The following is a 71,032-nucleotide window of genomic DNA, read 5'->3' on the forward strand; positions in this document are numbered from 1 at the left end:
AAAACCTTGCTCCTACAAGCCTCCTCTGCCAACACTCTTTGTTTTAGCACATTATGCAATGAAAGAGCCCTCGAAGGCTCTCATTCTCTAACAGGGTCATTTTCCAAGGCATCTTCCAGTTTGGCACTTGACATCCTCTAGGGCCTCTTAGCCATGAAAAAAAAAAGGGCTGACAACTTCTCCTTTGAAAACAGCTGTGCAATGAGTTCTTTTCCTACAAGGGGCATTGAGAGCTTGGGGGCACACCCTAATTTCTTGGCAGACAAAAGCTTCTCTAAGGAGATCAGGGTGGCTGTTAGTGCTGGCATGTATGGGAACATAAAGGAGTCCCTCCAGTGTTTTAGCGACCCTTCTTCACCTAGTCTATGATCCCTGATTCTTGGACTAGGCTCAGTCATAGCATAAGGTTCCTGCACTGCACAGAGAGTCTGGAGTCTCAACAGTAAAAATTTGACAAAAATATCACTAGCTTGTAACAGGGCCTCTTGAAGAGGGCAGGTCTAGCCCTCCATGACCCATTGAGAAAATGGAGCTGGCCACGCTCAGAGTCTGCCTTCCCACAGGTTTTACATGTGTGGATTCAGAGTCTCTCTCGTTTTTGTTTTTTTTTACAATGGCCCTCTGTGCTAAAGACTTCTGTGGCCACATTTCAGTCACAGCAACAAGACATGGTAGACTCACTCAGAGACATTTTCCCTCTCTCACCTCCCTTGCAATCCCACAATGAGGGTTCTCACCACTGCCGCGGGGCACTCTCTCAAGCTGCTGGAGTCATTGACCTGCTGCGACTTCTCTTCCCCAAAGCTCTCTTTCCTTGTTCTCACTTTTTTTATTTTGCCTTTCAATTTTCCTGAGCAAACCTGAGAGGCAACAGAGAAATCCATAAAGGGAATGGAGTAGGGAGGAGAAGTAAGAGAGAGTAACCCCTTTCCTTTTTTTTTTTTTTATAAAGGGGCTGGGTCCTCTGAGAACCCCATCTCCTAAGGACAGAGCCGATGCAAGAGTATTAGGTGCCTTAGGTGAACCTTCTCCTTGCACCCTCCCTCTCCTCAGTCCAGGCCCTGGCTCCAACTTCATTCACTCAGACTCCCTCTCTTATACACACTTAAGTTCCTTGTCTCATTCACATATACACCCTTACACAGGCTCCCTCCCTCTCTCTCTCACTAACACCATTGCTCTCTCATACACACGCAATTCCTCTCACTCATATTCAATAGAGGCGCAGCTTGTGGCTGAGTCTCGGCCGCTTGCAGCCCGCCAAGTCTCAACTCCTCTCAGCTGTGAGTGGGATAGGCTCCGCTTGTAGCCCCACATAGCTGCTCTTTGCCGCCCTCTAATGGCTGGCACCCTAGGCAACCACCTAGTTCACCTATTGGCAACCACCTAGTTCACCTATTGGGACTCCCTGCCCAAGGGACTTGGGAGTCCCCATTAAGAGTAGCACACCTAGGATGAAGGCCAACACAGAAATCAGGAAGGGGGCTGGGGGTGAGTGAGGAAGAAAGAAAAAAAGAACTTCAAGGTCTCCCTTTTGTTTTTTGATTTTTAAGGGGCAGGTAACCCAGGATCCCCTACAAAGGAGTGGAGTTCCTGCATCTTTCTAGGTAAGCAGGGACTCATTCCTAGGTGCCTCTACCAGGCTCTGTCCTGGGAGGCAGTTCAGCTGGTGAAATCAGCCCTTAGGGACTGTTGAACCAGGAGCTACGGGCTCAACTAGGCCAGGGTCACAACTTTGTTCTGGAAGGCTTATCAAAGTCTGTCTGCATTTGTCTGCAGCTATAGCAGACAGAGATTACTAGCAAGGGCCTCTGGCCGCTCCCCTCTTATAAACTGAAGTCATGGGGGTGCCCTCTGTCTCCATCAGCAAAGGAGCAGATAAATCCCAAGTATAATAAAGTGGTCTAGCAGGCAAGAAAGAATATAGCAACCTGGGACACAAAATCTCACTTTGTGTGACTCCTGATCTCTCTTCTTACACTCAGAAAGCTCCCAAAATGCCTTTTCTGCACCCCAGGTCTGCTCGGGGTCCTGTTCAAATTAGGACTGACTCTGCAGAGTCCCAAGTTAGAAAAGTGCAGCAGTGTTTGCCTAGAAAGAGCAGGAAGTTGGAGGCAATCTCCTACCTGAGCAGAAGCTCCTGCAGACATTTCCCTCTCTGCTTTTGCTGCTTTCAGGATTAGAAATGAACTGGGGGCTATTTCTCTGGTTGAGTGTTTGCCTGTTGCTGTTACAGAGGAAGAGAAAAGCTTAGAATCAGCGCTGCAGCTGCCACCGTACACAGCGTCTCAACCTCTTGCTGGCACAGACTGATGACATCACAAAAAGAGACAGTGTTGCTAAATGTAAAGTCAAACGCAAAATAAGTGAAATTGTATTAGGGAAAGAATCAAAGAGAGAAAACCTAACATCATGCGGCGCCAGCAGGGACGGCGGAGCAAAAACTTAAGAACCGAGGCAAAAAAAAACAAACCCCCTAGCCTGCTGTGCCTATCTGCCTTCCACTTCCTTGTTCCTTACAGCCAATCAAACCTAGCCTTGCTCCTTACAGCCAATCAGCTGAGCCCAAATGAGTCCTCTGACCTGCCTCCTAGAGCCAATCAGATTCAGATTGGAGACTCAAATATCTTTATTGAGATGACAGTTTTACGTGCATTACAGTATCTGATCCGGAGAGATTTCACAGCTCCTCCTGGAGTACTGGCACAAATAACGGGAGAGAAGGGAGGAAGGCAGTAACGGAGGTGGTGCTTTCTCTGCCTCTCCTGCCTCCTATATAATTCTGGAGAAATAGGAACTATAGCTGTAAAAATGTTTTATCCTGTATACTGTCCAAGATTGGTTTCCTTCAATCTCTCAAGGAGGCTATGTTGAAACTTATTCTAAAAAGCAAGGTCCCATCAAAAGTGTTGCAACGTTATCTAGTTTCTAGTCAGCCCTCCCTTTTAAATTGTTTTTTTCTAGTCAGCCCTTCCTGTTTAAATTGTTTTTTTTATTCACAGCTGTTGAAGTTTTTAAATCATTCATACATTTTGCACACCTTGCAGTCAGGATTTAGAAGGGTGCATGTTACCAAATCAGAGCTGATGTCTCGGGTTGATGGTGTTTTACTAGAACTTTCTGCTGTCTCCACTGGTTGCAGGATGCTGAGGATTTTGTTTGGACTGTTTTTTTATGGATAGGTCAATGGTTATTCTTACATAAGTGCTCAAACCAAAAACAGAACACCCTAAAAAAAAACTATATCTGTTTAAATCGATACTAGTATATAGGTCTTTCCCTGTATGTACGCAGATCAGTCTAGATTCCTGCGTTTTGCATCCCTGCCAGCAGATGGAGACAAGGTTTTACTGACGCTGCTTCATAACCAAGTGCACCACCTGCAGTCCCTCAGTATTTCTTTATCTTCATCAGCTGGTAGATGGTGCAAACCAGCAGTTCTGGTGAAAAAGAAAAAGGGGGTTTCTTGGTCCTGGTGGGACCATCCCCCTTGGTCTGAAGTAGACGAGCTGGAGATTAGTGACCCTTTAGTACGCTCGGTCCCTTGGTCCGTGAGGTGCAATCTGGTGGTCCAGATCCCTCCCCTTCACAAGGCCGCCGAAGCACCTTTAGGTAGTTTCAAGCAGCTGGAGTTCCTCTATCAGGTCTATATTTCAGCCTGGAGCAGGGAAGTATACCTTTGATTCTTGCGGTTTAAAGTTGTTTAAAAAAAGAAAAAGAAAGCATAAACATTTGAACAGTAGGGCTCGGGGTTTTCCTGCTTTCAGCGACTGTTCATTTCAGGTGGCAGAGTGAGTGCTGTGGATGGCTGATTGGGAGGTGATTCCCCATGGGTGCAACCACATGGAGCATGGCATTCAGTTCGGTCTGCAGCACTTGCGGGACTTCTCGTTTGCCACTTAATAGGGCCGGGCATGCATCTTGTCCGGTAAAGGTATGTCAAAAGGGCTGGCCGCCATGGCACAGTCAAAGCGAGGGCATTTTACTGCTTCTCAATTGCATTAGTGTTTGCAGCATGCCAGGTCCTCTCTCCCCGTCAGCATGGGAACAGTGGCCATTTTGGGATCTTGGGCAGCCTTTTCAGCATCAGCAGGGGAGGATGGGGATTCCCCTTCGAGGCTATCCCATGTTTTCGGGCTCCAGCGAGGAGCATGGGGGCTCTGAAGGAGAGGATTTTCCTATTGGCATTTTCTGAGCCAACACAGCCTTTTTCAACAGATTTTATACTGTTGATGCATTTAAGCCCTGTTTGGCTAAGCAGAACGCTGAGGAGGTGTGCTCTTTATTCTGGTTCTGGCCTTTGAAGAATCCACTGTGGGACAGAAGCCTAGGAAGGCAAAGAGAAAGCAACCCTCATCTGTCCAGCTTACTTTTGGATTTGCCTCCGTGTCTGGAGGTGCGGCAAACGATTCTGAGGATTCTGATATTGATCCGGATGCACTGGGGGATTCCCTTGGGATCAACCCAGGTCCAATTGACATTGATCTGGTGGAGGATCCAGAGGAGGTCCCTGTGACCGAAGTGGATGACCCCAAAGTTGTACTTTTTTTCCTAGAGAGAAGCTTTGGCCTTTAATTCCCCAAATCCTGCAGGAACTGGGAAGAAGGTTTGCTCAAGAGGACTCCAGTTTGGAGGGAGTGGATTCCATCCTAGATGGCTTGAGGGGGTCAATGAAGAAGTTAGTAGATTGAGAGTGGAATATGCCTGAGGCCGGCTTGATTGTTGGGGGGGAGGGGCTATGGTGAAGCTTTATCTATTGCCTGAGGAGGAGACAAGGGAGCTTCTGGCACTTCCCAAGGTCGATGCTTCGGTATAAGCAGTCACTAAGAAGATGACTATGCCCGTAGCGGGGTCCGCTGCATTGAGAGATGTACAAGACTGGAAGTTGGAGATTCACCTCAAAAAGATATTTGAGGTCTCAGCCCTGAGCTTAAGAGCTGTGATTTGTAGCAGTTTTATGCAAAAGGCTTGTCTACGCTGGGTCCAACAATTACAGGAGGCGCAGCTGGAGTCAGGCGAAGCTGCACAGAATGCTGAGCACTTGGAAGCAACTGTGGCATACGGAGCAGATGCTTTGTACAACCTGGTCAGAACAGCTTCTGGGATCATTGATGTCTGCAGTGTCAGCCAGGAGATTGTTATGGTTGCGCAACTGGTCAGCGGATGTGTGGTCCAAGGCTCAGCTAGGGACTCTTCCTTTTAAGGAAAAGCTCTTGTTTGGTGAGGACCTGGAGCAGATAATGAAGCACCTGGGGGAGTCAAAGATGCACAAGTTGCTGGAAGACAAGCCTAAGGGCAAAAGATTCTTCCAGGCTCGATCACATTTTCGGGACAATAGGAGGTTTTGTCTGGCAAGAGGTTCTTTGGGGGCCTCAGAGGCTCAGTCCTGGGGGCAATCCTTTCGAGGAGGTCAGAGACCTTCCCGGGACAACACAGGGGGAAACGCAGCTGGTGCAAAATTTCACAATGAAGTCAGGCTGGTCCACTCTTCCATTCTGGCTGTAGCAGGATGCCTAGCGTTGTTTTACGAGGAGTGGACTAAAATTACCACAGACCAGTGGATTCTAAGTGTCGTAAGAGATGGCTATGCTTTAGAATTTGCTTGTCTAGTTAGAGATGTCTTCCTTGTTTTCTCCTATGGTCCCCTCATCAAGTGGATGGGACACTGTAGACCGGTTGAGGAGACTAGGCACCATAGTCCCAGTTGCTTGTGAGGAGTGATCCATTTATTTCATCATGTCAAAGAAGGAGGGGACTCAGAGAAAGTGAATGCAGCCCTGAAAGTTCCATGTTTTCAAATGGAGACCCTGTGCTCGGTCATTGTGGTGGTACACAAAGGAGAGTTCCTGGCTTCTCTGGGTTTGATGGAGGTGTATCTGCACATAGCCATCCGGCTCAACACCAGTGTTTTTTTAGGTTTATGGTTCTAGGGCAACATTTTCAGTTTTGAGCCCTCCTGTTTGGTCTGGCTATGGCGTCATGCACATTCGCTAAGGTTGTGGTGGTGGTGGTGGTGGCAGCGGACTTACATCAGCAGGGTGTACTCATGCATTCCTATCTAGATGACTGGCTCATTCAGGCAAAGTCGGAGGATCTTTGTCGGCAGTCGGTGCAGAAAGTTCTGTTGCTCTTGGAATCTCTTGGCTGGGTGGTGAATCTGGCGAAGAGCCTCCTCCTTCCCGCTCAGACCCTAGAATATCTGGGGGCTCAGTTCGATACACGGAGTGGCAGAATGTTTCTCACGGAAGGGAGTATGCTGAAGCTGCAAGGGCAGATTAGTCAGCTGTTGGGGCTGTCGGTGCCCAGGGTCTGGGATTACCTGTAGGTCCTGGGTTCTATGGCCTTGATCTTGGAGTTGGTGCCTTGGGCATTCACCCATATGCTGCCTCTTCAGGGGGATCTTCTCTCCCAGTGGGATCTGTTGTCAGAGGAGTTTCATCTTCCCCTTCCACTTGAGGGAGTAGGCAGGGACAGTATCGTGGTGGCTCCTTCATTTCAGTCTGGAGCATGGTGTGGAATTGGAGGTTCTGGATTGTGTAATTCTCACCACCAATGCCAGCCTGTTGGGCTGCAGAGTGGTGTGTCAAAGTCAGTAAACACAGGGCTGATGGTCCAAGGAGGAGGTATCTTGGTCTATCAGTCGGTTAGAGATGAGAGCAGTATGATTTGTTTTGCTTGCCTTTCTGCCACTATTGAGGTCAGTTGGTGAGAGTCCTATCAGACAATATGACAACAGTAGTCTACATTGCCCAGCAGAGAGGAGCCAAGAGTCGAGCAGTGGCTCAGGAGTTGATTCTCTGGATGGAGCAGCATTTGGAGAGGATAACAGCATTACACATTGCAGGAGTAGACAATGTGCAGGCGTATTTTCTGCGTTGCAGAACATTGGACCCTGGAGAGTGGAGCTGTCGGAGGCGGTGATGAGCTCATTCGCAAAAAGTGGGGCTGTCCTGTTATGGATCTAATGGCATTTTGTTTTTTTCAGTTGGTGAAGAGAGGACAGAGTGGAGGCATCGATGCTCTGGTTCTCCCATGACCTTGGGACGTTCTACTTTACTTCTTCCCTCCGTGGCCTCTAGTAGGCAAGGTGTTGCGATGGATAGAGATGCATCTGGACGACATGCTTCTTGTGGCTTCAGAGTGGCCATGCTATCCTTGATTCACGGATCTTGTCAAAATGGCTGTGGACGATCCGCTGCGGTTCAGTCATCTGATGAATCTTCTTCATCAGGGCCGGGTATTTTTGGATCAGGTGATCACTTTTGTCTAGTTGCCTGGCTTCTGAGAGGAGGTGTCTGAGGCGGAGGGGGTATCCTGAAGCAGTAATTTCCACTTTGTTACAGGCTAGGCGAAATTCCACATCTTTTGAAAGTCTTCAAGGCATGGTGTATCGCTAACGGGGTGCAGTCTCTCTAAATTACTGTATCGCATATATTGTCCTTTCTTCAGGAGGATTTGTCAAGGGTCTTGCCTTCAACTCTCAGGGTATAGATAGCAGCTCTTGACAGTCTCTGAGGTACGGTAAAGGGTTATCCTCTGTTGGCGCATCTGGATGTCATACGTTTTCTCCAGGGAGCAAAGAATTTGTATCCTTCAGTGAGGAGAGTGTGCCTGTCCTGGAATCTTAATCTGGTGCTCAGGGGTTTGTGTGAGACTCCTTTCGAGCCACTTTGGAGGGCAACTTTTAAGGACTTGACCCGTAAGGTAGTTTTCCTGGTGGCTATTTGTTCAGCTAGGAGGATATCGGAGCTTCAGGCATGGTCTTGACAGGATCCTTTCCTGCAGCTATGAGAGTTGGGTGTGTCATTGTATACGGTGCCTTCCTTTCTGCCTAAGGTAGTGTCAGTGTTTCATGCTAATCAGATGGTGGACTTCCAGGCTTTTCCAGCTTTGGACTCTTCTGCGCCTCATGCAAGGGAACTTAGACTCTTGGATATGAGGTGAGCCTTGTTGAGGTATTGAAAGTGACTAATGACTTTAGAAAGTCAGATCAACTGTTTGTTCTGTGGAGTGGTGCGAAGAGAGGTTGTCAAGATTCTAAGGCCACTATTGTGCATTAGCTTAAGGAGGCGATTCGTTCAATTTATATAGCCAAGGGTCAGCCAGTACCTGAAGTTTTGAGAGCTCACTTGACGCGGTCTCAGACAGCCTCATGGGCAGAGGCCCAGCAGGTTTCTCCGCAGGAGATTTGCAGGGTAGCAACGTGGAAGTTGCTGCACGCTTTCACCAGGCACTATCAGTTGGATGGCAGGGACCTAGCTTCCCTGGCATTTGCGAGTGTGTTCTGTGAGCGGACTCTCCAAGTTCTACCATAGTTAGGGAGCTTAGGTACATACCAGGAGTCTGGACTGATCTGGGTATGCACAGGGAAAGGAAAATTGGTTCTTACCTGCTAGTTTTCATTCCTGTAGTACCACAGATCAGTCCATAACCTACCCAATTAGCCAAGGAGAGTCATCCGCTCAGTCATAAGAAATTGCCATACTGGGTCAGACCAAGCCCAGCATCCTGTTTCCAACAGTGGCCAATCCAGGCTACAAGTACCTGGCGAGATCCCATGCTGCAATGCAGCTACTGCTGCATTGGCTATTCTCTAAGACAACTTGATTAATAGCAGTTAATGGACATCTCCTCCAAGAACTTATCCAAACCTTTTTTAAACCCAGCTGTACTAGCTGCCTTAACCACCTCCTCTGGCAACAAATTCCAGAACTTAATTGTGCATTGAGTGAAAAAGAATTTTCTCAGATTCATTTTAAATGTGCTATTTGTTAACTTCATGGAGTGCCCCCCCCCCCCCCCCCAGTCCTTGTATTATCTGAAAGAGTAAATAACCGTTTCAGATTTTCCCATCCAAGTCCGTTCATGATTTTGTAGACCTCTATCTTAGCCCTTGGCTAATTAACAGTTTGGCTTGTGCTTGCTATCTAACCCACCATCTGCCTTAAGAAAACTGGTCTTTCCCTCTTTCCTCATCTCAAAGAGCAGAAAAGTAGCAGGAAACTTAAGACAATAAAAGTGAAAAGTCAGTTGGACAGAGGAAACCAGGACTTCTGCTAGAAGGCAGCAGAATTCAAAGAAAGAAATGGGAAAAACAAGATTATATTATATAATTAAAAAAATATATTAACTGCTAATGCCTACATAAAAATATAATATATAAAAATTAGGCCAAAAGGAAATATATGCCAGCTTTTAAATTACTAATTTACAAGAATAGGGAGATTGGGGGCCAGAGAATTAGAGATGGCCCTATAGTAGGATGGTGAGAGGTGAGTAAAAGTGCAAGACAGATGATGTGGATAAATGGCAAGAAGGATGAGGTAAAAATATGGGAATACAAGAGTTTGAAAGAGAATAGATAGGACAAGTCAGAGTCGGTGTTTGGAGAGTCAACTTTGGTGCAGTGGGAAGTGAGTCAGACCAAGGTAGCAGTGTGGTAAAGATGAGAGAGTCATATAGCTGGAGATCAGGAAAGGGAGATTGAGGGCTGAGAAGGGGCAATGAAGAATAGAGTTGGGGAAGTGAATAACAGGGAGAACGGGAGAGAGAGGAGAGGTGAAATCTAGCTTTGAGTTAGTAAAGCGGCAGAGAAATGAGATGGAAGGAAAAGATCAATGTCAAAGACAGATGTAGGAGAGGAAGAGAAGCAAACAGAGCATGAAAAGGAGACTCTGGAAAAGGAGTTTGGAGAACATAGAGAAGGCACTGAAGGCAGTAAAACAGGCCCAATGCAATTAGAAAAAAAATAAGATGCCCAGGCAGCAAAGGTAAAAATACATTTTAAGTTTATTGACTGGAATATGTCAGCTTTCGGAAAGTGCATCTCTGATATCTTTGCATTTTGCACACTACGGAAGGAAATGCATTTCTGTTTCTCTTTCTCCAGAGTTGTACTGCCTGCAGAGTCTGGCTTCATGGCATTTCATTTAGCTTTTGTCTGTGCAGTTCTGTATCTAACGTGTGGTCCCTTAGTCTGTATTTTAGTTAGGGGCTGTCTTTGCTCTGCACATGTAATCAGGATGCGGTATTCTGCCAGTGTGTTGGGATCCGTAGTAGTTTAGCTTGTACTGTTTTCCTAATTGGGGGCGTATCGGGGTAGTGGCTGCCTTTTCAAAGTTTGGCTTGCTGTGTTTGAGTCCTGGGAGTCAATGCTGCTTTGTGTATGGCAGGTTTGCTATACACTGGTTTGGAATATATTTTTATGTTTCGCAGGGCTTTGTTATTTGCAAAGTGCCTGCTGGTGGAGAGTTTGTGTTGCTGTTACTGAGGTGACACCAGAATTTGTATATTATGTACACCGTACTTCACCTGTAAAGGTATAATTGTGTATTGCTGCTGTGGTACAGGTTTTGTAGATCAATTAAAAAAAAAAAAAAGTTTTAAAAAATTGAGTTGGATGGTGTATCTAAATTCCATATTAATATAAATTATTATTTCACAAACTTTACAGAACCGAAATAACATTAAAGATGTAAATGAGACAGTGACTTTTTTCTTTTTAATATAGGGTGAGGATAAGAGAACAGTTGCCTATGCCCATGAGTAAAGTCCAGTCTGCCTCGCCCCAGTGTGAAGACCTTGGGTGCAGAGGTCACCTGCATACAGTCGCCCATGGGTCCACCTCCTCCCACACTTCATCACAAGCCACCACCGGGTGCAGGACTCTAGTCTCTCACTTTTACTTATTTATATGTTATGTACAGGGTGAGGGCACGCTTTTTCACGTGGTCAAAGATGCTAAATTGCCTGCTTATGAGTCTGAGGATTACTCTCCAAAATATATAAAACCTTATTAGAGAAACAGCCCTAAAACCCTCCCACATCTAAATGCTTGGAATAAATTGTTAAACCCCAAGACAACATCCAGTGGGAAATTACACACCTACTCATTTTCTTCTGCATGCAGTCAATACAAAATAGGCCGAGAGTACACTTAACTCCAGCAAAACAAAAGTAGAATATGAAGAAAAAACAACCAACCAGACATTCCACAATGTTGGAGAGGCTGTGGAGGTAACGGGCTTGAAAAAAAGCCCTGTCATGCAGGCTGGGGTCAGGAAACTCCTTCTCGGGAGCAGGGCAGGAGCTGGGTTTATTGTCTGCCTAGCCAGTCCCTCTCCCCCACAGGTTGAGCCCTTGGGTTCTAGGGGCCAGAAGGGCTGAACTGGACAGGCTGGATAAAGGCAAGACAAACTGGATGTTGTGGGCAGAGACAGACTGGAAGCAGAGGTCTGGGAACTGGTACAAGGAAGAAGCTGAGGATACTGAACAAAAGGCAGGAATGGCGTACAAATGTAGGCTGGCCCGGGCACTGAGCAGGGACTGGAATGGGCTATAGCCGCAGGCTTGAGTAAGGCAAAACAGGACAAGGATGCTAGGGACTGGACTGGACTGGGCAGGGCATGACGAGATCAATCAAGGACAGGACTAGACAAGGACAATACATAACAGAGAACACCGAGGCCTGAAGGCAGCAACACAGAAGGGCTGTAGGCTGCTAAGGAAGGAAAGGCTTGAGTAAGCCACAGAGTCAGGCCTAAGGTAAGAGCAGGCCATAAGGCAAGGTAAGGCCTGAGAAGGCAGGAGAGCAAGGGACAAAGAGACAGAAGGGCCGGAGGCCACAAGGCAAGGAGCAATATACAAGGAGGCCTAGAGGCCACAAGGAATGGAGCAAGGTAAGAGTGGCCAGATCAGAAAGCCAAGAGTGACTCCACAAAATGGCATCTAGGTTCTGCCAAGGCAGAGTTAAATGGGGCTTGAGATTGGGTGTAGTGTGAGCAATGAGGCAGAGCTTGGCAAGGCTGGAGGTGAAGCATGCTGAGGAACCCTGGTGGACAGGAGGCTGCACCACAGGCCGAGTCAGGTGGCCAGGGAGCAGATGGCTTGGGTAACTCGGCACAGAGCTCAGTGGAGGTTTCTGCTGGCGGAGAGCTGTCATAGCAAAGAGGATCAGGGCCCTGTGAGGCTGCACAGCAGGCGAAACCATGACAAGGACGAACATAAGATGCAGAAGGTGATTAAGGTAGCAGGAAGGGAAAGCAACAGCTTCAGTGTGAGCAGGAAGGAGAGATTGTGCCCTGCACGACCATCCTTTTGCCACCACGAGGGTGGGATTTAGTGGGTCAGTATTCAGTTTTGTCTTGCCCTGCATGACCCTTCTTTCTTGAATAGAAAAAAAAAAATTGTTCTGGTTCTTGCGCTCACCGGAGTGGAGGAGAGCTGCAGCTGAGCTCACTTCTGGCTTGTAGTGTCCTCCAGAGGCTGGAGATGGAGGATTGCTCTGACCAGCTGAGTGGGCTGAATGAAGAGAGCTCACAGGCCGTATTTCGCCCACAGATCATATTTTGGCCAACCCTGCTATAGAAGTTTTTTTCATACTTGCTCACTGTATATTGGGTGAAATCTCAATCTCTGAAATTTACTGTTAAGTGGTGATAATGCTTGCATTATGACAAAGTAAACTTCTTCTGGAGCTCGCAGAGAGGACATTTGACCTAACCCAGCATTGCATTTCTTATGTACTTAAGAAGTATAAACAGGTAACATATTGCATGTGGAGTTCCTCGTGGTTTTTGAGGCTTCTCAAATACCTGAAGCTTTTACCACATTCCGGACATAAAAAGGGTCTCTCATCAGTGTGGATTTTTTGATGCTGGGTGAGGATGGCTTTAAGCCTGAAAGCTTTACCACACTCTGTACATGAGAAGGGTCTCTCACCAGAATGGATTTTCTGGTGATTTTTGAGGCTATTCTTAAATTTGAAGTTGTTACCACATTCAGTACATGAGAATCGTTTTTCATTAGTGTGGGTTGTCAGGTGGCTATTGAGGTTTGACTTCTCAATGAATCTTTTACCACACTCAGGACATGAAAAGGGTTTCTTATCAATGTGGATTAACTGGTGGTCTGAGAGGTCTGACTTCTGGCTGAAGCTTTCACCACACACAGTACATGAAAAGGACTTCTCAGCAATATGAATTTTTTGGTGTTCAGTGAGGCTACTTTTCTCATTGAAGCTTTTCGCACACTCAGTACATGAAAGTGGTGTCACACAAGTATTGCATGCCTGGTGATCCGTTAGATGCATTGTCTCACTGCATGAAAATGATTGTTGCCCTGTGTTTATTTCATGGTAATTAGTGAGGTATACATTTTTAATAAAAGTGTTCCCATGTTCTGTACTTGTAACCAGTTTCTCTCCTTTGTTGACTGACTGCTGTTGCATTATTTCTCCACATTCAGAACATGTAAAAGGTTTTACATGGGTGTGTATTTTCTGCTGCTCCTGCTCTCCCTTCTGACTCGGGATTTTCCCACAGAGCAAACATGCAGATGGTCTCTCTTCTGTGTGAGAGTGCTGATGTGATTTCAGAGTTACAGGATCCCCAAGGAATATCCCACATACATCGCATAGACATGCTTCCGCTGCTGTCTGGTTTGTCTGCTCTTGCCCTGTGTGTGTGGCATTACTGGCACTTTGCTTACACACAGTAGAATTAGTGGCTGAGTTCCCTGTTGAATTTTTCTTCCTTTCTAAGATGTATTGATCCCTGCAATTTCTTCCCCAGTCAGAAGATGAAGAAGTATGCTCGCTGTCCCTTTCTGATAGTATCCTCTCTTCTACCAGCTTCTCACCGAGCTCCCAGCGATGTGGCTCTGATTTATTGTTGCTGGGCTCCTCATTTTCTAGATAAAAACGATAAACATGGGGCATTGTTAAGAGGCTGATGTAATAAGCCAAGCGTTAAATTTTACGCTGAATTTCTGTGCACAGTTTTAACACAGGCACTAAAAAAAAATGTTTACTCTTGATGCACTAAGCAAACAAAAAAAGATAATGGTCATGCTTTTTACATAGGATGATCGTACATTTTAAATTGGGGAGGAGGGAAGGAGTTTGTGCACATAAGTCATGAGATGAGAGAGGGAAGAGTGGAGCCCATGGGAGGAAAATCCCACCAAACCGGCAGCGAGAGGCAGCAGGAAATCAAAGTTCAGTAGCAGCACCCAGCCAGCCTCTCCTCTGGGCCACCGTTTCCCAGGCGCCACACATCTGTCCAGCATGTCCCCTTCACTTCTGTGCAGGGACAATCTGCTAATCCTTGGCTACCTTCCAACCAGGTGAAAGTTCAGGTAGCTGCAGGAACCCTGCTTGGGCCCAAATCATTTACATAATCTCTTTAAAAAAAAAAAAAGAAAAATCAGATCAGATTGTTTCTTTTGCTCCTCATTGCAATTCCCAATTGAATTTCGGCTGCATTTTATCCTGGTCTTGGTAGAGAGAAGGGAGTGGAAGAAAAATGTTTGTGCTCGTTAATCCAGAATGCAGGTCCCCAGCACCACAAACTCCTGATCGGCTGCAGATGCTATCTCAAGAGCGGAAACTTTATTACATCACTGAACAGGAGTAAACTTTCCAGCATTAAGAGACCACGAGCTAAGCTTGCGCACCTCTCTGCATTGGAGGAGGGTTGGGGGGAGGTTAATACCTAATACCTTCATTACCATTAGATTTGCAATAGGAGGACGCTAATCTGTATGCACATTGTGCACAAAACTCCTTGCTGCATTGGGAGTAAAAAGTTTGCATACAACGGGCCTGCTGAAAGGTGGGTTCAGGAGAGGGCACGGTTTTGCCCATAGCTGTACGCACATTTTTGTGCACAAAAGTTACTCCAGATGCAGCAAGGAGTTCTGTGCACAAACCGCGCATCCTGCTTAGCGCCCCTGTATGAAAATCCCCTGCTAATGAAGGCATTAGCTATTACCCCCTCCCCATACCCCCATACAGAGAACTGCGCTGGCTTAACTCAGGTTTTCTTAGCGCTGGAAATTTTGCTCCAGGTCAGAGGTCAGACTAAGGGCAGAATCTGGAGTTTGGATGCTGGGACCCATAATCGAGATTTATGTGCAGAAAACACTTTTTTGGACATAAATGTACTGAGTGCACATTTTAACTGGGGCTTGTGTGCACATTTCCCAGTCAGTGTGTTTTTAAAACTCCTGATTCATTAGTTTACTGCTTTGGGAGTTACCATTTTTTTAAACCTGTGCATTAAGCAGCTGTGTGTTGTATTTCAGTGCACAGTTTAAACCCACACCTTATTACATCGCACCCAAAAAGTGTGCACACAATTGCGAGTTAAAGTGTGTGCTCTACCCAGCATACCTTATTACATCTGGTATTAAGTTTGCTGGCGATACAGAGTAAGAGACTCCAGAGGAGTGAAGGGCTCTGATGTAACTGGAAGTCAGACTCAGCAGGGAAGGAGGAGAAGTGACTACTTTCCTGATAATTTCCTTTCCCTTAGTGAGGGCAGGTCAATCCCAACTAGTGGGTTATGCACCTCTGCCAGCAGATGGAGACAGAGCAAAAGCTGACATCACAGCGATATAGTCCTGCCCCAACATCAGCCCGCCAGAATTCTCTGGAAAAGCCAAACTGTGGACAAACCTGATTAAATTTGAACATTGGTTGCCTGTTGCTAATATTCATGTTTCTCAACCAACAGGAGCATTGAGTTCATTCAAAAGAAGACGCATATCTAGCAAACCAAGGGCTAGAGAAACCACTTAACATTTATCAACGAAGACCAGGAATCATATTCTGCATCGCTTTCCCTAAGAAGACAAACCACAAAATCCAAATTTGGCAGCCGAGGGCAGGTCTACTCTCACTAAGGGAAAGGAAATTATCAGGTAAGTAGTAATTTCTCTTCCTTAGCGTTCGGATAGGTCAATCCCAATAAGTGGGATGTATAAGAGTCAATCCCCAAAAAAGACGGGAGGCTACCAGCGGCCCAGTCAGAACCACCTGCACAAAAGCAGCGTCCTCCCTAGCCCTAAACATCCAAGTGGTAACGCTTGGAGAAGATGTGCAAAGATGACCATGTCACCCACTCGGCGACAAGAAACGAAGCTCTGCCCTTGATTCCGCCTGAGTCCTTGTGCAATGTGGTCTAATCTGCTTCAGTAAAGCAAACGCAGCAGCCGCATAGACTGCCATAATGACCTCTTTAACCCAGCAGGCAATCGTTGCCCGCGTCGCTGGTGCTCCCTGCTTACCTCCACCATGGAACACAAACAGGTGATCAGACTTCCAAACAGTCTTAGTCACCTCCAAATAGCGCAGTAAATGATACTGGACGTCCAAGGAATGCAAAAGGCGGTACTCAGCTTCATCTCTGTCCCTGTCCAAGGCAGGCAGAGAAATGGATTGATTTAAATGAAAGTCCAAAATCACTCTGAGCAAAAAAGAAGGCACAGTCCGAAGCTGAACCACATCTGGAGTCACACGGAGAAAAGGCACATGATAGGAAAGAGCCTGCAGCTTAGAGGCCAGACAAGCTGAAAAGATTGCTACCAAAAATAATGTTTTCAAAGTAAGCAGCTGCAAGGAAAGCGTATGCAACAGCTGAAAATTCGGACTTGCCAAGAACTCGAGGACCAAGTTAAGATCCCACAAAGGCACTGGAAGCCAACAACAGGGGTCGAAGATGTTTAATTTCCCGCAAACAAATGGGACATGTCCAGATGGAAAGACAAAGGTCCTCCATTGACTCTTCCCCTGTATCAAGTCAGTGCCACAACTGGAACCTTCAAGGTATTAAGGGCCAAACCCTTAAGCAAACCATCCTGTAAAAAATCCAAAATCAAAGGAATATCCACCTTGAGTGGTTAAGTACCAGAGGTGCATAACCCAGGCCTCAAAGATCCTCCAAATTCTAATGTAAGCTAGAGAAGTAGAAAATTTATGGACCCGAAGAGGAGTGAAAATTACAGAAGGTGAATAACCTCACTTCAACAGCTGAGCTCTTTCAATGGCTAAACCATAAGATGGAACCGACCTGGATCCTCATGTAGAATGGTCCCCTGATGTAACAGATCTGGTCGAGACAGTAGCTGGAGGGACTGCTCACCAGAAGCCTCTGGAGATTGGCGTACCACAGCCTTCGAGCCCAATCCGGAGCCACTAAAAGGACGGTGTTGGCTTGACTTACAATTTTTTGTACCAGCCTGACTATCAAAGGCCAAAGCAGGAACACATACAGCAGGGCGCTATGTGGCCACTTCTGAACAAGAGTGACTATACCCATCATTTTTGGGTCCCACCTGAGACTGAAGATGCGTGGAACTATTGCGTTGCTGAAGTTTGCCAACAGGTCTAGATCAGGTAGGCCCCAGAGGTCCATCAGGAACCAAAAGGCCTAGTCCACCAGCTCCCATTCTCCTGGGTCCAAGCTTCTCCTGCTGAGGAAATCAGCTCTGATAGTGTACTTTCCGGCAATGTGAGGAGCAGATATGCTTAGAAGATGCTGCTCCGCCCATACCATGAGCACATCTCTTTCCTCCAACATCTGTCGACTCTTTGTTCCACCCTGATGATTGATGTAAGCCACCGCTGACGCATTGTCAGACATTATCCTGACTGCCTGAGCCTCCAGCCACTCGGCAAACCACAGGCACGCCAACCGAACCGCTTGTGCCTCCAGTCTGTTGATATTTCACTGCCGCTCCACTGTATTCCAGCACCCTTGCACCACCAACTCCTGAAAGTGAGCCCCCCTGCCCCGGAGGCTCGCATCTGTCACACGTACCAACCAATCTGGCATCATTAGGTAAATTGCCTTCCTGAGATGGTCCACGTGTAACCATCAGTCCAACTAGGGTTTTCTCCTCTAATGGAAGGAGCAGCCTCACCACATAGTTCTGCAACTGCGGACTCCATTGGGAGAGCAGGGCAGCCATCAACCCCAGGACCTGGAGATAAGACCACATGGTCGGACAAACAGAGTTCCGCAGGGATTGAACTCCCAGCATCAACGAGTGGATCTGAGACTTCGGTAGAAACACTCTGCCCTGCCTCATATTGAATCAAACTCGGAGATACTCCAGGATCTGAGATACCTATGAATTGCTCTTGGCCAGATTCACCACCTAGCCTAGTTCCTGTAGCAAGAAAACCACCTTGTGGGAAATGCAAAGATTCTCTTCCAAAGTCTTAGCTCAAATCAACCAGTCGTCCAGACAAAGGGGAACTAGAATGCCCTCCTTGTGCAGGGCTGCTGCTACCATTACCTTGGGCGCTGTGGATAGTCCAAAAGGCAAGGCCTGAAACTGGTAATGACGATCCAGGATGGCAAGTCAGAGGAACCGCTGATGTCCTGCTAGATGGGAATATGCAGATAAGTCTCCGTCAGATCCAGAGACATGAGTTACTCCTCTGCTTGAACCGCCATTATGACAGAGCGCACCTTTCCATCTTGAAATGTGTGACTCATAGATGTCAGTTGATGCCCTTGAGATGCAGTATGGGCCAAAACGACCCTTCCTTCTTGGGCACGACAAAATAAATGAAATATTGGCCTGTAATGACTGCAATTTGGGAACAAGGATCACTCTTTTCAGAATAAACAGCCATTGTAACATTGCTTCCAATTCTACCCTTTTCTGAGGGGAGTTGCATGGAGAGACCATGAAGGCACCTGCCCGGGGGTGTGGTTGAGGCTTCCGGACCAGCCCCCGGGTCGGGTGATGGCGCGCCAGCAGCCTGCTGGCGCGCGCAGATTTACATCTGCTTTCAGCAGGCGTAAATCTGCCAACAAAGGTAAGGGGGGGTGGGTTAGGTAGGGGAAGGTGGGGGGAGGGCGGAGGGAACAGGCAGCGCGCGCTGGGCTTGGCGCTTGCAGGTTGCACAAATGTGCACCCCCTTGCGCGCGCCGACCCCGGATTTTATAAGATACGCGTGGCTACGCATATCTTATAAAATCCAGTGTATTTTTGTTCACGCCTGGTGCGCGAACAAAAGTACGCGCTCACGCAAAATTATAAAATCTACCCCAAGATGTGTTTCTAGAAGAAAGAATGCCCAAATGCACGCATAAACGCGAATGGGCACACCCCTGGACGTGCAAGCGCACGCCGATGGTCTTCAGCAAAAAAAAGCACGTGAAAGTACCCCGCGGCCTACCGCACACCAAAACTGAAGAAGCCTGGAAGCGGGGCCTAGCCAAATGGCTGCTCAACCAGCTGTACCTGCACTCTCTCCTCACCTCACTGAACTTTCCAGAGACGTAAGCAGGACAGCCAAACGCTGAGGAAACTGCCTTTCATCTGCTGACTTCCTGTCACTGACTTTTTTTTTTTTTTTTAAAAAGCTTTTTACCTGTGCTCAGCCCTCCATGGCCGAGAGCAGAAATGGGTCCTGGCTGTGGGAGGAGAGGGCTAAAGCCTTCACCACTGAGCCTCTATTGGACTGCAACTGCTAATTGGAAGTTAGGTCCATGCCAGACAAGGCTACTGGACTAAGGCACTCTACTGAGAGAGGGATCGCACGGTATCACTTCAGGAGGCAAGCAGTGCTACATAGCCATCTCTTTTCCAACTTTTTTTCTTTTTTTACTCACAGGCAATCCCCTGCAGAGAAATGCATGCCCTCCATCTGCTGGAGATGGACAGTACTGGTGGCCTGATGTCGAGGGCAGGACTATATAGCTGTGACGTCAGCTTTTGCTCCATCTGCTGGCAGAGGTGCATAACTTAATCATTGGGACTGATCTATCCGATCGCTAAGGAATTAAGGATTTTCAGTTAATAATGTAGAGAATTCCAAGCTCCAGCATGGGATAGGAGTTGGGACAGTAATCAGGAGAGGGAACAAAGCACTTCCTGTTTCCTTCCTGAGTAAGGCAGAAATAAATGGCCTGGGTTTTTTAAGCAGTCTACATCCTATAGTGGTTTTTAACAATTCACATTATCGCCCTCAAAGTCACAGGCATTTGAGTTTCTGGATTTGGAAAAGAACATGTTATGTGACAGATGCCAGTAACAGAAACCCTGTGAGTGATTAGAGAGCTCTCCAGAGGAGCTTGTGCAGGGGTCTCTGCAGTTCCCAGCTGCTCCTTCCACTCTCTTCCTCTCAGCAGTTTTACCCCGGTCCCTCTTATTACTGCACTCACCTGAGCAGCTACTTCTCCCAGTTTCTCTTTCCTCTGATCCCGGCTCATCCCTGATGTATGGCTCTTCCCCTCGTTCAATGTGGCATATGATATCAGGGGTGACAGTCGGAGAGCCTGATCCTAGGGAAGAGCAAGGTATTAGATTTTATGTAGTCACTCTTATGCAAAGAATTATGGTTGCCGTGTTATTTCCACCTAAGTAGACTAAGAGTCAAACAAGTTGTAGGTGATATCTTTTTATTGACCTAACTTAATACATCTGTGACGAGCTTTCGAGAATTAACCTGTCTTCATCTAGTCCATCATTGGTGACTGACCTGATGAAGAGAGCATAACTCTCTAAAGCTTATTCAAGATGTAATAATTAGTCCAATAAAAAGATATCACCTACAGCGAATTTGCTGACCCTAAATTCCACATAAACACTTTGGATGTGACATCCCCAGCTTTAGGACTTAGGAAAGTTTCCACCATATAAAACACTGGTGAACTTCAGAGCAAAAACAATATCAAACCCTCACTTACACAAGCTTAATACAGAGGCCCTGCCTGTCTTAAAAGATTGCTTCAAAAAGATTGCTTCTCTCTAGCTTATTTATTTATTTAAAACGTTTTTTTATACCGTCATTAAGTTAGGTACCATCATAACGGTTTACAATAAGGCACGAATATTAATAATGGAACAGATTATTTATAAATTCTATCACTATACATGTGCCAAGACTATACGGTAACAAATGTTGTTATAAAAAACTCATAATTGGATGTGTTATGTTGTGTCATTTATTTTGTAGTGGTATTAAAGTAGAGAATCTCTCTCATCTTATTCTAGTAATTTAAGATTAAAAAAATGAAATAGGATATGGACCCGTGTTGGTTTGGGTAGTGTGTTTAGGGTGTGCTGCCAATCGCTTTTCTTTTTTCCCCAGTGTTCTACTCTCCTTTCTCTTTGTTGTATGCCTGTTTGAATAACCATGTTTTTAAATGTTTTCTGAAGGTTTTGATGTCTCTTTGTAAGCGGATCTCGATGGGCATGGAGTTCCATAGCATAGGACCTGCTAAGGAGAGCGTTCTTTCCCTTACTTACTATATCAGGTCCCTCTATCAGCTGCATGCTTACAGTTGACAGGAAGCAAAGCGATCAAAAAGAACTCGTTCCCTTTCTTACAAAATCAAACTGGGAAACCTGAAGACCAGGGGACACACAATGAAGTTACCAAGAGATATATTTATAACTTATAAGAGAAAATATTTTTTTTACTCAATACATAACTAAGCTCTGGAATTCGATGCCAGAGGATGTGGTGAAAGCTTTAGTGTAGTTGCATTTAAGAAAGGTTTGGACAAGTTCCTGGAGGAAGAGTTCATAAATCATTAAGGTGGAGTTGTAGAAATCGAGTGCTTATCGCTGGGATAAGCAGCTTGGAATCTGTCTACCCCTTGGGATCCTTCCAGGTAATTGTGACCTGAATTGGCCACTGTTGGAAACAGGATACTGGGCTTGATGGACCTTTGGTCTGACCCAGTATGGCAAGTTTTATGTTCTTGGCCCTCACAATTAAAAATCATTTTTTCATAGATGGCACAGTGCTTTGGGCTGGATTTAGGAACAGTCAATAAAGACATATGCCTACGGTGCTAAATTCTGAAGACAGCCTAGAAATCACCCTAGAAGACACTCTTGCTATTCTGGTTTTCGGTGGCAAAAAAACACTCACCCTCAGTTCTCTGCCTATGGGCGCCCTAATCTTAAATCCAGTCCTGCCAGCCCTACTAATAAAATGTAAACATATTACTTACCCAGTGAGATCAGGGTCTGATAATTCTCCTTCATCACATCCTTGTAAAGTTCTTTCTGACTTTCTTCTAAATTTTCCCACTCTTTCTGGGAGAAATAGATGGCGATGTCCTCAAAGGTTACTGGGACCTGAAACACAAATCCTTCCACACTCAGCACCTTCTGTATAGGGTGACCAACAGCCCCATTTTGGACCAGACAGTCTAGTTTTCCAGCCTGTTGTACAGTGCAGTGACCGGTTACAAGGGTAACCATACACTATAAAACCCAATCAGGCACGGCCAGAGGCCAATCGGCAGTGCACCAATCACCTTGTTGTCTTCAGGGCTCTGGTTAAACTCTTTTCCTCCTCTGTGTCTCCAACAGCTGTGAAGATGAGGTGCTGCTTCACTTTTTAAGCACGAAGTAGCAGCGGTGCAGCCCCATCTTTCCAAACTAAAGATAATTAGTTGTGCCACAACTGCTTCACACTGTCCTACTGCCCTGTCTGAGTGAGTCCTGCGTGGGCCACAGCACAGCCAAACAATAATGTTATTAGGCTTCTAATTTTACAGTTTGGGCAAGCCGGCTGTGCTGCAGCTATTGCAGGAATCATTTAAACGGCCTCGGCAAGAGAACAGTGCAAAGCAGCAGCAGGTGCGGCACAACTAATTATCTTTAGGTTGGAGAGATGGGGGCCACACCGATTTGAAAGGGCAGAGAGGGGGATGGGGATGGGGAGGTTGCGCCCCCCCCCCCCTTCAAGTGTTAGGTCCTGCTCCATAGAAAAGTTGGCAACCCTACTTCTGGATCACATCCATCAGGAGCTCTCCCAGTGCTGGGGTTCAGTAAGCAGGGAGAGAATTTTCCGGATGTATATAACTCACAGCCACAAAGCACAGAGCCTCAGAACAGCATTAAAGCAAATGGAAACATTACACGAAATATAAAACATTTCATATGACTCCTAATCCTCTCCCTACACTCAGAGGGGTCAGAAAGTGCCTTTTCTGCACCCCAGGTCTGCTCGGGGTCCTACTAAAATCAAGACTGACTCTGCAGTGTCCCAGGTTAGAAAGCTGCAGCAGGGTTTGTACAGGGAGGGCAGGAAGTTGGGGGGCAATCTCCTACCTGAGCAGAAGCTCCCGCAGGCATTTTCCTCTCTGCTTGTGCTGCTTTCAGGATTTTAAATTAACAGGGGGGAGGGCTCTTTCTCAGGCTGAATGCTTGCCTGTTTCTGTTAGAGGGAGAGAAAGCATCTGACAGTCAGAACTGCAGGAGATCACAGCAGGAGGGGGCGGAGGGACGATAGAGAGAGATGTCTCTTCTCTCCTGGATGTGATTTTCAGCCGCTGTAACAGTGCAGAGCGTCTCCGCCTCCTGCTGGCACCGCTTGATGACATCACAAAGCGGGCAATGGTGCTAAATATAAAGATAAATGCAAAAAATAAAAAGATGAAAACGTAGGATGGAATGAATCGATGAGAGAAAAACTAAAGACCATGCGGCGACGGCACAGAAAGTGGGACAAACACCTGTCAGCAGAGGCAGAAAAACGTATTTATTAAGATTGATCTAGTCTGCTGTGCCTTGCTGCCTTCCACTTCCAGGGTTGTTGTAGCCAATTATCTGATCCCGAGTCCTCCATCTGCCTCTCGTAGCCAATCAGCTGAGACGGAGTGACTTATCCGCCTCCACCTGCTGCTGCACCGCCGTAAGTAGTGGGAGAGAAGGAAGAAAGAAGTAGCAGAGATGGACGGTGCTGGCCTCTTTTCTGAATAACACTGGGCGAAAGAGCAGCGACATATGTAGTATCCGGCCATCGGGCCAGAAATGTAATCTGACCAGGAGCAGTACGATCCCACAGCAGACCCTGGAAATTGCATGTGTCCTTTCTGTAGAGGTTTTTTTTTTTTTTGTTGTTGTTAATCTTACCGATATCACTATTTTGTAACTTTCCTGCCGTTTTAATACTCTTATTTCTGCCGACATACTTTAAAACATTGTCATGCCATTGAAGTTATCTGAATATTCATCTGAATCACTCCTCTGGGTAGGTGGGGCGGGGCAAAACTTCTCTCCCATACCTGTCATTGCCTAGATTTTCTTCCTTCTATCTGCAGTGGAGCCTGTCAGCAGAGTTCTCCCTCTCCTGAGGCCCCTGGGGAGCAGAATTTGCTGCTTGAATATATTTATAGGCGTTTGATATCCTGCCTTTTGCAAGCTTCTGTTTTCTAGATGGATTACAAATAAACTTGATAATTTGTTCTTAAAATTAGTCTTAAAAAACCTGAAACCTCTCCTTCACGCTAGTGACTTCCGCACTGTCGTCCAGGCTACACTGGCATCCAAGATGGATTACTGTAACTCCCTCTTTCTTGGCCTACCCTACTCCTCCTTAAAGCCCCTCCAAATGCTACAGAACACTGTAACCAGAACCCTCTCCAACGCTCACAAATATGACCATATTTCCCCTATACTGAAGGACCTACACTGGCTCCCTATTCCCTCCCGCATCCTCTTTAAATCCCTGACCATTATCCATAAAGCCTTATATTCCCATCACTCCAACTGGCTGGTAGATCCCCTCCAATTTGCCTGCTCGAATCGACCGACAAGGACCACTAACAAAGGGTCCCTCCATGTGCCATCCCTAAAGAAAGCACACCTCACAGCTACAAGGGATCGGGCGCTCTCCATTGCTGGACCTATGCACTGGAACTCACTCCCAACCCACCTCAGACTTGAACCTTGCATCACCAAATTCAGAGCCCAGCTCAAAACCTGGCTATTCAAACAAGCCTTTCCCCAACACCCTTGATGAATATTGAACTGTGATGGATCGTGACCTGAATTTGACTATGACCTTGTTCTTATGACATTATAGTTCACTTGTTAATTGTTCCTATGCTTCTCTGCTCTCCTATTGGTTTTTTGTACCCCCTACCCTTCCCCTGTTACTTGTAATTTCCGTTGCTTTTGTTCTATGTAAACCGAGGTGATGTTTTGACTAACATCGGTATAGAAGACTCTTTAAATAAATAAAATAATAAATAAATATTCAACAATGAAATCACAAAAAAACTCCAATAGCATGAATCACATGCAACAGCCAGTATATAGAAAATCTTGCTATAGTGATAAATAAAGGCTTATTTAAAGAGCTTAAGGCTTGCCAAACCGGATCTGCATTGTTTAGCACTGGGACTTTGTAATCATCAGTCACTCTGTGCCTATGTTTTGAATGCTAATGATTATAGCTATTCATACAGATGCTTGTGAGAACGAGCTATCTCCACACTTACCTGAGAAAAGTCCACTGTATGTAGGGCAGACCCAGTTTGGAAAGCCTTAAGCTCTATATGATGGTCACTCTTTAAATAAGCCCTTATTTATCACTGTCTGTGATATGACATCACAGGCAGAAGTAGTGGTGTAGATGGACAAAGTAGAAATATAATTGCATCCCTTGTCCATCCATCCATCAGGTCCTAGCCACCTTTCCTGAGCAGGTACAGCTTACTCCTTTGCTTCTTTCCCAGACCTTCGCTGTTGGGGGGAATAAACCCAACCAGTGACAAGGAGATGCTTACTTCCTCAACCCTGTGCTAAGGCTGATTCTCACTTTCCCCCTGTGTCACATGGGCACAGGAGTTTTGTTAAAACACAAACCTCTCCCATGGGGAATGGTACACTACACTAACACATCTTACTAACCTGACCTCACTCACAGGGGCAGGATCTATTGAGACCCCTGCATGTTAAGGGGCAAACGTGGCTAGTGAGGCACAGAATTTGGCATCTGCTTACATAAGGGATGGGGGGTGCCATGTACCCTGTTTCCCCGAAAATAAGACATCCCCTGAAAATAAGACCTAGTAGAGGTTTTGCTGAATTGCTAAATATAAGACCTCCCCCGAAAGTAAGACCTAGCAAAGTTTTTATTTGGGAGCATGCCCGTCACACAGAACACCAGAGCATGCAGCTGTGATTTATTTACCCTGCAGGATTCACAGTTAGTTGTCATCACAAACCAGCATAACCAGACAACTATTCAGAATATAATAAATGTTCATTTTTTTGTTCAACAATATATGTGAATTCTTCTTCATGGAAAAATAAGACATCCCCTGAAAATAAGGCCTAGTGCATCTTTGGTAGCAAAAATTAATATAAGACACTGTCTTATTTTCGGGGAAACAGGGTATCAACCAGCTGGTGACGTTACCTCCCTCCCTGGAGCCAGGCAGTGCACCAACAACAGGAGCTGGGGCAAAAGCGAGGGAAGACAGCACTCTGTGCCGAACCTGCAGATGCTACCGTGTGAGATTTCTAGACACCTCTGAGAGGAACGGGAAGAATGAATGTGGAGAAACAGTAGAATAAATGAGAAATCGGACCAGCAGCACAAAGAGGGAACACAAAGTGTTAGGCTCAGCGTAAAGCTCCGCCCTCTCTGTTTGATGTCATCAGTCTGTGCCCTCAGTGTAAAACTCTCCCTGCTCCTTTACCTCTCTCCTCCCTCGTGCGATTTCATTATTCTGTTCCCTGCAGAAAGAGGAGTTTACCGTGCTGGAGACAGAGAGGCACAAAGCGTCTTTTCTTCCTTCAGCCTTCGATTTGCAGATTAAGTGCTGGAAACCAGAATCAGTCATCCCCAAATCTCAGCTTCTGCCCTTCTCGCCCCTCTCCTGCCCCTGTAACGGCCCCCGAATTGCACAGCAAGAGGCAAACACTCAGCCCTTCCCCAGCCTGAGAAAGATCCTCCAGTTCATGTGTAATCCTGAAACCAGCGGAAGAAAATGCCAGCGGGAGCTTCTGCTCAGGTAGGAGATTGTGCCCTCCCCCAGCTTCCGTTGCTCTCTACAAACCCTACTGCAGGGTGAGCCCTGATTTTAATAGAAGCTCGAGCAGACTTGGGGTGCAAAAAAAGGCACTTTGGCACCCTACCTTCAGGCTGATGCAGTAAAACGCACGCTCAAAATGGGCGCTTATATTGAGCGCTCATTGTCCTAATGCACGTGCAGCCACATACCCTGGGCACCGATTCAGCATTTAAATGAGCAGCATAAAAAAGGGTGCACTAAGGGGGAATTGTGCGCCTATAGCACTCAAAGTAGTTCATTGCGTCAGGCGCCCATAATTGCAACTGGTGCTCAAAACGAGCATCTGTTTTTATCCCGCTTCCTTTTCGTATTTGCTGAGGTTGCTGAAGTGTGTTTATATCCGGTGCACCTTGGGTGTCTAAATTGTGTGGACATAAGAAAAGTGGGTTTCTTTTTGATCAAGTCAATATACATTTATTGTCCTCCCGCACGAGCAGTAAATTAAAACCTCACAAAAGGAGGAGGAGGACACATTTATCGTAACACAAAGGACCATATTTTTTGTATGTTTCTCATGAGCCCTTGACTGCGAGTTGACTTTACTCCACCCCCTAGAGCTGGAGTTAAATTACCCGCATTAAAAAGTGTGCATTGGGCACCCAGCACCCTCCTGCATTAGCTAATGTCCTCATTTACATGGAATTTATGTGTGATAGGTGCTGTCGGGTTTGCCTTTGTTAGGGCGTGCCTTTTGGACAAGCTAATCTCCTTACTGCATTGGATGCTAGTCTATCGCGTCCAACTGCAAGTAAACCCGTCTGCTAGGCTGGGCACACTTTATTGCATCGGCCTGTCTATTGGGCCGATACAGTAAAAATCGCGGGAGAGCGGGCGAGCACCCAGGACACTCTCCTGTGCGCGCGATACAGTAAATTAATTTATTTAAATTAGGGCCGAGGTAAAAAGAGGTGCTAGGGACAGTAGCGCGTCCCTAGCGCGTCTTTTCGGACAGGAGCAGCGGCTGTCAGCAGGTTTGACAACCGACACTCAATTTTGTCGGCGTCGGTTCTCGAGCCCGCTGACAGCCATGGGTTCGGAAACCGGACGCCGGCAAAATTGAGCGTCCGGTTTTCAACCCGCGGGCCTATTTCAAATTGTTTTTTTTACTTTTTTTCACTTTCGGGACCTCCGACTTAATATTGCCATGATATTAAGTCAGCGGGTGCACGGAGAAATTAACGCCTACCTTTGGGTAGGCACTAATTTCTTAAAGTAAAATGTGCGGCTTGGCTGCACATTTTACTTACTGAATTGCGCGGGAATACCCAATAGGGCCATCAACATGCATTTGCATTTTGCGGGCACTATTAGGTTCGGTGGGGTTGGACACGCGTTTTTGACGCACTATTACCCCTTACTGAATAAGGCCTGTATATGAGGAGAGAGATCAGGAGTCTCACAAAGTGAGATTTTTATTTTTCAGGTTCTAGATTTAACTTGTTCCCAGTTGGCTATAATCCTGTTCTAGGGCTGTGTGTTATGTGACTATGAATTATATACACCCAGAAAACTCTCTTCCTGCCCTGTGAGGTCTCCTGATGGAGGGGATGCAGAAGATGCTGAGTGTGGAAGGGTTTGTGTTTCAGGATCCTGTAACCTTTGAGGACATCGCCATCTATTTCTCCCAGGAGGAGTGGGAGGATTTAGAAGAACGGCAGAAGGAGCTTTACAAGGATGTGATGAAGGAGAATTATCAGACCCTGATCTCACTGGGTAAGGGAGAATTTTACATTTTTATTAGCAGCTTTTGGCCATCATAAAAAGATAATTTGAATGTGAAGATTTCCTGGTGTGATCTGGTGTAAAAAAAAAAAAAATCAGGCAGTGCTGCAGTGATAATTTTGTTTCCTGCCAGCTGGAATCATGAAGGTGAGAAGTGGAAGAAGAGATCACTGCTAGATGTTGAGAGAGTGACAGGGGATAGATGGTGGGCAGGATCTGTGTGTGTGTAAGTGAAGGGGGAATCAGTACCAGGCCGAGTTTGCGTTTTGTGTGTATGAGAGAGAGGGATCACTGTTTTTTGGGTATGTTTTAAAGAAAAGTTGTAAAATGTCTGTGGATAAGTACTGATTTATCCAGCTATCTGGCAGAAGGTAACAGCTCAACCTGCACCAAATGCACATTTTACTCTTAAGTGCTTTTTTTTTTTTCCTAAACTCTCTATGCATTTATATTTAATTAGCTTATTGCATTGGGAGTTAAAAAAAAATTAATCTGGGCTAATCTGGTTAAAAACATGCACTGACCACTAGCACAGTTTCTTAACACCCACATTACTACATTGGCCTGTGAGAGTTGAGAGTGAGTGGTGAGGAGAATGTGGCGTGAACGGGCTGTGGGAAGTAGACTAGAGGGGATGAGCTGGGGAGAAGAATGACTGAGGGGACTTTAAGTGTCATTAACCTCTCTGACCATGTCTTAGGTCAGAGGTAGGCAGTTCTGGTCCTGGAGTGCCACAGACAGGTCTGCTGTTCAGGACATCCACAACGAATATGCATGAGGAGCCTTCCAAATTTTGCCAATTTCAAGCTTGCCTACTTTGGCCAAGATTCTCGAAAAGAGAGTATATTATTGCAGCTTGATAATTATGTAGAATCTGAGGATATATTAGACAAATGCCAGTTTGGCTTTTGAAGGGAATATAATACCAGTTTGTTATCGTTAGCCCTGATAGTTGAATTGCACAGGTGCCTTGAGTGAGGGGAGGGCAGATAACTGGAACCTGGGGCGATTCTGAAGATATAAAATAATTTCAAAAGCATCTTAAGGCATATCTGTTTACTCAGGCGCTTTCCTTTAATATGTGTTTTTATTTTTATTAGTTTTAATGTACTTGATGTATTTTAATGATATTTTGTGTTAGTTATATTCAATTGCTGTATTTATCTTGTATTTTTAAAGATGCTTTATATTGTCATCCCTTTAGCACACTTGTTATAAACAGAATAGAAAAACTTTTAAATACATATAATAAATATATTAGTGCAGTTGGATTTGGCCGCAGCTTTTGATTCAGTTGGACATGATTTATTGCTCCTTTGACTGAGAAGAGTCGGTATAAGAGGGGGTTGCATTAAAATGGTTTGAGCCTTTTCTTAAAGGGGTGAAGGCAAGGAGCCCAGCTGGGTGCTGCTTTCTCCTCCCGTCACAGTTTACGTTCAGGAGTGCCTCAGGGCTCAGCCCTCTGGACTTTATTTAACACATACATGTTCAGCTGTTGGCCTTTTTTTAAAGGGTCAAAGCTTCCCTTTGGCTCCTTTTGATCAGTGTTTGCGTGACATAAGAGTTTGGTTGGGAAAGAGGGTTTTTTCCTTCTGAAAAATACAAAACTAAGCTACTCTGGATTGGAGAAAAGCCCCCATTTGAGGGTGTACAGATAAGTTATGAAGGTCTTCCCGTCTCCATTTTGACAGACGTTCATAGCCCTAGGTGTTTTATTAAGATTCAAATGGTTCCCCATGTGAAGAATATTGCCGAGACAGCATTTTATAAGTTTTTAAGATGGTTAAAACCATTAAAGACACTACTGCCCTGGGGTCTGTATAAAGCGCTGGCACTGAGCCAGATAGATTACTGTAATAGATTATTTATTGGCTTACCAGATAAGTTTTGTTTTTTTTCATGTTTGGCAGTTAGTGGAACATGCAGCAGCCAGGGTCATTACCGGTGGTGGAAGGGAAGGTAGGATCACATTACTCTGGTTCCTGCGGACCTTCACTGGCCACCAGTCGGGTTCCGGCCACATTTCAAACTAATGGCGTCCCTTCCTAAGCTGCTTCATTCAGAGGATCGGAGTCTGTTGGCAACTGGATTGCAGCCCTATGTGCCAGTGCGTTCATTAAGACCTGAAGGGTCTGATATGATCGTACGACATTCCAACAGGGGACTATCGAGCACACGTGAAAGAGCATTCTTGTAGTATGCTGCTCCTGCTACGTGAGATGCTCTTCCTGCATACTTGAGAAGAGAAAGTGATGTAGAGATTTTTAGAAAGTGTTTTGAAAACTTTGTTTCAAGCTGTTTTTAAGCGATTATTAGAATGTTTTGTTTTAATTATGCGTACGTATGTTTTATATTTTATGAGTGGCGACCTGCCCTGGACAATTGGATTGGAGGGGCGGGATATACATTTTCTAAATAAATAAATAAATGAGGTACATTTGCATACAGTGGAGGCAGTGCATACAAATATACCTCATGCATATTCATTGTGGATACTACGAAAACCAGATTTGGTTGTGACGCTCCAGGACCGACGCTGCCTACCTGTGTCTTAGGTAAATGGCCAGAAAGCAGAATTGGGTTAAGGGTTTACTTCTGCTTCCTGGATGTGTGCGGTGTTTGAGTATTTCATGTACTATTATTTCTTTGATTTGTGGACCGCCTAGTGGATGCACACGCTTTTCTGGGCATTCCTGGAGTTCCTGCACTGTTATTGCGGCGGTTGACATTCTTTCCCAGCAGGTTTAATTCAACTCGGGTGTAATTTTGACCTGGTCTGAGATCTTCAGGTTATAATCTTTTTATAAACGTTTACTGGAAATGCTCAGTCCAGATTTTACAGATTTGTAGAGAGATTTATCAAGTCGTGTTATTTTAGCGCAGGAGATGCAAATTATCGTGGGGGGGAGGCCATCCTGCGCTAGTTTGCCCCTCCCTGACAAAAATCTTGCGGCATCTGCGTGGTGCAAATTTTTTTTTTTTTTTTTGCCGGAGGATCGTGCGATTAAAAAAAAATCGTGCAGCGGAACTGGCCCAAAGCACGCGCTGCTGACCCTCCTCAGCCAGGGCCGCCATCACTACTAGGGTCTGAGGCCCAAAATTCCTCCCCCGCCAGATTTGCTCCAATGGCTCGGGGGGGGAGGGGGGGGTCTCTGGTACCGCGCGGTCAGGACTAGCCAGAGAACAGACTGCAGCCTGGAAAAAAATCTTTATAAGCTTCTTTATTGGAGAACGATAATGAACAAAACAAAGCAGCTGGGCTACGCAGCTCAAGGAACCCATTGTGGAAATGCAGCTTACTGTTCCGTTTATGTTCGCTTTCTTAAGGCTTCCGTCTTTCTCCTGGGGGCCTTCCTCTTCCCTCTGGGCCCTAGTCTCTTATCCCAGTCCGCAGGGATCCACCCGAGCCCAGAATCCCTTTGCTAGGTTGGGACTTAAAGAGGTCCGGTACAGATGACTGTGGCCGCTCCTTGAATGCGTTCTGAGGGAGTCTCTTATGCGCTCCCTCGCAGGGTCCATGGCAACTCCCTGCCGCTTGTAGAGGTGGCGATAACCCCACAATAAAGAAAACCCAAAATGATATAAAAATGTGTAACAACATCCCGCTCCCTTCCCTATCCTCTACCCTAGGCATCAAGTCATCTCTGCCTCCCCAGTCCAAATACAATCCTATCTCTGGGATCTAGGGGTTGCCCTGGGCCCAGTCAATGCCATTTTTCAAAATGGTATCAACCTGACCTTGTCCCGTGAAGTTAGCATGGGGCACATTTAAAACTAATTGGAGAAAGTTCTTTTTCACTCAACGCACAATTAAACTCTGGAATTTGTTGCCAGAGGATGTGGTTAGTGCAGTTAGTATAGCTGTGTTCAAAAAAGGATTGGATATGTTCTTGGAGAAGAAGTCCATTACCTGCTATTAATTAAGTTGACTTAGAAAATAGCCACTGCTATTACTGGCATCAGTAGCATGGGATCTTCTTGGTGTTTGGGTACTTACCAGGTTCTTATGGCCTGGATTGGCCACTGTTGGAAACAGGATGCTGGGCTTGATGGACCCTTGGACTGACCCAGTACGGCATGTTCTTAACCTCTACATCCCAAAGATATGATTGTATATTTGTATGCAATCTGACTAGTCTTAGTAAAAAAAAAACAAGCAAACAAAAAAAAGGACTTTAGGTGAATTTTGGATTGGACTTGTGGCTCCCTGAAGTGTTAGGGACCTTGGTGGACCATCCCTCAGGTGGAGCTGGGCTACCAGGGGGGGGGATTTCTAACCCCCTTGCCTGTCTGTAGCCCATTGTTTCCGGAGGCCATGATAGCCAGCGGCCTGGCTCCCTCGTGACCTTCGAGACCGCCTCCTGCTTGCCGTCGTCCTGGGACAGCGAAATATTCCCGTTTTTGTTCTTTGGTGATAAATTAAAAAAAAAAAATTTTTTCAAAAAGAAAAAAAAAAGGAAGCAAAGTTTAAACCAAGAGTTTGTTTTGAGGCGGCAGACAGCAGGGCGCTCACGGAAGCGCGGGGGCTGTCGGTGCCGGATGCAGGCAATGAGGGGGTAAAGCCCGTTGTTGTTTTATTCTGCCGGGGGGGATCCTGGAGGCTGGGGTGTTTTAACCATGTGCCGTTCTCAGCGGTGTGGCCGCGCGGCTTTGTTTCCAGCCACTTGTGTAGAATGAATTTCTGACCACATGTGCGGCCTGCTTTTTTGTTTGGCGGCGTGCGCTGGCGGCACTTCTCCCAAAGCAAGTTTTTTTTTTTGCGACCGTGTGGGGAACAGCGCCGATACCGTGCAGGGCATGCGGCCTTTGGTGGGGTCCAGCTCGGCTCCCGATCCCTTTGCACTGGCTGTGCTTCAGGGGAGGAGGGAACTTCCTCGGTCACGTCGGGGGGAAGGGAGGGCCTCTAGATCATTGGGGGCCGCGGCTGTATCAGTTTCGGCAGCCGGACCGGCAGAGGATTGCGGGCAGCCGTCATCGTCCGTGTTTCTATATTTCAGATGGTGAGGATCGCACATGGGGTTGGTTTTCAAAATTTGTCGCGTGCAGGAAAAAATACAAAGCTTGATCTTTAATCGTGTAAATGGCCGTACTACAAAAGCCCGGGGCTCAGATTGTGTAAAAGTGCCGCTCGTGGTTTTATGCGGACAGCAGAGAGGAGTCGAGCAGGGGGACGGAGTTGAAACCTGCATGCACGCTTTCTGATTTTGAAAAGTACTTGCCCCACGCAAGTTAAGCGCCATAAATTGCGCCCTCCGAAGAGCAGGTGTAAGTTTGCATGAGTTAAACCTGTGCAGGGGCTCAGCCGCTTATGTGTGAACGTTCAAAGCAAACGTGTGCATGTGTTTACGCAGACATCACTGCTCTGTGGGGCGTTATGAAATGTCCCTCCCGGAGATGAGAATGATAATAGATTACACTTTTCATAGTGGGAACCAGATTATAAAGATGCAGACAGAGGGTTTACGTGATCTTTCCAAGATGCAGGGCTTCTGAACTGAGCTTCTCTAACCGAGGGTTTGAATATTTTTGTTTACTGAAGGTGGAAAATGATTGGGTATTGAAAACTATATTTTTTGAATTTGGGTGAATGAAATGAAGTCAGATTAAGGGAAACCTAATGCTCTGTGTTCTTCCCCCAGGATCAGGCTCTCCGACCGTCACACCTGATATTATCTCCCGCATTGCACGAGGAGAAGAGCCGTACATCGGGGACGAGCCGGGATCAGAGGAAGGAGGAACTGGGAGAAGCAGCAGCTCAGGTGAGTACAGGAATAAGAGGGACCGGGGTAAAACTGCTGAGAGGAAGAGTGGAAGGAGCAGCTGGGAACTGCAGAGACCCCTGCACAAGCTCCTCTGGAGATCTCTGTAATCACTCACAGGGTTTCTGTCACAGACGTCAATCACACAGGATGTCTTTTTCCAAACTCAGATGCCCTAGAGAGCAATGCTTTTCAATCCAGGGGGCACACCTAGCCAGTCATGTTTTCAGGATTGCCACAATGAATATACATGAAATAGATTTGCATGCACTGATTTCACTATATGCAGATCTATCTCATGCATATTCATTGTGGATATCCTGAAAATCCGACTGGTTAAGTGTGCCCCGAGGACCTGGTGGAAAACCCCTGTCCTAAGACCATCTGAGGGCCATTATGAGATTTTATAACAGCTCATGCAGGGTTAAGACCTGCAGATACTTTCAATCCCCAGACACTAAGGTGAATTTTCAGAGAGGATTTCTGCACCTCATGCTGCTTCGAAATCTTTCAGGTGTCCCCGGTATGCGTGCTGATGCATGTGCTCGAAGTTATGCCCGCGCCCGAGCTAATGCTTGTAGATTTATGCGCATACTTTTGACAATCAAAAGTGTGCACATAAATCTTTTCTCCACTTCTAGGAATGCCTGCACGAATACAGGTAAAAGTATGTGAAAACCAGGTTTCACGTGTACCTTTACCACAGAATCCACAGGCTAACTTTCAAAGCATGGTTTATGCGCTTAGAGTGCTTTGAAAGTCCATGTCACCAAGATCAGGTAGAAAGTAATGGAAGGCCTAGATCACAGAGACTGACTAGTCCAGGATTTTAGGACTCTGATCTGTTCAGTGCAGAGCTCCATATATTATTGTAATATGGGCAGCCAGGACTTACATGCCTTCCGCCTCGCCCTGTTACAGTAGCAACACTCCCATCCCCAATCTCCTCCCCCCACCCCCCTCATTCCCTCAGAAAATACACAAACACAGTATTGGAATCCAAGAGGCCGCAGCTTTATTGTACAAAATAGCTGCCCGAGCCCTCAGTACCCGATCTGGGAACTCAGCCGACCATCCGCCACCTCCCAGCAAGATGATCCCTGCTAGCCAACCGGCCATCAAGTTCCTCCGTTCGTTGAACTCAATATCCCCGGCCCCCACCACCTCCCAGCAAGGAGTCCAAGCCAGGATGACCCCCCGCCACCTCCCAGCAAGGAGTCCCGTCTCTGACAACTCTGCACCCAGCTGTCTTCACAAATTACAACTTGACAAAGTCAACTCGTAGAAATAATAACATTTCACCCTAAAGGCTCGGGCAACCAGCCACAGGCACAGATCACCAGATCTGTGACCCCCAAAGGTGGCGGCCAGGATTCCTACGGAAAAAGTCTCTCCAAGGCCTCCTGAAATGAATTGAGGAATAAATCAAGGCCAATGAATGACAAGTGCACACCGTCCTCCCTGAACAAACCCCCCACCGAGTCCCATGCCCACTCATGACGGACGTGCCGATACCCCCAACATGCTTAACCAAGAGCCAATCTGCTGATTGGCTTTTGCACGGCTCCTGCGCCAGATTGCTATCCATTTCAGCAGGCCTTGCTATGATATCAGACCAACAAATTATTGCAGCAGGGAGCAGCATGGAAACAAACATTAAATCCTTATGCACCGTGCTGATAAATTTACGCCCTGACATCCTTCCCCGGTCGTTACCCATCCCCCCAAATGAATGATCAAAACATTCGGATGCCCATACCGTCATAAACCCTTCTGCAAACACGGGATCAACTCATTCCACTTCATGCCCCTGTGTCCCAACCATTCAATACAAACGCCCCGTCCAGAAAAGTCCAAATGAGGCCCATACAGGCTTCCGTATGTGTGTCTGGGAGCCCAAACGATAATGTGAATGTCCCACAATCCAAACGCAGCGTCACGAATGATCAGCACCTAGAAAGAAAACATAATTAGGGAGGGCACTGAAATGACAAAGGCCCAGGACGAGCATAGCCTTCGAATGCTTCTGACTTCCAGCGCCCGATCCTTTGGATCATCCCATCTGCTGAAGCCGCAGAATGAGTGTGTTCCAAATTTCCCCACATCTAAACCTAAGGACAGCAGGCAGACTGCAACACCATCTGAAACTGATATTTGGTCAGCGAACGAACATCAGCGTGGACCAGAAACTAGGCCTTCCCAGGGGCACGCAACTGAGCCTATGCCAATGTGTTAGCAACCAGGCAAGGACGTAAACCTGGAACCGCCCTTAATGTAACTGAGAGCCCTTTGCCCGCTTTATCGGTTTTTGACCTTGGAATAAACAAGAGCAAGGAGGCGGGGGATAAGGTCACATGCCGCTCTAGCAACCCGGTGGATTCCGCCCCGGCTACCAATTCGCTAACCCTGAAAGCTCCAAAAAAATGCCAATACAAAAGCCGCCCTAATCAGGCAACATTCATAAGGAGCTGTACAAATGCTAGGCAAAACATCCCATAATCTCAATAAGATGTCGTGCGTAATGGGCAATCGCCCGTTCCCCGCACGAGTGGAATCTCTAGACCACCCCACCAACAGCCGACGAATGACAAAGCGGCCAATTGGGGAAAACCCCATCCATGAACCTTCATGAAAAAGGAAAAACCGCATAACTGCTTGTTTATGGCAGCTTTAGAGCAACCTTCCGCTCTGGCCTTTTCCATGAATTGCAATAGCAAGAAATCCGAAACATGCCCCCAAGTCCACCCCCTAGGAGAAAGGGAAGACACCACCTTCTGAACGCCAGTCACTTAACCGTTCCAAGTGGCCGGGGCTAGTGACGCTCGCAACAGCTTCCAGGCTCCCGGGAACCAATCTTCCAAAGGAAAGGAGGTACTGGATCCGCTTCCGGAGGAAGTGGTGAAGCTCCAGCTGGATCCGCTTCCGGAGGAAGTGGTGAAGACCAAAACTGTGAAGGATTTCAAAGGTGCGTGGGATAAATACTGTGTGTGTGCGAGATCCCAGGCTGCTCAGCTGCGCCACTCGGCAAAACAATCTGCAAAGAAACAAAAGGCACCGCAGGAGACAACCCAACAAATCCTGCAGCACCAGGCCCCCCCTCTCCGGCACACCGGGACCATCGCTATAGTTACTCCACATGGGGAACCCCCCAGGAGCCCCTCGCCACCCACCGGGACTAGAACTGCCCGCCGGGAAAAAACTTGCCTCTGGACCCATGAACCAAGGTAAAAGCGGATCTCCTTGATATCCACTGCTGAGACCCGGAGATCTACCCTGCGCACCAGTCCCCACGCGCTGCTGCCCCAGGGGACAACCACTGGGATCTAGAAGGATCCGCAGCAAATCTGGGATTGAAGAACTGCCTTCCCCGTAACGGATTCCACTCCGGGCCCCCCGGACGGGTCCATATAATTAGTCCTCCCCTCCACAGGCTAGGAACCCGCCCCGGTACACGGCATGCTCGCCCAGTCCGGCCACCAAACACTAGGTCCCGCGGCCTGTTCAAAATTCCCCTCCGGAGCGCAGCCCAGCGAGCGCACCGACCAAGCATTCAGCACCCTGGACAGCTGCCAGAGCAGGATGCTGTGCAGCCGCAGCAGCTCCCACTCGGGCAGGCACCACACCGGGCTCCCCCCTCCCCCAGAGGACTCAGGACCTGCAACTCCCTCCCCCTTTGGCCCTGACTACAGCCAGAGCAGCACGCCCGCGCGATTGGCCTCGCAGACCCCGAGGCTCCCCGCACCAGTGAAATTTCTCCCGCGAGCGGAGGCACCACACGCGGCTCATTTCCTTCCCCCCCCCCCCCCCCATCCGCAACGGCCCGCTCGGCAGCGCGCTCACCGTGGGGAGCTCAGCCCCGACCAGCCCGACGGCCAAAGGACCTCCCTCCGTCACGCCTCCGGCCTCCTCTCCCGCGACTGCCGCCTCTTCCGACTCCATGGAACGCCTGGAACCGCGAACCCACAGGTTGGTAACGCTGACACCCTACCCGACTGGGCCCGATGCAGAGAATGCAAGGAAGCGGCCACAACAGCGAACAGGGCGCGAATGAGCATTGGCGCCGTTGCTGCTGATGCCCCCTCTTCAGGCCCTCACCTGTTTACAAAGTTCCACCCGCCCCAGCCAATGTGCACACTACCTTTTAAATTCAAACAAAAGCAGGGGACGCATGAACAGTCCCCTGCTCACAGCTCCACCCCTCACTTCCCCTCCCCCCCTCACCTATCCTAACGTTCCTAGGGAGCACTGCTCCCTGTCTTTCTTAACTCCCTGTCATAATTCTCTCCCTCCCACCTCCTTTCACTTCCCCTAAACCCAGGGCCAGCTGCCTCCTGAGCCTGGCACCATATTACATTGGCCAAGCCAGGCACAAGGCCTGCTTAGCCTTCCATTCTACTCAGGATGGGAACAGGAAGTATATTAGCAGCCTTTCCTGATTACTGGCCCAGATCTTGTCCCATGGTCAGAAGTTCCTGTGCTGGAACTTGGAGATCAGTGGGGAGTTCTCTCCATTATTACCTAAAAATCCCTCATTCCCTGCGGTTTCTGAATTCTAGTTAGATCAGAGCCGCTTCACTTCTCTGGAGTCTCTTGTTCTGTGCCTCTCCAGCAAACATAATAATGCCCAGCATTTATTTTGTATCTAGAAAACGAAGATCCCAGAAACAATAACTCAGAGGCACATCATTGGAAGCTCAGTGAGAATCCAGAAGGGAACAAGATTTTATCAGAAAAAGACGAAGAGGAAACTTCTTCATGTTCTGACAAGGGAAGAAAGGACAGGAAGCAATGCATTTCAGAACAGAAGCAAAGAAACTCGGCTGAGAATTCTCCTGTGGGTGAGGAAAGTGCCTATAATATCATAGGTCAAGAGCTGAGAAAGTACATAAGAGAACAAAGATGTTTATATGATACATGTGGGATATTCATCAGTGATCCTGTAAGTCAGCTGTCACATCAGAAATCTCACACAGAAGAGATACCCTCTACATCTACATTCCATGGGAAAACCTTCAATCAGAAGGGAACACTACTGGAACAACAGAAAACACACCAAGAGACGCCTTTTACATGTTTTGAGAATGGAAAAGGTTTCACTTGGAAGGAAGAACTGACGGAACACCAGAAAATCAACAAGGGAGAGAGAGCACAAACAGATGAGAGACCATTATCATGTACTGACTGTGGCAAAAGCTTCAATCAGAAGGCAAAACTCACAAGACACCAAAAGATCCACACCAGTATGAGACGGCTTTCATGTGCTGAGTGTGAAAAAACCTTCAAGCAGAAGTCAGGCCTCATAGAACACGAAAAAGTTCACACTGGTGTGAAACCATTTTCATGTACTGAATGTGATAAAAGCTTTTCATGGAAGTATAACTACTTAATGCACCAAAAAGTCCATACCAGTGAGAGACCTTTTGCATGTAATGTGTGCAGTAAAAGCTTCAAACACAAGGCAAATCTGAAAATGCACAAAAAAATCCACACTTCAGAGAGACTACCCTCAGAGGATAAACAATTTTCATGTACAGAGTGTGATAAAAGTTTTAAGCTGAAAAGACACCTCACAACACACCAGAAAACTCACACTGGTGTTAGACCATATTCATGTTCTGAATGTAATAAAAGTTTCACTCGGAAGATGCTACTGATAGATCACCTAAAAATTCATACTGGGGAGAAACCATTTTCATGTTCTACGTGTTTTAAAAGCTTCTCTGTCAAAAAAAACCTAAATAGACATAAAAAAATCCACACTGGAGAGAAGATGTTTTCATGTACCGAGTGCAATAAAAGTTTTAATCTGAAGGGAAACCTCACGGTGCATCAAAGAATACACACCGGTGAGAGACCATTTTCATGTACGGTGTGTGATAGAAGTTTCAATTTAAAGGCAAGCCTCAGATCTCACCAGAAAATTCACACTGGTGAGAGACCATTTTTATGTACCGTGTGTGATAAAAGCTTCAATCAAAAGTCAATCCTCCGGGTACACCAGAAAATCCATACTGGTGAAAGACCATTTTTATGTACTATGTGTGATAAAAGGTTTAAGCGGAAGGCAGCCCTCACTGAACATCTAAAAATCCACACTGGTATGAAACCATTTTCATGTTCTGAGTGTAAGAAGAGCTTCAGTCGGAAGACACTCCTAACAGATCACCAAATAATCCACACTGAGGAGAGACCATTTTCATGTATTGTGTGTGATAAACATTTCAGATGGAAGAATAACTTAACAATTCACCAAAAAATCCATACTGGTGAGAGATCATTTCCTTGTACTGTATGCGATAAAGTTTTCTATCTAAAGGCAAACCTTATATCGCACCAGAAAATTCACACTGGTGAGAGACCATTTTCTTGTACTGTGTGTGATAAACGCTTCAATCAAAAGGCAAGCCTTGGTTTGCATAAAAAAATTCACACTGGTGAGAGACCATTTTCATGTGCTTTGTGTGATAAAAGCTTCAAGCAGAAGGCACATCTCACAGGACACCAAAAAATCCACACTGGTGTGCTCTAGACATGCTACTTGTACATAATGCACCCTATGAACTCCAGAAGGAAGTTCTCTTTGGCATAAATGAAATTATTAGGAGACTGAGATTATACTCGATATACCCTGGCTTACAAGTGAAGTTTATTCCTTTCAAAGTATGCACAAAATTAATCTATCTGGAGACTTTACCCCTTATATATCATTTTAATGTGTTGTTTGTAATAAATGTATTTATTTATTTATTTTACTTAATGCTTTTCTATACTGACATTCATGATGCATATCATATTATGTCGGTTTACAAGGAGCAAGGGGTAAACATTAACGTAACACTGAACAAGAGGCAAAGTTACAATAAACAGGGTGGAGTGAACTTGAGCGCTGAGGTAGCAAGCGGCTATGGAAAAAAAGGAGAAGAACTTAACAAGTGGTAAATAGGGGATGCCTGGATCTATATGCATCAGTTGGAAGATACTCCTGACAATGCCAAATTTTTCACACTGATGAAAAAGAAGAAACATTGAAAACATTTCCTTAACTGAACACCAATCTAAAAGAATGTTAGCAGGAAAGTGTAAATAAATATTTAAGAGTTGATGAAAGTGCAACAATCCAACAAAAATCATTGAGAGAAAATAGAGTAGTACAGGAGGCTCAAACTAATATTGAGAAGTGCTTTAACATCACAGAATAAGTTAAAAGCTGTCAATCAGCTTGCAACGCCTGCACTTCCTTGAAAATGTAGACTGGCCCCAGATAGATCTCAACCGATTGGATGTAAGAACTAGAAAATGTGCCAGTGCCCACCAACCAATCTATAAGAACCAGTGTATACTGAGACACTACATCCCAAAAGCTGAAGGAGGAATAGCTCCTATAGAAATAGATTATACATGCAGTGCAGCTATCATAAACTCCAAGTATACGTAACAGCATCAACATACTCAAATACCCGCAATGCACTGAAGTACACACACTAATTTCCATAATGAAACTTGGATAAGAATTCTGGATTATAGAAAGAATGAGTGAGCATCCACTGTTTGTGAAACAGGAGGAAAAAAAAACTGTTGAATGGCTGGACCAGCAAAGAGGGAATAACATGCACCAATACAACAGGAAGTTCAACCACCACACACAGATCAAAACCTAACACATGAATGGTTAAAGATCACCGAACTCAGACCTAAAGATACAAGATTGATAATTCCAGCACAGGACAATAGGCTGTGGACCATACGGTTTACAGCCAACGTAGAAAAAAAAAGTGGAAGAACAGACAAATGCAGATTCTGTAGAACTGAACCACGAATGGTTACGTATCTTGATTTTGGATGCGGAGTACTGATGCCAGGAGTTCTATATACATACAGGCAATGTATGGTGACTTGGCTCACCCCCTGGAAACTGATAAACACTATCATATCACTGTACCAGAAAAACACTAGAATCATAAAGACATTTTGGATTTTCCTGCACCAACGCGGGGGGAAAAGCTTGCTGCTAGAAAACTGGACATTTTTGTAAAGGAGAAAAACACAAGAATGGCATTGCTAATAGAAAGTTCAGTGCCAAGCAGTTAATTCTGTTTAGCGGATGGAGAGAGGGAGATTATCATCAAGCAATGAAGGTACCAAGCTATGCCAACGGAGACCAAGGAAATGTAGCAGAATCCCAGCTGTTTTTGAGTGCCCCCAGCCTGATTACAGAGAACTTCCAAGCAGACCTTGCTGTGTTGTTTGTGTATATTATGCCCTATGAACGCCAGAAAGAAGCTTCCTATAGTTGATTTCAGCATCCAAAGCACTGTTACAACATGTTACTTCCATCACCTCACCCAAAATCTGCCCCTTTCTTAGTGCACACACTTACCACACCGCCTGTTTAGACTGGCGCAACCTGCTCCTTCCAGACCTGGCACTGAGCCCATCTCTCTCCACTGCCATCTATTCGGAATTCAGCCGCACTGCTCGCTTTCCCCAATGCTGCTGCACCCAGATAATCCCCGTTCCTCAAGTCGCCGCAGTGGCTGGCACGTACGGTTCGAGCTCCTCGTTTCCATATCGTCCCCAGACCCGTGCAGATGAATGGGCTTTTCTCCCCTGCCAAGCAGACGGTGACAGAAGAAAAGTTTTCTTGTACTTTGGTTACTGTGCTGCCGCCCGCAGTCTCCCAGTATTCCCAGTCTCCAGCGGGTGATAGGAGCGTCCGACGTGCGGTCGGACCTTGGTGGATGGAAAAAAAAAAAAATTGCCCCCAGGGATTGTTAAGTCCTTCGTGGGCCCATCATCTCCTTGATAGAGTAAGGACGAGGGTCAGTGGCCCTTTTTTTTTTTTTTGGCTTGTGCTCTGACATTGAGGGGGAGGGTCTGATAGCCACTGGTGCTGGCTCCCTCTTTCCTGATCCTCTTCTCCTTCCTTGCTGAAGGAGACCCCTCTGACCTTGCAGGAAGTGAATTTATTTTGTGTTTCAGGGGGGTTTTGGCTTCCGGGGATTGGCCCCTTTTAAGATTTACAACAAAAAAAAAAAAAAAAGTGTAGCGTGGCAGGGAACCGCCTGGACACCATCCGAAGAAGGACCTTCAGTGGTGCTTCTGCCCGCCCTGCAGGCGTTTTGTTAAGCGCCGTAGCTTCTTTGCTGCAGAGGGAAAGAGGAGAAGCTCGGGGGAAAGCTCGTGTTAGCTCCCGCACGGCGCCGGGAACATGGCAGCCCCCACCGAGCACAGGGGAACGCTGCTGGTGATTACTGCTCTCCGGTCTATGGGGCGGCGGGGGGAGAGCTCTCAATACGGCAGAGAAGAAAAAGGCTGCTGGTAAAAAGCAGCAGTGCCGGAGCTGTGCTTCAGGCCCTGTGAGAGAGACCGATGCAGAGTGGGAATGTGGCCATTTTAGGTTCTGCTCCCGCTGTTCGGGGAAACTTGGAGGAAGGGAGTGCTAATCCCTCCTCCCCCACACACACATTTTAACTCCTTTGCTGTGTGGGAGGTTCTGGGAGGACCTCACTGCACCCCCCCCCCCCCCCCGAGTTTGTGCTGTAATGCACAAGTTGGGTTTTTTTTTAATTTGGAAGGGTCCTGCTTCAGGCGGGGGCTCCGTCATCGGGAGTTCTGGCGGGGGGTCCGGTGGAAGTGTTCTGGCCCAAGAAGAAATGGATGCGGCCCAATCCTGACTCGGGAATGGAGTCAGGTGGCTCAGGACATTGGTGAGGACCTTCCGGGAGATCATCTAGGGGGAGATGATTCGGAGGGCGATCCTTTGGAAGAGGTGAGATGCCTGTGGGCTGAGGTCGATGATCTGAAGGGGGTCTGCCTCAGTAAGAGAGAAGAGTTGCCTGCTATTTATTTATTTATTTAGCGAATTATTTACAGTCCGCGCCCTCCAACGTTTGGGGCTAGGTACCAACATAACATGCCTATAAAATCAATTACCATAACAAGACTAACACAATAAGGAGGCGATGTTTCGGGGCAGAGGCTGTGCTAGGGGAAGGAGGTTGGCTGTCGGTTGCAGATAAGGGTAAAGGCGGTTGAAAATAAGTATTGTTTTTAGAGTTGTCCTGAAATTCCTTTGTGTCAGGCTCGATATGCAGATGTTGTGGAAGGGAATTCCGGAGAGTTGGGCCGGTGAGGGAGAGAGCTGTTTCTCGCGTGCCTGCTGGCCTCGTGACTTGAAGGGAAGGGAATATCCAGTGGCGATTGGGAGGCTGAACCGGGAGGGTTCTTGCAGGGACGTAGAGTTTTAAGAATGCTGCTGGTCTGTGGCAACGTGACGCGATGGAGTGGACTGTGACTTTGCAGGTCTTTGCGGAGTTTGGAATAAAGTGGAGCAGGAACGGGAGGGAACCCGTCTTGGAGGGACCTGGGGAGCGTAAAGCCTTTCCTTGTCATCGTACAGGAAAGGCCTTAGTTTCTAAAGGATGGGATGCACCCGAAGCGGGTTTAAAGGTTGGCAGGGCCGTGGCAAAGTTCTGGAAGAGACTCTGGATTTATTAAAGCTGCTGAAGGTGTGGATGCCTTGGTATTGGATGTTATTAAGAAGACCACTATCCTGAGAATCCTTAAGGGTTAGGCGGCCCTTAAGGATTCTCAGGATCGTAAGCTAGACGTTCATCTGCAGGAGATTTTTGAAGTCTCAGCCTTAGTGGTCAGAGCAGTACTCTAGTAGTTTGAGCGGGTTTCCACTGGGGCAACAGATTCCAGTGGCGGACTCCGAAGAGGCTTTTTCAGAGCACCTGGAAGCTGGTTTGGCCTTTGTAGAGGATGCTTTGCATGATTTACTTTATACGCCAGCCAGAACTATGATGCCAGTGGTGTCGATTAGGAGACTACTCTGGCTGCACAACTGAGCTGCAGACCTATGGTCCAAATCGCAGCACGGCGATCTCCCCTTTTGGGGAAAGCTACTTTTTGAAGGAGATCTGGAAAAGCTGGCCAAGAATGTAGGAGAGGCCTAAGTCTCATAAGTTGCTGGAAGATAAACCTAAGGGGGTCTGGAAGACCTTCCCCAGTAGACAGAAGGTTAAGGAGGCCAGGTGCTGACATCTGGGAAAAGGTTCCTCTTCGTAGTGCTCGTAGACGGGCAAATCTCAGTTCCTTTGGGGGAACCATAGAAATTCTTGGGAGAGTTGAGGTTCCAGTGCAGGAGGACTAATGAAGTTCAGTTGGTCCACTCTCCATGTCTGAGCATAGGAGGGTGCTTGGTCCATTTTTATGACAAAAGATAAATGAGTTCTTTCCATGGTAAGAGACAGTTACACCTTAGAATTTGCTTGCCCGGGAGTTGAGGCCTTCATGGTCTCTCTGTGTACCTCTAGGATAAAAAGATGCAGTGAAGTCCATCCTAGTACAGCTTCTCCTTTTGGGTGTGGTGGTTCCAGTGCCAGAGAAGGAAAGAGCTCTGGAAGGTTCTCCCATTTATTTTGTGGTACCCAAAAAGGAGGGTACATTTTGGCCCATTCTGGATCTCAAGAAGGTGAATCGGTCTTTGCAGACAGCTCAGGGCCCGTGGTTGATATCGGAGGCCTCCTGGTCTATCAGTCAGTTAGAGACAAGGGCAGTCAGAAAAGCCTTAATGTTTTTTCAGCTGGCAGTCGTAGACAAAGCAGTGAAAGTGCTGGACAATGCGACGACAGTCGCATATAAATCAGGCAGGGAGAGGCTGTTTTCTTGGAAGTGGGAATATTGTTTCATTGGGCAGAACAGAACCTGAAGGTATTGTCGGTGATTCATGTCACCAGGATGGAGAACTTGCAGGTGGATTATCTCTGCAGCCACAGTGTGGGCCCCAGGGTAATGGAAGCTGGCAGTAGAAGCCTTTTCTCTGATCAAGATCACATGGGGGAATCTCTGATTGGATTTGATGGTGACAAGGCAGAATGTCGAGGGCCGATGTTCTGCAGTGGAAAAAGAGAGTCCGGGTCGGAGGGCCTGGATGCTTTTCTCAGCCACGGCCTCAAGAGATCTTCCTTTACTTCTTTTCTCCTTGGCCTCTGATAGAAAGGGTAGTCGGGCGCATAGAAAGGCATCAAGGAAGGGTGATTCTGGTGGCACTGGAATGGCCTAGATGCCCATGGTTTGCGGACTTGTTAAATCTCAAGTTAGAGAAGCCCATAAGACTCAGTCATGTCCCAGTCTTTTGTGACAGGGTCCGATTTTCTTGGAACAGGCCTATCACTTCTGTCTCATGGCCTGGCTTTTGAGAGAAGGGTGAGAGCCACAAGCTATTCAGAGGAGGTCATTACAACACTGCTACAAGCTAGAAAGGCATCAACTTCCTTAGTTAGTCTATGTGTGTGTTTGGAAAGTGTTTGAGACATGGTGGCAGGAATCGGGGCTTTCCCGGCTTTGGGCTTCAATTCCTGTGATACTGTCCTTTTTGCAGAAAAGACTTCAGAAGGATTTAGCCTTGAACTCTAAGGTGCAAGTGGCAGCGTTGTCCCTTTTACAAGTCTTCTTTGACGTCACCCCTGGATGTGGTGAAGTTTAGGAGGGAGGTACAGCATTTGCATCCCCCAATTAGCTGTGTGGTTCCACCATGGAATCTTAATTTAGTCTCGCCAGTCTTGTGTAAACCATCTTTTGAACCAATAAGGAGAGCTTCCTTGAAGGATCGTACCCTGAAAGTAGTATTTTTGATAGCTCTTTGTTTGGAGAGGTGTATTTCCGAGTTACAGGGCTTGTCGTGTAGGGCTCCTTTCCGTCAGTACTTGGAGGAGGCGGTTTCTCTTTGTGTAGTGCCATCCTTTTTAACAAAAGGGGTTGCTTCATTCCATTTGAGTCAGTCTGTAGAGTTGTCTGCATTTAGGCAGCCAGCTTCTACTACTTCTGCCCACTCTTAGCGGCTTAATGTCTTGGATGTGTATAAGACCCTGCTGAGATATTTGAAGGTCACAAATGGCTCTCGTAAATCAGATCATCTTTTTGTGGTGTTCAGTGGTTGCCACAAGGGGGGAAAAAGGCATCTAAGGCTTCTGTTGCTAGATGGATTAAGGAGGCGATAGCATCGGCTTACATTTGTAAAAGTTTACCAGTGCTGTAAGGCTTTCAGCTCATTCTACAAAAGTGCAGGCTGCGTTTGGGCTGTAATGCCTGTTGGAGAAGTGAACTCCTAGTGCCAAGGGGTGATTAATGCTGCCTAGTGAGCAAGCCCACTAGGACCACCCTGTCCGCTGGCTGAGGTGGGACTGACTGGAGCTTTGCTTATACCAGCCCTGTTCCCCACAGCAGAACTTAGGTGAGTCCCAAGGGAAATCCAAGAGAAAAGTCCAGGCAAGCATGGGTTGAGGCAGGTGGCAGACAGAACGAGTAACAAGTCTGAGGTCAGGGCAGGCAGCAGACAACAGAAGGACAGAGGCCAGGCCAGGGTCAGAATCCGGGTAGTCAGCCCGAGACAAACAGGACAGACAAGAGAGACAAGACCTACTGGACAAGTAAGAAATGGAACAGAGCAGACAAGCAAGGAACTGGGCAAGGAACAGCGTACAGAGGAGCTAGGGACAAGGCAAGGAACCAAGACAAGGAACACAGAATGAGATACAAGACAAGGACAGCAATACTTACTGGGAAAACAAGGGCACCAGGAGACCTGTTGCTGAGGCACTGGCTGGTTGCAAGAGACTTCCTTATATACTCCTGGAGGATGTGACATCATCAGCCAGCGCCACAAGAAATCCCGGCTAGGGACTTACAAAGGCCGTCCAGAGTTAAAGGAAGTTCGACCCTGGGTCCCTGGAACAGCATGCGGTTAGAGGCTATGCCAGAATCACTTTGGCTCAGACGTGAGGGGCATAACATGGGCAGACTATTAGTTGGGGGTCACTGCAGGAGATTTGTAAGGCTGTGACATGGACTTCTTTGCATATTTTCTCCAAACATTACAGATTGGATGTTCAAGCTCTGGACGCCGTGGTGCTGAGAAGAGGGTTTTGCGAGCAGGTTTTTCAGATTCCTGACCAGTTTAGGGAAGCTTGAGTAAATCCCATTTTTCTGGATTGGTTTGAGGGACGATGAGGGAAAAATTGGTTCTTACCTGCTAATTTTCTTTCCTTGAGTCCTACCAGACCAGTCCAGAATCCCACCGTTTTTTTCTTTCTGAAGACTGCTCTGCTGTGTCAGTATTGTGGGTCACAGTATTTTGGGTTTACATTTTCTCGTTGGAGGGCTTTTCAAGACTAACGGAGATTTACTAAGCTGTGAGATTACGATATCGCACAGTAAACGGCAATTAACGCGTGTTAAATGCCGTTTATCGCACGATATTGGCATACTGTAGCACTGTTGCGCGATATAAACAAAGATTTCCTCCCCTTATGGAAATAAGCTGCTTTGCATATGTTTGCGTGCACAAAATTGGTCAATGCATGCAAAGCAGCTTATGTACAGGCAGTCTAATGCAAATAAAATAATGCAGCTGACTTAGAAAAAAAAGTCAGCCCTGTTATTTTCTCTCTTTAGAGGGAGGTGTAGATAAATTTCCCCTGGGAGCAATCGGCCGCTAATGTGGCTCCCCAACGTTCCTTTGGAAAATTTGAAGGGCCAAGATGTCCATAACCCCTCCTCGAAAGACATAAATAATTACTCTGGGGGTTGATGTCGATCCCTGCAGGCACCCGTCAAACCCCATTGCTGCCTAACGAGGCAGCATTGAGCCCCCAGTGAAACACACGTGGCGAAGGCCCTTACCCTCCACCCCCCTCCCCTTCAAATCCCAAAGTGACACAATAGCCCCCACCCCACCCTAACCCCTTTTCAAAAAAAAAACAAAAAAAACAATTCCTGGTGTCTACTGTCTCCCCCTTTTCCCCCTACCCCAAAAAGTAGGCCACGTGGCCTAGGTCCGATCCCCGGGCCTTGCCCCTATCAAGGTTGGGTGGACACCATCTTGAAGACTGGCACTGCCCAGTGCTAGGGAGCCCCTAGGGGGGAGGGGTTGGATGGCCAAGACTCCCCCAGACCACCCTTCTCCTCCATCACCTGTGCTAGTCCTCCTGAGTTAGGGCATCATTCAAATCCATCCTTTGTGAGGCTATTGTTAAATCTTAATCCCTGGTTCTCCTGATCACAAACTTGTCGGTTTTAACCATATTCTTTAATAAATAAAAACACAAAAGTCTCTTATTTGTCTTGTATGTAAGTTCTATTTGTAAGTCTTGATTCTCATGTATTATTTGTGTCTTTCATGTGATCTGACACCAAGGATGTTGGATGTGACTTCTAGCTGATTGGAAGAAGCAGCTACACAAAGTTTAAGTTCTAAAGAGATGACGTTTTTGCAAGCTAAGTGCCCACATACTCCAGTATTGTATGGTGTGAAACATTGGATAATCCACTATGTCTTCCTACATTCTCTGCTAATGATTCTTTATTAGAACCCTTGTCCATTTTTGTGGACTTTTTTTTTTTACAAAATAGTGTCCAGTCAGCCAAATTCTGTATCCAAGACTCCTTTCATATGTTAAGAGACTGCAGGATTTACCCACACTTCCACTGAATTCTTTTTTGTCAGTTTAGATGTAGAATCTCTCTACACCAGTAATCCACAGGATGCCGCTCTTAAGATTAAGACAAGACCATAGTAGATCAGAGATCATTACCGCAACACATTGCCTCTTCATTTATTTTTCATCTAATAATTTGACTAGCACTAGACCAAATTCTGCCATGACTCTCTTGTATATAATTTAATACCCTCTTCGGGCCTTTTTTCTTCCAGCTGAATCAGCTTCCAAGTTTATGGTCCTTGTTATATGTAACTTTTGTTTCTTCTGATTACAATAAGTTGTTCCCTATGTTACAGTTATCTTTCCCCTGTTTGATGTAAACCGACCTGATATGGTATTCAACCTTGAAGATCGGTATAGAAAAATGTTAAATAAATAAATAAATCTAGTATGCCTGGCTTTGTGTGAGAATTATTTTGTTTCAAAATCTTTTTTTTATCATATTGGATTTGGAAACGACTTTATTGCGAGGACTGAATGTTACTTGACGTATCAAGATGCTTATAAATTACTTGCTAGATTGTATTTTCTACCGTTTTGTTTTCTTACGATAGATCTGATTTCTCACAATATTTTCTGTATATCTGTGTCCTTAAATAAAGAGTTAAAAAAATGGTTTTTATCATCAGATCCATGGCATGGCCATAAGGTCACTGGTCACGCTACACCTGGCCAACTTATACATGTCTTTATTCAAAGTAACTGATATATTCATCCCCAGAGTTTGGCAGTGTTATCCTGTGGAGTATAGCCCAAGGTTTATATTATACCCCAGTATACTTCTATTGTACCAAATGTTCTTCGTTGCCTTTTTTGTGTTTTGTTCATTATACCTCCATGTTCTTTGTACCCGCCTCACAGCGATTGTTCAGTTTTTATGTAAACCGATAGGACAGTATTCAATTTTGTATGTAATCTGAAATAGGATATAAGTCTAACATGTGGATAGATGGATTGAGGACCCCTGGGTTATGCACCTTTACCAGCAGATGGAGACAGAGCAAACTAACATTACAATATATATCAGTGATGGCCAACCTTTTGCGCTCAGTGTGTCATTAAAAAACCGAGCATAACTCAAGTGGTGTGTCACTTCTAGAAAAATCCATAATTTTGTGATATTTGTAGCTCTAATATTAATAACAAAAAGTTATAATTTTAATATATGTTCTGTATTTATTAATAAAGCAAAAACAAATAATTTTTTACCTTATCTGCTTAGTGACTTTTTTGTTGCTGAATTTCATTGGCTAAATCTTCAATTAAAACACTCTCTCCCCCTCCACCCCCCACACAAACTCTTACTCCCCTGGATTTTCTCATACACACTCATGCTCTCACACTCACTGGCTCCCTCACATACACACAAACACACACACCCAGGCAGGCTCACACCACTACCACACCACACCACACCACACCCAGGCAGGCTCACACCCGCTCCATCCTCCAGGCAGACACCAATTCATTCTCACACACACACACCCCCAGGCAGGCACCCATGCATTCACACACATACACCCCCATGCAGAGCCCCATTCATTCATATGCACACACTAAAGGCAGACCCCCCTCTCTTTTGCCAGCAACCTCAGAGCCTCTCTCATTCCTCTGCTGCCACTGTCACTGCTGCCGCATGGCTATTGGGGAGGCGCCGATTGCTGCTACTGGCACTGAAGCCCATTCTGCTGCCTCCTCTGTGCAGGCCCCGTGGGCTTCCACTTTCTCCATGCTGATCTCGTACATTGTGAGATCCGCATAGAGAAAGTGCTATTCTTGCACATTCCCAAAGATTACATGTGCCAATCACTAAAAAGTAATTTATTTTGTTTTTTTTGCCTTTGTTGTCTGATCTTCGTTTTCTAATTGGTTGGTCACAGGCTTTTTTTCCCACCTTCCCTTTCTTATTTTTTTTTGCCAATTCCTTTTATATTGTCTTTTTTTCTGTTTCTTTTCTCTCCATCTTCTTCCCTCAAACACACAGGTTCTCATTCTCACATGCTTTCTCTCTCTCACACACACACAGGCTCTCACTGTCACATGCTCTCTCTCATACAATCATTCATACAGTCTCTCTCTTGCACATGCTGTCAGACTCACACACACAGGCTCTCTCTCACTCCCACATGCTGTCTTGCTCAAGCACAGGCTCTCACTGTCACATGCTGTCTCTGCAAACATTCAGGTCCTCACTCACACACAATCTCTCAACTCATCTCATACACACACACACACACACACACACCCTCTACAGACCCTCAGCCTCTCTCTCACCTCTGGGCCTCCTCTTCGTGGGTCGTCGCAGGATGGGCTCTGCGGTGGCCCTGCTACCGGGCCTCCTCTTCTTCTCGGGCCGCTGCGACTTGAGATTCGCGGCGGCCCGTAAACACAAGTGCTGCTCCACTTCTGCACGCGCTGATGCTTCCCCTCCTTCCTGCCCACGCGGCTCCAGCAACGTTTACTTCCGGGGACGCACAGGCAGGAAGGAGGAGGAGCATCAGCGCATTTAAACGCGATCTTTTTCTTGGCCTTGCCGATCTGCCTGTCGCTGCGCCCGGGGGGGGGGGGGATAATAAAAAACTAGTTCTAAAGGGTCGGCGCAGCCGATTAAAAAAAAAAATAAAAAAAATTCCCGATAGTCCACAAAACGCTGCGCGTGTCAGCAAAAAGTCTCGGCGTGTCACCTCTGACACGCGTGTCATAGGTTAGCCATCACTGGTATATATAGTCCTGCAGTGACATCAGCCTGCCAGTATTCCCCCTATTGGGGATTGTTTCAGATTTTAGAAGGAGAATTTTAAAAAGAAAATGCCCCGCTCTCCTGTGGTGATGTCATGTGGTCCCTCCCCAGTTGAGAATTCCTGAGGTGAATTCCGTAGTCCCTTAGAGGAGTTCCTTGGTCCGGTAGCTGTTTTTTTTCAGCTGGCATGGACTTAGCTGATTGTACAGCTTAAAGGCAGCGGATGCGGGAAGCCAAGTGCGACAAGTGACGGCAGATGCCCTCTCCCCCTGCAGCCAGAGACTGTCTCTGTACTCAGCTGGGAAGGGCTGAGCTCAGGTAAACTTTAAAAAAACAAAACAAAAGGAAGCCTTCCCATCTGGAGAGCGGCACCGCTAGGTGCAGGGCCAGAGGACTCGAACCCAGAAGGGAGCCGGTTGCGAACTTGGCTCTGCCCCCAACGTCATCAGGGAGTCAGCCTGTGCTATTTAAAGCATAGCACAGCGGCGTGCAGCCAAAGCCGCGCGCCCCTGGGCGAGATTTTGGCAGAAAGTTTTTTACATTGTACCAGATGGGGAAAAAGAGAAAAGTGAAAACATCTACACCGGTGGTGAAGGAAGTGAGAGGCCCTATGGATGACCATCTTGTGAGAAGGGTGAGTTATACCTCAAGAGAGTCAATCCCCGATATATCTTTCTTGTCAGGGGGATTCAGCAAGTCCTGCCCAGAGCCAAATATCCAAAACACCCTCTGGTAGTGATGGGGCTAGTGGTGGTGCAACTACCCCCAACCAGTTAGTTTTAACAAGTACTAATGACAGAGGGAATACTGTGAAGGAACAGTCTAAAGCTGCGAGAGAAGTGAGTGAAAGTATTATGGCAACGTGTACAAGTAACCCCCCCTCTTTGAATTAGAACTAAGCATGGCTGAACCTGAAAATACTACCTTGGCTGATGTGTGGAGGGCTGTAACTATTTTTAATATGGATAGGAGATTAGTCCAATCCATGACTCAGGCCACTAATTTTGCTTCTGAAACAAGGACTGCTCTAGAAAACCATGAGAAGAGACTAGAGTAATTAGAGACATCTAATTCAACATCAGGATCTGTGTTCATAAAGGACACTTTGATTATCAATACCTATAAACGAAGCTTGACCGACGTGCCGCAAATGCGCAGTAGAGACCAGCTCTACCGCGCATGTGCGGGCGAGCACGTCGGTCTGACGCTAAGAAAAAAAATGGCGGCGTCCAGTGGCAGCAGCGGGCGGCGGCGGTACCGGCAGCGGGCGGCGACGGTGGTAGCGAGCGGCGGCGGTAGCGGACGGCGGTAGCGACGGCGGTGGCGGTAGCGGGCGGCGGTAGCGGCCAGTACCGAGGGAGGGAGAAGAGAGAGAGAGGGCGGGACGGACTGAGTGGGAGGGAGGGACGGAGAGAGAGAGTGAGAGGGAGGGAGGGATTGAGTGAGGGGGAGGGACTGGGTGAGAGGGAGAGGGGGGACTGAGTGAGAGGGAGTGAGTGGGACTGAGGGAGGGAGTGGGACTGGGAGAGAGAGAGAGGGAGGGAGTGGGACTGAGGGAGAGTGAGTGGGACTGAGTGAGTGAGAGGGAGAGAGGGGGGAGGGAGTGACTGAGTGGGAGGGAGGGACTGAGTGGGAGGGAGGGATTGAGTGAGAGGGAGGGACTGAGTGGGAGGGAGGGATTGAGTGAGGGGGAGGGACTGGGGGGAGGAACTGAGTGAGAGGGAGTGAGTGGGACTGAGGGAGGGAGTGGGACTGAGGGAGAGAGAGGGAGGGGGGGAGAGAGAGGGAGGGAGTGGGACAGTGAGTGAGAGGGAGGGAGAGAGGGGGGAGGGAGTGAGTGAGACTGAGTGGGAGGGAGGGACTGAGTGAGAGGAGAGGGAGGGTGGGGAGGAGTGGGTGAGGGAGGGGGTGGTGAAGAGTGAGGGGAGAGAGAATGAGGGGGAGGTGAGAGACAGAGGGATGTAGCCCGTTTTAACGGGCTTAACGGCTTGTATATATATAAACAATTAGAAAATTTGGAAAATGTATTGAGAGAATTTGTGTGTACTGAATTTTCCTGTTACTAGACTACTGTCTGCACATGAGTTATTCAAAAAATATGCAAAATAAATTTTATGTATTTCAGAAGAATTACTGTTCTCTAATCTGTATTATATATCAAATGTAAAGAAAATTTAGCAAAAAAATGAGGGGGATATGGATGTTTTAGAGCCTGAAAGCCCCAATTTAACATCTTTTTTTGGAGGCCTCAGTAGATAACATTCAGACGAGATCCACCCTGATAGTGATGTTTACCTCGGAACAGCAGAAAAATGTGGTTTTGCAAAAGTATTTCAAGAATAAGAGCTTTAGCTTCCTTGGGCAACCAGTGCAGTTATTTCCAGATGTATCCAGGTGCACCCAGCTAAGGAGAAAACAATTCTTATTGTTGAGGCAGAGGGTTTTGGCACTTCCTCCTCAAATTTCCCTGTAAACGTTTAATTTCTTTTCAAAAGAACACATTTGTTTTCACTGACCTAGGGCATCTGGAAATGTTTCTCCAGGATCAAGGTGGTTAGAGTAGTTGCAGCATCCTTGATGGATAGTTAATGGCAGTAGTAAAATTGATTCTCCTAGGTTTATTATAATTGATAATGTCCTTTCTTTTTCTGAAATTAGTAGCTTCCCATAATAATGTGGACTGTACTGTTGATATTACAAATGGGTATATTTTCCTGTGTGTTAAAGTGTTAAATAGTATTGTACTGTAATTCATAATTATACTTGCTTTCTTATTTTCATTTAAAATGTATTAAGAAATTCAATAAACCATAAATAAATAATAAAAAAAAAATGACAGAGCCAGTGAAGGAGGGTTGTTTAGGGATTCCCCTTCCTCAGCCTCCGAGCATCCGGTTTGGACGCACACTTATCCTGGGTACACAAATTGAGCGTACTTTCGTGTGCGTTTTTAAGTTGAGACACCTAGCCTTGCGGCTCCTAGTTCTTGGACGTCCAGACTCGGGCACCTAAAGTTTGGACGCGTATAAAATAATATATGATGGTGCCTCTAGCTAAGAAATCTAAGCGCCTTGCCTTCTGCGCCACCTGTTATATTCGGGCGTCTCAGCCTGGCGTGGCCTCTAACTTGTGCCAGCGCTGCTTAGAGGCTCAAGGAGAATTGTCTTCCTCTGATTTTACTAAGCCCGGTTCTTCCCAACCTGATGAAGTTATGGGTAAAGATGGGTCAGGAGAAACGCCTGCTATTGGAACTCCCTGGACTGGTTCCTCAGCAGGGGATGCCAGCTCAGTGGGCACAGCACCAGGTGCCTCCTGGTTGTGGCATGGATCCTTATTGGATATCATTTTTTTCAGGGATTGCAATCCTCAGCCTCGTCCAATCCTGTTGGGTCAGTCCCTCAGGCAGTGGCCTCTCCCTCTTCTGGTCTTACTTTTAAGTGCCAAAGTACTCCTCGAGCTGCAGGGAGTCCCTGGCAGGATGATGAGGCAGATCCTGACTCCCTAGAGGATGAGGAAGTTTCTCTGGGATTAGAAGTATATAGGACGACCACTGCCTGCTTTCTGACCATGTTTGACCGCTGCCTGGAACCAACCACTGCCTGTCTTCTGACCACACTTGACCACTGCCTGGAACTGACCTTTGCTCGTCTTGACTACGTATGGACTGATCTTGGAACTGACCCTTGCTTTGGCTGACCACTCTCGGACGGATACCCTGGCTTTGACCCTTGTGCTACATTCGGATACCCTCTTCGCTCCTGTGACCACCAGACCAGCCTGCTCGGACACTGCCCGCGGCCTACATCTGTCTAGCGCAGTAGGCGCTGCCTATCTCGCCCGGAGGACCTTCACTTCCTGTCTCCTTCCCGAGGTCTCCGGTGATCCTGGTCCTGGTCTAGCCCATCCTCTCTTTACCAGCCATGCACCTTTGCGCGCGGTGGGCACACCTCTCCGCTATCTCTCTGGGAGACCCTCTGAGGCCCACCTAAGTCCAGGCAGTCTGGGTACCGAAGGGCTCAACCTGCAGAAACCCCAGATTGCTATTGGCGAAACTCCAGCTAACCTCTGTCTCCTTGTGTGCTCTGCCTCCTGGTGGCAGGCGCTCGCTGGGTCCGACCAGAGAGCCGTACCAATCCTGCAGCAGGCCAAGGGTCCACCTCCAGCGCACTAGTTGGTGCTGGGGAGAAAAGATGGGGTGGGGGAAGGAGGGCTGCTTGGATAATAAAACTGTGTTGTATTATTTGTATTAATTTATTAATATTCTGTGTTTCAGACACTTCAAAATGCATTACATTCAGGTACCATCGATGAAATATCCACTTGTCTCTTGTTGCTGTGTCTGAAAAAACAGCACCTTGTAATCCTGAAAGAAAAATCTGGGTTTCTCACTAAAGGAAGAAACTTAAAAATAACCAACTCGATAGCAGCTAACTATTAAGTGCGGAATGTCAAATTTGTAAGAATCAACAGGCCATGTCCAACAGTAGCGCACTTGACAGGCTAAATTATAAAAACCAAGATCCAGCATGTTCAGCCCTCCATACATCTTAGCAAAATGGAGTATCCAATCCTAGAGCTTTTACCTCTCCAGGTGAATTGAGTTACCATAGATCATAATTTCTGTATATTTATTTATTTATTTTATTTATTAACTTTTATTTACCGACATTCGTGCAGCACATCATGCCGGTTTATTTTTATTTTTTTTTAATATCTTTACTTTTTAACCAACAGGGAAGCATTTGAAGTTTTATATAAGAGTTTTGGTAGCAAAGAAATAGGCAGTTCAAGCCAAGCAGGAAGCTGGTCTTGAATATCAGTCGTCTTGCTGAAATTTAGCTTGTCTAATAAAGACTTGTCGTGTGGAATATACATCCCCAAATATTTAAGATGGTGGCATTCCATTGTAAGGGAACATCAACCCCCCCCGTGCTCTGGTACTAAGCAATCGTGGCAAGGCTTCTGATTTACTGAGATCTATTTTCCAACCCGCAAAGACACCAAATTCTGCAAGTAAAGCCAATGATTTTGGAAGAGCTGAAATGGGATTTTGTAAAAACGATAACCTGTCATCTGCGAACAGACACATTTTAGATTCACAGTTTCCCAGAACCAAAGCCCTGAATGTCTGAGGTCATTTTTATTTTAGGAACCAAAGCCTCTATGGTTAAAATGTGCAATAATGGAGATAGCGGGCAGCCTTGAGGCGTGCCACTTTTCATCTGAAAAGCATTCAAGGCACACCCAGTGAGGATTAGTCTATAATAAGAGCACCCAGCTAAGAAAGGAATCTGGCTAGACCATCATGCATTGTACATTTCTGAGATTCCCTGACCATAATACCTCAATTAGTTTACAAACATATTAACTACCCCCTGTTTATCACAAACCAGTTTGATCTGAAGCCACCAACATAGGCAAGACCAGACTAACTCTTTTTGCTAGAACCGAGACTAGAATTTTAATACGTGTTAATTAAAGAAATAGGCCAGAAAGAATCCAGATATGACAGATCCTTCCCTTTCTTTGGGAATACAGTTAAAAATGCGTGATTAGTTTCAGTAGGAAAGCTTCCTATAAGCAGGCACCTATTGTACATAGGTAATCAAGGATCATGCACATCTTTCTTTTAAAATTTTATAAAATTCCAAACCTTGTCTGTCTAACCCAGGTGCTTTGACCAAGCAAAGGATATTTAATAACTGAAGCAACATCCATCAATAAAATAGGCCTTTAGAGTAACTGTAGCTGGGAAGGAGATATTTGTGGCATAATTATTCCTGTGAAAAAGTTATCAAACTCTGTTTCTGATATTGGTCTAGCAGAGTACAATTGTTTGTAATGATTAAAACTGTTGGTTATGTTTTTCTGTAGATATAACTCCCCATTCTTTATGGTTAAAATATGATTTTTAGATTTAGCACCTTTAACTAATCTCACTAATAATTTACTTGCCTTGTTACTATATCTGAAAAGATGACTGCGAAAGGTTAAGATGGATTGTACTTTGAAAAGAAGTTGGTTAAGATTTTTTTTTTAAATAGCGTCTATTTGCATTTTAGCATTAGAGTGCATCTACCCACTATGAGCAGCTTTTAAACTTTTCAGTTAGGGATGTGGACATTTTAAAATGATATACCAAAGTTTTTGTTTTATGAGGAAAATGAGCAATTATATTCCCTCGTAATACAACTTTTCCAGCAGCCCAAAGAATATCAAATGCAATAGCTGGTGACTTATTCAAATCAATAATGTCTTTCCTTATGGTTCCTTTTGAACGTCGCCTAGTTTATAGGCGATAAACACATTTTTAAATGAAGATAAAGATTTCTTTACAGTTGCGCGGATGTGTCGAGAAAAACTGTGGCTTTACTATCAATTTGCACGATCCACCTACAGTTTTTCTCGACACATCCGCGCAACTATAAAGAAAGAAATATCGCTTGAAGGTAAGACTTTGGTCAATCTGAGATTTCTTTGCCCCATCATTTATTGTTTTTGATTATTATAAGGTTGGGGCAATCACATTTTTTCTTTGAGGGAGCATTGATGCTACAGCAAACCAGATTCTGGCGAAAAAGAGTACCACTGATGATTACATAGCGACCCTCCTTCATTTCTGAATCACCACTAGCTGTTCCCCACTGTCGGCTCACCTAAGATGGATAATGACACTAACCTGCCCAGTCCAGTTTTCATTTTTTTTATGTTCAGCTTTACAGCGCTTCAACCTAGTCAATAACCTTTTCCTCTTAAAGGGAGAGTGGATACCATTTACATTAAAATAAAAAAGCCATATGACAGCCATTAACAAACCTAAAATGCACGAATACAATGTGCAAGACCTTCCTACCCTGGTGAGAGAGGGCCTTGGAAAAAGTGGGCAGACTATAGACTGAGTAAGGTGGATGGCTGTGTCTACCTTAAGAAGAAATTGAGGGTGAGTACGGAGGACCACTCGGTCACGGAGGAACCTAGCGTTGGTGGAGTATGCAACAAGGGCTTGTAAGTCAATGACCCTTTTAGCACAAGTGAACCACACATCTAATTGGGGGATGCAAATGCTGTACCTCCCTCCTAAACTTCACCACATCCAGGTGTGAAGTCAAAGAAGACTTGTAAAAGGACAACGCTGCCACTTGCACCTTAAAGTTTAAGGCTCTCTGAGCAAGCCTTTGTAGTTAGCTCTCAAGCTTAACGTTTTGGTATGAATTAAGTGCGTATGCTAATTGATCTGTATAAATGTTTTAAATGTTTTTTATCTATGCATTTGTATCTAGATGATTATTTCTGTTGTTTTTAAGATTTAAAGACATTGTACACCGTTGTGATGTAACCACCAATGACGGTATATAAAATCTTTTAAATAAATAAATAAATAGGACAGTATCACAGAAATTGAAGCCCAAAGCCGGGACAGCCCTGATTCCTGCCACCATGTCTCAAACATTTTCCAAACACACACATAGACCAAGGAGGTCGATGCCTTTCTAGCTTGTAGCAGTGTTGTAATGACCTCCTCTGAATAGCTTGTGACTCTCACCCTTCTCTCAAAAGCCAGGCCACGAGACAGAAGTGATTAGGCCTGTTCCAAGAAAATCAGACCCTGGCACAAAAGACTGGGACATGACTGAGTCTTAAGGGCCTCTCTAACTTGAGATTTAACAAGTCCGCAAACCATGGACATCTAGGCCATTCCAGTTCCACCAGAATCACCCTTCCTTGATGCCTTTCTATGCGCCCGACTACCCTTTCTATCAGAGGCCAAGGAGAAAAGATGTAAAGGAAGATCTCTTGAGGCCGTGGCTGAGAAAAGCATCCAGGCCCTCCGACCCTGACTCTCTTTTTCTATTGCAGAACATCGGCCCTCGACATTCTGCCTTGTCACCATCAATTGCAATCAGGGATTCCCCCATGTGATCTTGAAAAGGCTTCTACTGCCAGCTTCCATTCCCCTGGGGCCCACACTGTGGCTGCAGAGATAATCCACCTGCACGTTCTCCATCCTGGTGACATGAATCACCGACAATGCCTTCAGGTTCTGTTCTGCCCAATGAAACAATATTCCCACTTCCAAGAAAACAGCCTCTCCCTGCCTGATTTATATGCGACTGCCGTCGCATTGTCCAGCACTTTCACTGCTTTGTCTACGACTGCCAGCTGAAAACACTTTAAGGCTTTTCTGACTGCCCTTGTCTCTAACTGACTAATAGACCAGGAGGCCTCCGATATCAGCCACGGGCCCTGAGCTGCCTGTCCCTGACAAATGGGCCCCAGCTGCTCAGGCTGGCATCCACCATTACCCAGTCTGGAATTTCCAAGTCCATTCCCTTGGACAAAATGTTCTGCAAGAGCCACCAGGAAAGACCTAGCCTGGTTTCCCTAAGTAGAGGTAGACAGATCTCGAAATTCTGTGACTGAGAACGCCAGCGCAAGAGAGGTTTTCTGCAATAGTCTCATATGAGCAGATGCCCACAGAACCAGATCTACCGTAGATGCCATGGAACCCCGTGCCTGAAGATAATCCCAGGCCTTTGAGTGTCCTCATTCAGAGCAACCGACAGAGCTGCCCCTGCAGCTTTATTCTTCTATACATTGTAAGAGACACCTTGCCTATGTCCATCAGGAAATGAGCCCCCAGGTAGTCCAGATTCTGTGATAAAATTAGTTTGCTTTTGGTGAAATTTATCAACCCCCCCCCCCCCAATGGATGGAATCCTCCCTCAGCTTTACGTGAATTAGCCAGTCCGAATAGGAATGCATCAGATACATTCTCGATGCAGAGCTGCTGCCAATACTGTTATCACCATCACCTTGGAAAATGTGCGAGGAGCCATAGCCAGCCCAAATGAGAGTGCTTGAAACTGAAAATGTCCTCCCAGAACCACAAACCTGAGGAATCTTTGATGGTCTCTCTGAATAGGAATGTGCAGATAGGCCTCAACAAATCCAAGGATACCAGGAATTCCCTTTCCCTGACCATTGCAATCACTGAGTATAATAATCTCCATATGAAAGTGGGGCACCTGCATGTTAGACTTTTAAAGTTATAGGAATGCAGACTCGAATGGGGAACGTATGAGCCTTGCAAGCACTACACTTAGGCCCCATTCCGTAACCGGTGATCATAGAGGAGGCTTATTTATAGAGAATCCATGATAAGCCAACTCATAAGGGGTTGAGTTGTTAATCAGGCAGCACTCCCTGGTGGTACTCTGAGATGGAACTGAGGTGTACCTGTGTGGAGGATGTCAGGGGATCAGAATCTGAAAGGTATCCTAGATAGCCTAATTGAGATGGAGTGGGGTAGAAAGATGGGGCCAATACCTTTTTGTGCACACCATTTGGTAATGTTATATTTGAACTTGGTTTATGGGCCCTTGGGTTGTGGAAAGAGCTGACTCCACCCACAGGGAGGAGCCCTGTGGGGATTCTCCACGACAGGTGGAGTCTCAGCAGTGATGGACCCAGGAGACAGAGAATATTTATTATCAGCAAGAGGAACCCGAGGAGCGGGTTAGTAAACTCAGTCCTGCAGTAGGAAGACCTGAGATGGATTCTCTGGTAGTGGTCCGCAGCGCGGGGTAGGCCGGAGTTAGATGATGGCAGTAGGCTCAAGACAGCGTGGATCTGGTAGTGTTCTGCAGAGCGGGGTAACCCGAGGATCCACACAATAAGAGAGAAACAGAGTTGTAGTTCAGGTCTAGTACTCACTCCGAGATGTTGCAGTAGAAATATCATTGTAGCAGCAACGGAGACCCGGAGCAGGGACACTGAAGGGTCGTCCGTAGCGAGAGGAACTCACTGAGCTGGTGAAGGTGAGACTCACAGAGAAGGCTTTCCGAGGAACGGATAGCCCTGAGTGCAGCAAGGCCCCCAAAGAGTGGGTACCTGAGTCACTCAGTCTGGAACGCAGGAGCAGCGAGGCGAAGCGTCTCTGTGGAAGGAATTGAGCAAGATGGAATCCTTGCTAACTCGTTGGTAGGAAGGTCCAGGAGGTTTAAGTATATGTAGGCAGTGACATCATGCGGAGGGGACGTCCCTGAGGTTCCCGCCATGACGTGGATAAGACGGGGGCAGGCGCACGCTCCCTATGTTACACCAGATTCAAGATGGCGACCGGGATCGCCCACGCCATCCCGGGAATGCCAGGGGGGTCGGCGTGCAGAGGCAGAGGTGGCCATCTTAGCCAAAATCAGAGCTACTGGGCAAATTGAGGTGAGCAGCAACGGTTGCAGCCGTCTGCGACCGATGGGCGCATCAGTACCATGGTGTACCATGTCTTTGTCAAGGATGTTGACAGCAGGTTCCCAGCTGTTTTCTTCTGGGCCATATCCTTCCCAGGAAATTAGATATTCCCAATGCTTTCCTCTCTTACGTACATCCAAGATATCATCCACTTTGTATGCAATGTCCTCTTCAGCATCGAGAGGTTGTGGATCTGGAGTCTTGCGGGAGAACTCAGAGAGGATGAGAGGCTTCAAAAGTGACACGTGGAAAGCATTGTGTATCTTCATGGATGAAGGTAACTTCAGACTGTAGGTCAAAGGTCCTAGGCGGCGAAGGACGGAGAAAGGCCTGATGTAACATGGAGCCAAACCTTGTCTCCAGGCTGGAACTGCGGTGCCGTTCTGTGATGAGCGTCGTATTGTTTTTTGGCCAGTTGTCCCGCTTTGTGTAAGAGGTCCTTAGTCTGAGTCCAGAGTTGATGAATCTCATCAGCTGTAGCTTGAGCCGCTGGTGATGTACCTGACAATGGTATTGGAAGTGGCGGTAATGGTTGATGACCATAAACAATCTGGAATGGAGTAGATCCAGTGGCAGAAGCAGGATGAGAGTTCAGGGCGAACTCAGCCCAGGGTAACAATTCTGCCCAATCACTCTGCCTAGAGTTGATGTAGGCACGAATGAACTGTTTGAGAGTCCAATTCATTCTCTCTGCCCATTTGATAGGGGGTGATACGCTGATGTCAGATCTAAGGAGATGTTGAATTTACGACACAGCACTCTCCAGAACTTAGTGGTGAATTGTACGCCTCTGTCTGAAACGATGTGCTTCGGCATGCCGGTTGAAGAATAGTGACCATCGGGCTTGACGATGGTTGAGTCGTTGCACATGACGTAGATATTCCAGGTTCTTGTGGTCAGTGAACACAGTTGTCTGGTGTTGAGCTCCTTCTAGCCAAGGGCATCATTCCTTGAATGCAAGTTTGATAGCGAACAATTCTTTCTCACCGATGCCGTAATTTCTCTCGGCAGGAGAAAACATCTGGAGAAAAAGGAGCAGGGGTGAAGAGTATGTTATCACTGTGCTGACTAAACACGGCCCCTACGCCGACATCAGAAGCGTCAACCTCAACGATGAATGGCCAATGAGGGTCAGGATGGCGTAAGCAAGGTTTCTTGAGGAAGGCCTCCTTGAGGACTTGAAAGGCAGGGATAACTTCTTGAGACCATTGTGAAGGATTGGCTCCTTTCTTAGTCATAGCAGTAAGTGGTGCAGTCAAGGTCGAGTAATTTTTGATGAATATGCGATAATAATTAGTAAAGCCGAGGAAACGGCGGAGGGCTTTAATACCAGTAGGTTGAGGCCAGTCTTGTATGCTTTTTGTCTTCAGTGGGTCCATTTGAAACCCTTTGCTGGACACAATGTAGCCTAAAAAGGGAACGGACTCCTGGTGGAAAGCACATTTCTCTAGCTTGGCGTATAAGTGGTTATCTCACAACCTCTTTGATGACATCTGCTTGATGGCTTCGAACATCGCTGGAAAAGATGAGGATGTCATCTAGGTATACGACCACACATTGGTATAACATATCTCGCAGGATGTCATTCATCATAATTTGAAAAACAGCCGGGGCGTTGCACAGGCCAGATGGCATAACTAAATACTCGAAATGGCCATCGCGAGTATTAAAGGCTGTTTTCCACTCGTCACCTTGACGAATGTGGACAAGATTGTGGGCACCCTTTAGATTCAACTTTGTGAAGGTCTTGGCGCCTTGAAGTCAATAAATAGCTCTGAAATTAGTGGTAAAGGAATAACGATCCTTGATGGTAATTTTGTTCAGACCTCTGTAGTCAATGCAGGGGCGAAGGGATCCATCCTTCTTGCCAACGAAAAAGAATCCTACCCCCGCCGGTGACTTAGAGGGTCTAATGAATCCTTTCTGTAGATTTTCTTGAATGTAGGCCAACATGGCCTCAGTCTCCGATAATGAGAGTGAATAAATTCTTCCTCTAGGTGGCTCTGTGTCAGGTTTTAGATTAATTGCACAGTCAAAGGATCTGTGTGGTGGAAGCACATCAGCTGCTTGTTTGGAGAATACATCTTGAAATGATGCATATTGCGGCAGTAGTCCAGGAGGGGCGGTAGCGGTAATCATACATGGCAGTGGGGTTACTTTCTTTAAGCATCTGTCATGGCAAATTGCCCCCCACTGAGATAACTTCATTGAAGTCCAGTTGAACTGGGGAGAGTGGTCTCGTAGCCATGGTATGCCAAGCACAATAGGATGAATGGCTTTCCCAAGAACCAGAAAAGTGATGGTCTGGGTATGCAGAGATCCGGTGCGCAGGCAAATGGGCTGTGTAGTGAGTGAGACTTCTCCTGGCTGCAGCTCGCCGTGCACTCCAGGAGAGAGGGGGTGCCAGCATGGCCATTTGGCTAGGGCCTACAATGTTCAAGGAGCCTACTTTTGTTGGGCAAAATTCTAAAAAAAGCTAAATATATCTATTTCTAACATTATAAATAAAAATTTCAATTGTAATTGAAGAATTTGCTAACAAAAAAGCTCATAAAGCCTTCTTAAATAAATAAAAATTATTTGGGAAATTTAGAAAACGATTTCTCTTATTGAGTATCACATCAGAACCTTACATAGGGGCCTACTTTTCTTCGCTGGCACGGGCCTAATTCCTGCTCTCTCTGGCCCTGTCGCCGTGTATGAAGGAGAGAAGCAGCGGTGTGGGTACTGGTTCGGTAGGAATTCGTAGGTGCTCTACCAATCTTTTAAGAATAAAATTCCCACCTGCACCAGAGTCGACAAGTGCTTGAGTGGCAAACTCGAGAGGCCCAGAAATGATGGAGACAGGGAGAGTAGTGGAGGAGATGGTGCAGTCAGACCTAGGAAGAGTCCTCCAGCAGATCCTAGGTCTGCATGTTTCCCAGACAGATTTGGACTGCATGGTCTGTTTTCCCACAATACGTGCAGAGGTCCATCTTTTTGAGATAGCGCCTCTCCTTGGCGGTTAAGTGGCTATGGCCTAGTTGCATTGGTTCGTCTTCCTCCTTGGGATAAGGTAAAGGCTGGACTGAGCTGAAGGCAAGGAGCAAAAATGAGTACCTCCAGAAGAATGTTTCTTGAGAGATTTTACCTCTGATGAGCAGTCTAGTATACGGCGGTCAATCCTTCCAGTGAGGTCAATAAGCGAGCTTAAAGTGTCAGGCCACTCATGCAGCAAGTTCATCTTTTATATGGGAGTTGAGGCCTTCTAAGAATATAGCTCGTAAACAGCCTGAGTCCCAAAGAAGTTCAGAAGACACGGTTTTAAATTCTATCACATAGTCTGGGAGTGGCTTGGTTCCTTGTTGAAGGTGTAGAAGTGCAGATCCAACAATAGACTGGCGAGCAGGACCATCAAACACTGACTTGAAGAGAACCAGAAACCCAGGCAAGTCATTAAGGACTGGATCGTTGTGTTCCCAAAGTGGTGAAGCCCAGGCCAGGGCTTTTCCATCCAATAAGGACAAGATATACGTTGTCTTGGTTAAAGCAGTAGGGAAACAAGACGGCTGTAAAGAAAAGTGCATACAGCACTGATTTAGAAAGCCCCTACATAACAGGGAGTCTCCTGAGAAACGAGTCGGGGCTGGCAAAGATACTATAGTACACCTGGTGACCTCCGGGGGCGATGCATCCTTGTCAGAATTAGAAGAAGTACTCAGTCTGGAATTCAGCTGATTAAAGGCATTAGCCAATGTCTCTAAAATCCTCTATTGCTCCGAAATCTGTTGGGCCAGGCCAGGAATGGCCTGCAAGGCTGAGAGCTGAGCCAGGTCCATGGAGTTAGCAATCCGTTATGCTTTGGCTTGGTAGTGGGCCCTTGGGTCGTGGTGAGAGCTGACTCCACCCACAGGGAGGAGCCCTGTGGGGACTCACTATGACAGGCGGGGTCTCAGCAGTGATGGACACAAGAGGCAGAGAGACTTTATTATACAGCAAGAGAAGATAACCCGAGGAATGGGTATGTAGGCACAGTCCAGAGTACAATATCTCCGAGATGGATTCTCCGATAGTGGTCCGCAGAGCGGGGTAACCCGGGGAATACTTCCTCCAGAAGATAGTTGTGCTAGTAGCTCCGGTAGTGGTCCGCAGCATGGGGTAGGCCGGAGGTTGGTATTCACAGCAGGCACAAAGCAGTGTAGATCCGATAGTGGTCCGCAGAACAGGGTAACCCGAGGATCCACACAGCTTGAGGAGAGGAGGAGAGTAGAGCAGATCTTGATACTCACTCCGGTGTGCAGCCGGGAGCACTGGAGGTTCCGTCAGTAGTAGAAGCGAGAGGCACTCACTTAGGTAACTGGAAGAGACTTGCAGAGAAAGGCCTTCCGAGGAGCGGATAGCCCTGAGCACAGCAAGCCCCCGAGGAGCGGGTACTTGCGGCACTCATTCTGGAATGTAGGAACAGCGAGGTGAAGCGCCTCTGAGAAGTGGAATTAAGCAAGACGGAAATCCTTGTAGGAAGGTCCAAGGGGTTTAAGTACACGTAGGCAGATGACGTCATGCGGAGGTGATGCCCCCGAGGTTCCCGCCATGACGTGGATAAAAAGGAGGCAGGTACGCGCGCACGTGCCCTAAGTCAGCAGATTCAAGATGGCCTCCATGCTGTCCCAGGAACGCCATGGAGGTCAGCATGCAGAGGCAGTGGTGGCCATCTTAGCCAGAATTGGAGCTGCAGGACAAAATGAGGTGAGTAGCAGCGGTCGCAGCTGTCTGCGACCGACGGGTGCAACATAACCTAATAGCTTGGATGTTGAGTGCTTAGTAATCGCAAATCTCCATCTACCAATAGAGACTGTAGACATACTTGTCTTGTTTAGAAAGCCTTCATCTAGAAGAAATTATGCCTTTAAATGGAACAGGTATTCCAAGTAGTACCAATGGAATGCTTTGGATCTGTTTTCTTGCAAATCCAGGTAACTGCTGAAATACTTGCTTCACCTTTCTGACTCAGGTCTCGCCACCTCTTCTGTGAAGTTCACCTCAGCATCATAGCGGCTTAACATACTGAAGAGCAAACCAATCTTTACTCAACTGCTGATATCTCACATCATGAGAGGTCTCTTGCATACGAAGCCCTGGTACAAAAACTACCTGTTCCGTAGGTCCTGACTGTGGTCCTTTCTCAGCTCATGAAACCTCTATTTGAGCATTGGAGTTGGCTTCTCTTAAGTTCTTGACATGGAACGTGGTGTTACTCATCACCGTGACCTCAGGTAGAAGAGTCTGTGAACTCCAGACTCTCGTCCACTATTCTCCATACATGCAATTTTTTCACAACAGGGTAGTTCTCCGTAGTCACTCAAAGTATGTATAAAATGTAAACTTAGTTTTATTCATCCTTAAGGCTTCAATTAGTTACAGGCAGAAATGAAGACGAAAGTAACCAAATAAATAGAACTAATCAGTAGGGATCATTTTTAAATATTTTATATAGATACAGAAGGAAAATTTAAAAGTCAAGTTAGACAATTTTTTTTCGCTGCAATTTAGGCAACCACAAACATTTCCTGTCTTTGCTACTGACAGAGAGGAAAGAGGCACTTGTGCAAAATAAAGGGAGAAGTGGGTAATGAGCATGAAAATTAACTGATTAGGCAGATGTAAGTCTGCTGGATCAGAAGTCATATCAAATTGTCAACAGAACCATGGCTATGGTGTCTGAGAGAGAACTGTTCTTGAATTCAGCATAATGACTGGGAAGTAGCATTGCTGAAGAGGTCATGATAATCATATAAGGTCTACCAATGACTTGGTCAATGAGATGTTGATAATGCATCCTGATGTAGCCAGGCACTCCCTGGAGTTAGATGAGGCAATCATGTATCTAGATGGCATGGCCATAAGAACTGGCTAGAGCTACCTAGCAACAAAAAGGTAGCCAATCATGAAATAGATACCGATGACAAGCCAAACTCTGCCCATAAGAACATGCCATACTGGGTCAGACCAAAGGTCCATCCAGCCCAGCATCCCATTTCCAGGATGACCACATGCAAAACCAGTAGCACAGCAGACCAAAGTAGGAAGAAGAGGAAGACTGAGAAGTGCTGACATCACAGAGGGTCCCAGCAATAAACAGGCACACTATGTTAATGGTTTTTCCAATTAGCCAAAAGATTTCTGGTACAACTAAATTTCATGCATTATAAATCTCAGATGGTGATTAGCCGATTAATTATGCCTGTGTAGGTCTACCTGACCAGCTTGACAGAGTAAGCAGTGAATGTGGTGAACTTGTATAATAAACCTTCCATGATTCTATTATTGTATCCTCTTAATTTTGGATCCAATAATGTGGATTCAGGGAGATTGTTGCTAAGAGACCCAGCTTACAAATTAACACAAATGATCCCTTATTAAAATGCTGCTGAAAATTCCACATGTATCAAGATTTGCATTAACCCACAGCAATGAAAAATGTAACTACACTTTTCCTAAGCACAGTAAAGTTGTTTTATGACTCCATAGCTAAATTAAGCCACACTCCAGGATGAAGGGCCATGCAGGCCTGTCTCGTTCCTGAGTCCCGCACCTCTACCAAATGCCCTCCCACCCCCAAGGCAGCTTTCTCCCCTACCTACCAGCTCTCTATCTCCCACTCTTACCCCATTCCCCAGTCCTCCCATTTGCCACTCTGTTCTCACTCCTTCCCAGCCTCAGGTTCCCGCCTGTCTTTCAGCCCCTCCCCAGCCATCACCTACCTTTGTATGTCCCTCATCCCCTCACCAGCTCACGCTCCTTCCCTTTTGATCACCCTCTCCCCTGGCTCCAGTCCCTTTCTTCTGTCTCTTATCCACTACCCAGCTTCCCATTCCTCCTCTTTCTCACCCATCCTTTTCCATTGCCTTTCACGAGTCCTCTGGATTTGTCATACTAATGTTCTTTCTCCATCCTTCAGTGATCATCTCACACCTAACACTAATCCCTCCTAGCTGCATATCATATCCCCCACTCAAACCATCAGCTCCTTGTCCCACACATCCTCCTTCATAATCTCAGTTCCACCAGATGTACACCCCAGTCCTACCACCCCCCAGCTCACCCCAGTCCTTGTTCACCTAATCCTCCAGTCACCACTGACCTTCCAATTGCTGCTCTCCATACACATCCACCCTTAATTTCCCAGTCCCTGGAAATTCCCTCCCTTCCTCCCATTCGCGGTCCCTACTCTTGTCCCGTATGTTTCACTCTCTACTGAATCTCCCAGACCTCATCCACCCATGCCCCTGATACCACTAACACTAATCCCCCCCAGTTCCCACTCTTTCCACTCCCAATCTCAGTCCTTGCTCATCCAGTCCCCCAGTTACTTCTTTCTCCACAAACCCACCTACCTCCAATCCATGCTTTCTGCATCTACTTCCGATCTCGTGCTCTCTGTTCATTCCCTCCAGCTGCCATGTCACAGTTAGGGGGTTGGATCGCAGCACTGGTAACGATGTCCCTAGAGGTCTGATACTTGGGGCTGGTGCTCTTTCTCTTCCCATGCCTCGTCCCAACATCTCCGGCCCCACAGGGTGGTGCAGCATCACACTACCCCTAGGGCAGTAGCACCTATAGCCATGGCCACATTGGCCATAGATTAGCGACTGCTCTGACAGAGGGTCATTAATGCCTTCCACCAAGAAACATTTATTCCCAGAGTCAAAGCATTCCCATCATTTCACTTTTAACCAGGTGTTGCTTTTCATAAATCAATATCAATGACTATTTATTTATTATTTATTTATTTTTATATACCAACATTCGATCTGAGATATCACATCGGTTTACATTCAGGTACTGTAGGTATTTTCCCTATCCCCAGAGGGCTTACAATCTAAGTTTGTACCTGAGGCAATGGAGGGTAAAGTGACTTGCCCAAGGTGACAAGGAACGACAGCAGGACTCAAGCGCTGGTCTGCTGGTTCATAGCCCACTGCTCTAACCACTAGGCTATTCCTCCTCCCTCTCTTAAAAACTTAGGATATTTTCCCATTTTTCTAACAGGCAGCCAAGGTTACAGTTCTTGTCTGTGACCAGCCGGAGGGAAGGAAGCAGGATACGGATGCCAAGTGCAGTGAGCAAATAATCCCTTTGCAATGAATGCTTGCTGTGGAATAGTTGAAACTTTATACACAGAGGCTGAATGATTTACCAGCTTTGGAGTTCCATTTTTAATCAATATTTCATTAGAATTCAGTTGTCTTAACCTGGCAACTATGAGGTTCAGGGACTCTGGGATCAGAATCCCAGGTCTCTAGCAGGGCTTTCCAGAATCTTTGGTAAGTGACTGTAATCTAAGTGAAGGGAAACGCCACAGAGACTGGAGGTAAGGATGAGATGCACAGAACCAGTGGGATGAGATCAGGTATGGATCTGTTTCCCTCTGTTTAAATAACTTTTGCCTACTTTTAC

General features: G+C 46.5%; 3 protein-coding genes across 5 annotated transcripts in view; 1 reads left to right on the forward strand and 2 right to left on the reverse strand.

The window, feature by feature from the left end:
• Window positions 1-2,465, reverse strand: part of LOC115085932 (gastrula zinc finger protein XlCGF57.1-like) — a 22,531-nt gene extending 20,066 nt beyond the window's left edge. The window contains exons 1-2 of one of the 3 annotated variants that reach the window (XM_029592479.1): window positions 2,127-2,465; window positions 738-860 (exon numbers count right to left, since the gene is read on the reverse strand). In XM_029592479.1, the coding sequence (XP_029448339.1) occupies window positions 738-860; window positions 2,127-2,150 (147 nt within the window). In that variant the 5' untranslated portion in view covers window positions 2,151-2,465. The other 2 variants (XM_029592480.1, XM_029592481.1) reach the window with 2 other exon arrangements.
• A 6,627-nt stretch (window positions 2,466-9,092) lies between these two features.
• LOC115085934 (zinc finger protein OZF-like) lies at window positions 9,093-23,289 on the reverse strand. The gene is made up of 4 exons (XM_029592484.1): window positions 22,870-23,289; window positions 21,762-21,888; window positions 19,962-20,081; window positions 9,093-13,689 (listed from the first exon to the last, which is right to left on the reverse strand). Exons 1-4 carry the CDS (start codon window positions 22,891-22,893, stop codon window positions 12,518-12,520), a joined length of 1,443 nt encoding a protein of 480 aa, XP_029448344.1. The 5' UTR covers window positions 22,894-23,289; the 3' UTR covers window positions 9,093-12,517.
• A 2,849-nt stretch (window positions 23,290-26,138) lies between these two features.
• LOC115085913 (oocyte zinc finger protein XlCOF6-like) lies at window positions 26,139-42,912 on the forward strand. The gene is made up of 4 exons (XM_029592451.1): window positions 26,139-26,564; window positions 28,211-28,337; window positions 33,986-34,105; window positions 38,752-42,912. Exons 1-4 carry the CDS (start codon window positions 26,541-26,543, stop codon window positions 40,632-40,634), a joined length of 2,154 nt encoding a protein of 717 aa, XP_029448311.1. The 5' UTR covers window positions 26,139-26,540; the 3' UTR covers window positions 40,635-42,912.
• Window positions 42,913-71,032: the final 28,120 nt, after the last annotated feature.

The sequence above is a fragment of the Rhinatrema bivittatum genome, chromosome 2 (assembly GCF_901001135.1).
Source record: "Rhinatrema bivittatum chromosome 2, aRhiBiv1.1, whole genome shotgun sequence".
NCBI classification, from domain to species: Eukaryota; Metazoa; Chordata; class Amphibia; order Gymnophiona; family Rhinatrematidae; genus Rhinatrema; species Rhinatrema bivittatum.

What these genes read in the sequence shown, in the direction of transcription:
- LOC115085934 (XM_029592484.1), bottom strand. Translation starts at nt 22,893, where the DNA reads ATGCCTGCGGGAGCTTCTGCTCAG. An exon ending in CTGCGGGAGCTTCTGCTCAG is followed by an intron (nt 21,889 to 22,869) that starts GTAGGAGATTGC and finishes TTTGTGTTTCAG; the next exon opens with GTCCCAGTAACCTTTGAGGA. An exon ending in TGGGAGAAGTAGCTGCTCAG is followed by an intron (nt 13,690 to 19,961) that starts GTGAGTGCAGTA and finishes GTTTTTATCTAG; the next exon opens with AAAATGAGGAGCCCAGCAAC.
- LOC115085913 (XM_029592451.1), top strand. Translation starts at nt 26,541, where the DNA reads ATGCCAGCGGGAGCTTCTGCTCAG. An exon ending in TCAGACCCTGATCTCACTGG is followed by an intron (nt 28,338 to 33,985) that starts GTAAGGGAGAAT and finishes TTCTTCCCCCAG; the next exon opens with GATCAGGCTCTCCGACCGTC. An exon ending in TGGGAGAAGCAGCAGCTCAG is followed by an intron (nt 34,106 to 38,751) that starts GTGAGTACAGGA and finishes TTTTGTATCTAG; the next exon opens with AAAACGAAGATCCCAGAAAC.